At 47.2% G+C, this 70265-nt stretch overlaps 1 protein-coding gene across 5 annotated transcripts; it reads left to right on the forward strand.

Moving 5' to 3' along the window:
• Positions 1 to 47545: 47545 nt before the first annotated feature.
• LOC100433970 (ubiquitin carboxyl-terminal hydrolase 6-like) lies at positions 47546 to 59986 on the forward strand. Of its 5 annotated transcripts, none has more exons than XM_054535596.2 (9): positions 47546 to 47672; positions 49142 to 49214; positions 49370 to 49452; positions 49555 to 49660; positions 50467 to 50574; positions 50883 to 50992; positions 53786 to 53880; positions 58063 to 58186; positions 59161 to 59986. In XM_054535596.2, the coding sequence occupies exons 2-9, from the start codon at positions 49143 to 49145 to the stop codon at positions 59192 to 59194; spliced, it is 732 nt and encodes a 243-aa protein (XP_054391571.1). In that variant the 5' UTR covers positions 47546 to 47672; position 49142; the 3' UTR covers positions 59195 to 59986. The 5 variants fall into 5 exon arrangements, with proteins under 5 accessions (XP_054391571.1, XP_054391574.1, XP_054391573.1 ...); XM_054535599.2 differs by lacking the exon at positions 58063 to 58186 and adding an exon at positions 54270 to 54335 and having other exon boundaries at positions 59161 to 59384; XM_054535598.2 differs by lacking the exon at positions 59161 to 59986 and adding an exon at positions 54270 to 54335 and having other exon boundaries at positions 58063 to 58156.
• The last annotated feature ends 10279 nt before the right edge of the window (positions 59987 to 70265 follow it).

The raw sequence follows: 70265 nt of genomic DNA on the forward strand, positions 1-70265 counted from the left end.
GGAGAGTCACAGGAGCCTGAGGCAGGGAGGTTGCAGTGAGCCGAGATCACGGCAGTACAGTCCAGCTTCGGCAACAGAGGGAGACTGAAAAAAGAAGGAGAGGGAGACCGAAGAAAGGGGAGAGGGAGAGGGAGCATTTTCACATGGTATCATTTGCCTTCTGCCTGAAGAACTCCCTTTGGCATGTCTTATGATTCAGGACTGCAGATGATAAATTCTCTTCACTTTTTCCCCTCTAATGTCTTTATTTGATTTTCATTCCTGAAGGAATGATTATTTCACTGGATATAGAATTTTATATGGAAATACTGAATTTCATTCATCATTTTAAAATGTTGTTCCACTATCTTCTGACCCCATAGTTTTTGAATGAAAAGTCAGCAGTCAAGCAAATTACTAGTGCTACCTATGTAGTGTGTTGTTTTACACTGTCTTCCCTTTCTTTCTTTCTTTCTTTTCTTTCTTTCTTTCTTTCTTTCGAGACAGAGTTTTGCTCTGTCACCAAGACACCTCCAGGGTTCAAGCCATTGTCCTACCTCAGCCTCCTGAGTAGCTGAGATTACAGGCATGTGCCACCACGCCCGGCTAATTTTGTATTTTTAGTAGAGACAGGGTTTCACCATGTTGGTCAGGCTGTTCTCAAACTCCTGGCCTCAGATGATTCGCCCACTTCAGCCTCCCAAAGTGCTGGGATTACAGGCATGAGCCATCATGCCTGGCTACACTGCCTACTTTCAACATTTTCTCTTTTTATTTATTATTTTTTTTTTTGAGACAGAATCTTGCTCTGTTGCCCAGGCTGCAGTGCAGTGGCACGATCTCAGCTCACTGCAACCTCTGCCTCCCAGGTCCAAGCAATTCTCATGCCTCAGCCTCCCAAGTAGCTGGGATTACAGGCATGAGCCACTACGGCCAGCCTCAACATTTTATCTTTATCTTTGGTTTTCAGATATTGGTTTGACCTGCTATTTCTTGGCATAGTTTTCTTTTTCTTTCTTCCTTTTTTAAAATTTTTTTGTGCAGACAGAGGTCTTAGTATGTTTTTGGCCAGGCTTGTCTCAAACTCCTGGCCTCAAATGATCCTTCCGCCTCAGCCTCCCAAAGTGCTGGGTTTACACAGGTGTGAGCTACTGTGCCTGGTCATTTAAAAAAATGTTATTCTGGTTGGGGTTTGGTTATCTTCTTGAAATTTGAAATTTATATCTTTATCAAATTTAGGAAGTATTTGACCACTTTTTCCTTCAAATATTTTATTCTGCCTCATTCTCATTTCTCTCCTTCTAGGACTCCAATTACATGTCTGTCAGGCCATATAATAATATCCTTTTATTTTTTTGGTCTCAGGACCTACAGTTCCCTGAAACATTGTTTGATTTAATTGTTTTTAACATTTTTTCTCTGTATTCTTCAGATTGTGTAATTCTTATTCATCTATCTTCGAGTTCACCAACTAGTTTCTATTCCTCTCCATTCTGTTGTTCAACCCATCTAGTGAATTTTTTCCTCCTGAGCTGTGACACCAAGGATATTGTATATTTCTGTTCTCATATTTCTATTTGTTCCTCCCTATACCTCTCCATTACCACAATTTGGTTCTTTAAAAAAATAATTTCTCCAGCCTGGCCAACATGATGAAACCCCATCCCTACTAAAAATATAAAAATTAGCTGGGCATGGTGATGGGTGCCTGTAATCCCAGCTACTCAGGAGGCTGAGGCAGGAAAATTGCTTGAACCCAGGGGGCAGAGATTGCAGTGAGCCAAGATACTGCCACTGCACTCTAGCCTGGGCAACAGAAGGAGACTCCATCTCGAAAAAAAAATTCTATTTCTTTGCTGAGATTTTCTACCTTTTCATTTAGCCACAGATCAGAAGGCTATAATTTTAATAAAGTACAATTTGTGAATTTTTTTTCATAGATCACACTTTGTTTGTTTTTTTGTTGGAGATAGAGTTTCACTCTGTTGCCCAGGCTAGAGTGCAGTGGTGCGATCTTGGCTCACTAAAACCTCTGCTTCCCCATTTCAAGTGACTCTCATACCTGAGCCTCCTGAGTAGCTGGAATTACAGGCATGCACCACCAAGCCCAGCTAATTTTTTCTATTTTTAGTAGAGATGGGGTTTCACTGTGTTGCCAAGGCTAGTCTTGAACTCCTGGCCTCAAGTGATCCACCCACCAGAGCCTCCCAAAGTGTTGGGAGGCATGACCACCACACCTAGCCTCTATAGATCATACTTTTGATGTTATATTTAAAAACTCATTACTGAAACCAAGATTTATCAGATTTTCTCTTACGTTATTGATATGGTTTGGCTGTATTCCCACCCAAATCTCATCTTGAATTCCCACGTGTTGTAGGAGGGATCCAGTGTGAGGTAATTGAATCATGGGGCAAGTTTTTCCCATGCTATTCTCATGATAGTGAATAAGTCTCATGAGAGCTCATGGTTTTTAAAAGAGGAATTCTCCTGCACAAGCTCTCTCCTCTTTGCTTGCCAATATCCATGTAAGATGTGACTTGCTCCTCCTTGCCTTCCACTGTGATTGTGAGGCTTCCTCAGCCACGTGGAACTGTAAGTCCAATTAAAACTTTTTCTTTTGTAAATTGCTCAGTCTCAGGTATGTCCTTATCAGCAGCATGAAAACAGACTAATACAGTAAATTGGTACCAGTAGAGTGGGGTGCTGCTGAAAAGATACCTGAAAATGTGGAAGCTACTTTGGAACTTGGTAGCAGGCAGAGGTTGGAACAGTTTGGAGGGCTCAGAAGAAGACAGGAAAAGTTTGGAACTCCCTAGGGACTTGTAGAATGGCATCAACAAAATGCTGATAATGATATGCACAATGAAATCCAGGCTGAGGTGGTCTCAGATGGAGATGAGGAACTTGGTGAGAACTGGAGCAAAGGTGACTCTTGTTATGTTTTAGCAAAGAGACTGGTGGCATTTGCCCTTGCCCTAGAGATTTGTGGAACTTTGAACTTGAGGGAGATGATTGATGGTATCTAGCAGAAGAAATTTCTAAGTAGCAAAACATTCAAGAGGTGACTTGGGTGCTGTTAAAGGTGTTCAGTTTTAAAAGGGAAGCAGAGAATAAAAGTTCAGAAAATTTGCAGCCTGACAATGTGATAGGAAAGAAAATCCCACGTTCTAAGGAGAATTTCAAGCTGGCTGCAGAAATTTGCATAAGTAACAAGGAGCCAAATGTTAACCACCAAAACAATGGGGAAAATGTCTCCAGGGCATCAGAGACCTTCATGGCAGCTCCTCCCATCACAGGCCCAGAGGTTTAGGAGGAAAAAATGGTTTTGTGGGCTGGGCCCAGGGTCCCTCTGCTGAGTGCCATCTAGGGACTTGGTGCCCTGCATCCCAGCTGCTCCAGCTGTGACTACAAGGGGCCAAGGTACAGCTCAGTCTGTTGCTTCAGAGGGTGGAACCCAAGCCTTGGTAGCTTCCACATGGTGTAGAGCCTGTGGGTACACAGAAAGTCAAGAATTGAGGTTTGTAAACCTCCCCCTAGATTTCAGAGGATGCATGGAAACTCCTGGATTTCCATGCAAAAGTTTGTAAGGGCAGGGCCCTCATGGAGAACCTCTGCTAGGGCAGTGCAGAGTGAAATGTGGAGTCAGAACCCCCACACAGAGTCCCTACTGGGGCACTGCATAGTGGAGCTGTGAGAAAAGAGTCACCATCCTCCAGACCCCAGAATGATAGATCCACTGACAGCTTGCACTGTGCACCTGGAAAAGCCACAGACACTCAATGCCAGCCCGTGAAAGCAGACAGGAGGGGGGCTATACCCTGCAAAGCCACAGGAGCAGAACTCCCCAAGACCATAGGAACCCACCTCTTGCATCAGCGTGACCGGGATGTGAGACATGGAGTCAAAGGAGATCATTTTGGAGCTTTGAGATTTGACTGCCCTGCTGGATTTCAGACTTCTATGGGGGCCTGTAGCCCCTTTGTTTTGCCAATTTCTTTCATATGGAGTGGCTGTATTTACCCAATGCCTGTACCCCCATTGTATCTAGGAAGTAACTAACTTGCTTTTGATTTTACAGGCTTACAGGTGGAAGGGACTTGTCTCCAATGAACTTTGGACTGTGGGCTTCTGAGTTAATGCTGAAATGAGTTAAGACTTTGGGGGACTGTTGGGAAGGCATGATTGGTTTTGAAATGTGAGGATGCAAGATTTGGGAATGGCCCAGGGCAGAATGATATGGTTTGGCTCTGTCCCCACCCAAATCTCATATTGAATTCCCATGTGTTTTGGGAGGGACCCAGTCAGAGGTACTTGAATCATGGTGACAAGCCTTTCCCGTGCTGTTCTCATGATAGTGAATAAGTCTCATGAGATCTGATGGTTTTAAAAAGAGGAATTCCCCTGCACAAACTCTTTCTCTTTGCCTGCCACCATCCATGTAACATGTGACTTGCTCCTCCTCACCTTCTGCCATGATTCTGAGGCTTCCCCCGCCATGTGGAACTGTAAGTCCAATTAAACCTCTTTCTTTTGTAAACTGCCCAGTTTTTATCTTTATCAGCAGCATGAACACAGACTAATACAGTTAGCTTCTAGAAGTTTTATAATTTTTGCATTGTACATTTAGATGTATGATCCATTTTCAGTTAGTATTTGTAGAAGTAAGATTTATGTGTAGATTCTTTTTTTTTTTTTTTTGCATATGCACATCTAGTTGTTCCAGCATCATTTGTTGAACAGGCTATCCTTTCTCCATTGAATTGCTTTGTTCTTTTGGTGTGGGTCTATTTCTGGGCTCTTCATCCTGTTCCACTGATCCACATGTCTGTTGTTTTGTCAATTCCATGCTGTCTTGATTTCTATGGCTTTGTAGTAAGTCTTGGAGTCAGGGGGTGTCAGTCCTCCAGCTTTATAGTTGTTTAGTGCTTTCATTTTTGGAAGGTTATTAATTATTGACTCAATTTCTTTAATAGATATAGGCTTATCAAGATTATTGTTTCTTGTGTGAATTTTGGTAGTTTATATCTTTCAAGGAATTGGCCTATTTCATCTAGGTTATCAAATTTATGGAAACAGTTGTTCGTGATATTCCTTTATTATCCTTTTAATATCCATGGGATCAGTATTGATGACCCCTCTTTAACTTCTGATACAGTAGTCCCCCATTGTTAGTGCCTCAATTTCTGTGAACTTTAGTTATCTGTGGTCAACAAGAGTCTAAAAATATTAAATGGAAAATTCCAGAAATAAACAATTCATAAGTTTTAAATTATGAATTTATGCACCCTTTTTAGTATCATAATGAAATTTTGCGTTGTCCTGCTCCCTCCAACCCAGGATCTAAATCATCCCTTTTGTCCAACATATGCATGCTGTGTATGCCGCCTGCCAGTTAGTCATCGATGTCATCTGCTCCCGACATGCTGTCATCAACGTCAGCATGGTTTGATGATTCAGGATCACCTGAAGTAGATGATCTTCCTTCTGATGTATTGTGGCCTAACAATATACGCCAATGTTGAAATGGCCACTGCAAAATTATAACTGAGGCAGTGAAAAGAGATCTGACCTGGCTGGGTGCTGTGGCTCCTGCGTGTAATCCCAGAACTCTGGGAGGCTGAGGTGAGGGAATCACCTGAGGTCAGGGGTTCAAGACCAGCCTGGCCAACATAGTGAAACCCCGTCTCTAGTAAAAATACAAAAACTAGCCAGGCGTAGTGGTGCATGCCGGTAGTCCCAGCTACTCAGAAGGCTGAGGCAGGAGAATTGCTTGAACCAAGAAGGCTGAAGTTGCAGTGAGCTGAGATCCTGCCACTGCACTCCAGCCTGGATGACAAAGTAAAACTCCATCTCAAAAAAAAGAAAGAGATCTGACCTAACCAATTCGATCTTACTTTTAACCTCCAAGCTATCCTTGTTCATTCCTGACCATAGGACAAACTATTAATAACTTTATTAATAACTTTGGGAGGAACTTAGTTTACAGTTTAAAACAAAGACGATAACAGCCTTTTCCCAAAACAAAGCCTCTTCTTGGCTGGGGACTAGACTGCCTTTGTAGGACGAATAAATTAGCCAAAAGATTAGAAATTATGGTTTAGGAGTCATGCAGCTGGAGGCTACAAGATTCTGACCATCCCCAAAGAACTACTGGGGAAATTATCACCATTGTAAAACCTGAGATCAGTGCTTGAGATATTTTGCAGGTCAGCTGGCACCACCCAGATGCATAAACTGAGTCATCTGATCTTGTGGCCCCAACCCAGGAACTGACTCAGCGTAAGAGGACAGCTTTGGCCCTGTTTTGTTTGTTTGTTTGTTTGTTTGTTTTGTGTTTTTGAGACAGAGTCTCACTCTGTCACCCAGGCTGGAGTGCAGTGACACAATCTCGGCTCACTGCTACCTCTACCTCCCAGGCTAAAGGCATCCTCCTGCCTCAGCCTCTGGAGTAGCTGGGACTACAGGTGTGAGCCAACATGCCTGGCTAATTTTTGCATTTTTTGTAGAGATGGGGTTTTGCCTTGTTGCCTAAGCTGGTCTCAAACTTCTGAGCTCAATCAATCAGTCCGCCTTAGCCTTCCAAAGTGCTGGGATTATAGGCATGAACCACCACTGCCCGGCCCTATGATTTCATCTCTGACCCAATCAATCAGCACTCCCAACTCGCTGGTTCTCCACCCACCAAATTATCCTTAAAAACTCTGAACCCTGAATGTTCAGGAAGACTGATTAGAGTAATAATAAACTCCAGTTTCCAGCACAGCCGGCTCTGTGAATTACTCTTTCTCTATTGCAATTCCTCTGTCTTGATAAATTGTCTCTCTGTAGGCAGCAGGTAAGGTGAGCTCACTGGGCAGTTACAATGCCTACATCATTCGCCTACTTCATCTCATTGTATAGGTATTTTATCATGTCACATCATCACGAGAAGAAAAAGGATGGGCACAGTACAATAAGATATTTTGAGAGGAAAAGAGAGAGAAAGAGAGAACATATTCACATAATTTTTATTCCAATATATTGTTATAATTGTCCTATTTTATTATTAGTTCTATTTTATTATTATATTATTCTTACTGTGCCTAATTTATAAATGAAACTTTGTCATAAGTAGGTACATACAGGGAAAGACATAGTATATGTAGGGTTTGATACTACCGCCTATTTTAGGTACGCTTCAGGGGTCTTGGAACATATCCCTTGCCATTAAGAGAGGACTACTGTATTCGTAATTTGTGTCTTCTGTCTTTCTTAGTTAGCCTGGATGTTGGTTCATCATTTTTATTGATCTTTTAAAAGAACAAGATTTAGATTTTATTTATTTTCTCTATTTATTTCCTGTTTACAGTTTTGTTGGTTTCTGCTCTAAATTTTATTATTCCTTTTCCTCTGCTTTCTCTGAGATTAAATTGCCCCTTTTCTCTAGTTTTTTAAGGGGAAAACTTAGGTTATTAATTTTAGATCTTTCTTTTTTAAAATATGTGCATTTAATGATATAAATTTCCCTCTAAGCACTGCTTTCATGGCATTCAACACATTTTGAAGATTTGTATTTTCATTTTCATTTTCTTTTTTTTGTGAAACAGTGTCACGCTCTGTCACACAGGCTGGAGTACATCGGCACGATCATGGCTCACTGTAGTAACCTCAAACTCCTGGGCTCAAGTGATCCTCCCAGCTCAGCCTCCTGACTAGCTGGGACTATAGGCTTTCACCACCACACTTGGCTAATTTTTTCTATTTTTTTTGTAGAGATAGGTCTCACTTTGTTGCCTAGACTGGTCTCAAACTCCTGGGCTCAAGCACTTCACCTTCCTTAGCCTCCCAAATTGCTGGGATTATAGGCATGAGGCACCATGCCCAGCCTCATTTTCATGTATTAAAAATATTTAAAAATTTCTCCTGAGACTTCTTCTTTGACCTATGTGTTACTTAGAAGTGTGTTGCTTAATCTCCAAATATTTTGGGATTTTCCAGCTATCTTGGTGTTACTGATTTCTAGTTTAGTTCTGTTGTGTTTTGAGAACATATTTATACAGGAACAGGATTCTATCCTGGACATTGTGCATGTTACGCTGTAGAGGCTCTGGTTTCTGTTAGTCCTCTGAAACATGTTGATTTCTTTTTTTTTTTTTATTAGGCAATTAACTTCAACCTCTGCTCTTTGGTGGCAGCTCAAACCTCAGTTCAGTTATTTTCCTCTGCTGAAGTATTTTTCATGCATGTGTGGTTCAGGGAGCAGTGAGAGATTTGGGCAGAGTTTACAGATGGGATCTGGAGCCACCCCCTTTCCGAGCCTTTCCTTTATGGCACTCCCCACTTCACTTTCCAGTGGCTGTGGTTGTTCTAAACTTTGTACTCTGATTCTTTAGGCCAGAAAGACCGCAGGTTCCCTAAGTGTGCTCTGCTGACTGTAGCTCACCTTCAAGATAAAAGCCGGAAAAACAGATAACTCACCACATGTCATGCCCTTCTTCCAAGTGTTGACTCCCATCCAGGGTCTACTTGCTTTTATTCACTCTTCAGTGCCTCACGTTGGTTTTGGGTTTGTTTTGCTTTTTCATTTTGTTTTGTTTTTGTATTTTGTCAACACTTGCTGTCTGTGGGATGGTCAATTCAGTAGGATCTTATTTCTTCTGGAAGAGAAATCCCCCAACCCAAGTCATAGAAAGGTAACGTCACTAACCTGTGGCCACTCACCGGGCAAATTGCAGAACGGGTATTCAAACCCAGGACTAAGCAACACCAGTCTCCTCCACCCCCAACCCACATACTTTTTATTATGTGGATCTGTCTTCCATCTCTTATTTGTCAAAAGTCCCAGAACTACTTACTCTGACTTTTCCCTTTGCATAAAATCCATCCAGATTTAGGAAGAAGTTTTATTTATTGCCTTTTGTGCATTTTCTCTCCTGTGAAAGGATGATGATTAAAGTGCCTCGGCTTTGAAGGTAGAAATACCTGTGTTCAAATCCTGCCTCTGATATATATGTGATCTTGGACAGGTTGTTCCAGTTTCCTTATCTGTAAAATGGGGGAGACAATAGGATTGACCTCAAAAAATTGTGGTGAAGATTAAATGAGATATTTCACATGAAGCTCAAAGAACGGTGACTGACCTACAGTAAGCAGTCAATAAATGAGACCTCACGGGGTTTTTCCTACTCTGAGGTAGGGGGTGCTCACAGTGGGATGCTCCATCAGATATTTTTCCAAGAGGAGGGTACATCAGGGGCCTGAGCCCAGGACACTGTTTGAGAGGCTGGTCCTCTTGGAATGCCAGCCCTTTTAAGCTGGGGCTGCTATCATGTCAGCTGGAGTAGCACAGGAGCCTAGAGTGGTGCGTGTTTTTCGGGGAAAGAAACCCAAGCCCAGAGAGATTCAGCTCCCATCTGAGATCTGTGCAGAGCTGGGAGTGCAGCCCAGCTTCCCTGAGCTCTGCTTCCTCAATCAATGGTATTTTTCTTCTGTTGAATGCCCATGTTCCTCACCGGGGGAGCTTCGGGTGCAGGGCCTGGGCGCAGGGTGGGTGTGGGTGGCTCTCAGAGTCCAGGGGGCCCAAGAGGAGGAGCTGTGAATACTGCCATCACAGAAGGTGGATGAGGAGGAGATTTCTGTTTTATTTTTCTCCAGCAGGCTGGAACGATTTCTAGAAGGAACACAGAGGCGGAGAAGGCACTGAAGAAAGAAAGAAAGGAGTAGAGGCTGGGAGCAGGGGGCGGCGTGGGGAATGCAAAGGAGGAAGAGGGGAGCGGCTGCTGCTGGCCGGAGCGGGCGTCTCTGGTTTGGGTCTGGCCGTGGGCCAGCAGGCAGCGGCCAGCACAGCACGACGGGCTTGGAGAGCTGGCAGGGCGCTGCAACAGAAAGAGGACGCCGGTCAGGGTGCTGGGTGAGGGGACCCTCTGCCCGCCCAACCCCGCCTGGCCAAGGAAGTGTCCGTGTAGTGAGCACTGACCACGTGATGCCCTTTCACCCGCCTCAGGTGTTTAATTAAAAAACAGAAAAACAACCTCCTTCTAGACAGTCTTATGGTCTCTGTTTTTAGATGGTGTCACAAGGCTCAGAGAGGGTAAATGAAGAGCCCGAGGTCACCCAGCTTGTAGGTAGCAGAGCTGGGATGCTCCTCACCCTGCAGGAGCAGCGTGTAGCATCCTAAGCTGCTGCTTGCCCTGACGTGGGGAGCCAGGGGGATGCCTGACTTCTCAGGTTCGTTTCTCTGCCCACACCTGGCAGGCTGTCCCTGAAAGCTCTCCTCTTTCATCATTTATTCAGCCATTCATCCATTCATTCCTGAGCATTCGAGGCTGCATGCTGAACCCTGGGGGACCACAGTGAACAAGCTAGATACCACCCTTCCTGCGAAGAGCTCGAGGCTAGTGGGAGTCCCTAAGGAGAGCCGAGAACATCAAACCTGCGGATTGGGAGTAAATATTAAATCCAGTTCCTCTCCCCGATTCACACGCACACACACGAACCCGCACAAACAGTCCCTTCATCTTCTGAGTGTCATGGGAACGGGGACTTCTAGCCCTCGGCGGTGCCCAGCAGCACTGGCAGCCGCCCAGCCGCAAGGGGGCGCTGTGAGGGCAGCGAGCAGGATTCCCTAGGCCCTCGCCCCCTGGTGGCGGCAGCGGCTCCTGCTCTGCTCACCACGCCCCTCGGTGATTTCTGGCACACCCCCGCCCCGCCCCGTTTGAGCCTCCTGGGGGCCTCTTGGGTCACCACTTCTCTCACCTCCTGTTCCAGCCCTGTGGGGAGGGCCTGTTGGCCTTCAGCTAGGCCATGCCCTGGTGTTGCCACAAAGCGCCTTGGAGGCCGTATCTCACCAGCCGGCAGGAGGTCCCTGCATCAGGCCTGGGCCTCAGACACATTCTCTGCTGTGATCCTCTAGCCAGCCTCTCCCCCGTCCCCACTTCTGATGAGCCAAAGGTTCTGCGCCATGCATGCTCAAGCTGGGACTGCCGCTGCCCTGGACAGAGACCAGCTCTAAATCAGGCAATTTAGAGCCAGGCGTGGTGGCCTGCGCGTATAGTCCCAGCACCCTGGGAAGCCCAGGCAGGAGGATTGCTAGAGCCCAGTAGTTCAACCAGCCTGGGCAACATGGGGAGACCCTGTCCTACAAAAATGAAAATAAAAATATTAGCCAGGCGTGGTGGTCAGCACCTGTAGTTCCAGTTACTCGGGAAGCTGAGATGGGAGGATTGCTGGAGCCTGGGAGTTGGAGGCTGCAGTTAGCCGAGATTGCACCGCTGCACACCAGCTTGGGCAACAAAGCAAGATCCTATCTCAAAAAATATACAAATTTTAAAAATCAGGCAGTTTAGGTGAGAGTCAACTGCCAGTCAGCTGAACTTGAAGCCAAGGCTGTCTTCCTCAAGTTGATCTCTTTTCTGAATGGCAAACCCTGGGGAAAGCAAGGGAGCAATAAATTTGTATCTTTTAGCCTTCTGCAGTCCAGGGATCCGAGTTTAGGGGAGGTAAAAGGAAGACAGACGCAGCAATTGCGTGCCAGGCACTGTGCTGCTGGAGCTCCTCAAACGGTTTCTCAGTCCTGACAATGACTCTACAGTGGGACTTATTTTCTGTCTTTTACAGAGGAATAAATGGAAACTCAGAGAGGTTAAGTAACTTGCCCAAGGGCACACAGCTAGGAAGTGACAGATGTGGGACTCCAGCATCAACTCCTGCCCCTCACCACATTGCAGTGTCTTCTGGTTCTCCCATCCCACTCTCTGCACTCTACAGACAGCACAGTGCCCTCCTCCTCCCTGTCTCCGTGCCATTGGACATTCCTCCTCATCTTCTCCTCCACTTCCCTGCAGACAGTCAGGGCTGCCTTCCCCCTTAGTACTAGTGAGGGTTTGAAAGAGAAGCACAGCACACTGGGGCCACCAACAGGCTAGGACTCTATGGTCCAGGTGACTACAAAACAGAGCTATCTGGATGGATGAAATGACCTCTCCCTGAACCACATGGCCCGAGCTCGAGACCAGAGATGAGCTACAGATGCTCAAGAGAGAGCCAGGCACAGAGAAAAAGAGCTAGAGGGATGCTTTGGAAGATGAGATGCTCTGCTGGGTGCCAGGGGCTTCGCATGTGATTGGGAGGCCAGATTTCTCACCACCCATTTAGCCTCAGACACAGGCCGCTTTCAGCCAGTGTTATAAGTAGCTGGGAATATAAAAGTTGGGCAGGGACAGCAGAATCCAGCTTGGTCCTGGGCTGGGAAACATGGAGTGGGGGTGGGGGGATAGTGGCTGGTCTGGTACCAGGCTTATGGTTTGCTGGAAAGATCTGTCTCCTCCAGCAACAGCTGTGAGAGAGCTGGGTTGTGAACTACCCTGGAGAAGGGGAAGCCTCCGTGGGACCCTGGGATTCACACGCACCCTGCTGTGGGTAGCCAAGGGTACCTAACTCCATTCTAGATATCAACGGACCCTTTGCAAAGGTTAGGGTGCTCTGAGATCTCTGCTGAAGGGAAGGAAACTCATATGCATTGAACATCAACTCCGTGTTGGGCACTGGGCAGGTCATGATGCCATCACTGAAATAAAGGCATTAATAGCCACCATGTTTTGAGCATCTGCTACATCAGGAAGCATGTTAAGCACTTTGTTGTGTTATGATTGCTAACATCAACAGTAACACAGTAACCATAGCTACAACTTCTTTTTTTTCTTTCTTTTTCTCTCTCTTTTTTTTTTTTTTTAGATGGACTTTTGCTCTTGTTGCCCAGGCTGGAGTGCAATGGCGTGATCTCGGCTCACCGCAACCTCCGCCTCCCAGGTCTAAGCAATTCTCCTGCCTCAGCCTCCCGAGTAGCTGGGATTGCAGGCATGCACCACCATGCCCAGCTAATTTTGTATTTTTAGTAGAGGCGGGGTTTCTCCATGTTGGTCAGGCCGGTCTCAAACTCCCAACCTCAGGTGATCAGCCTGCCTTGGCCTCCCAAAGTGCTGGGATTACAGGTGTGAGCCACTGTGCCCGGCCTTTTTTTTTTTTTTTTTTTTTTTTTAATAAAGACAGGGTCTTACTTTGTCACCCAGACTGGAATGCAGTGCCACAATCTTGGCCCACTGCAACCTCCACCTTCTGGGTTCAAGCGATTCTCCTGCCTCAGACTCCGGAGCAGCTGAAATTACAGGTATGCACCACTGCGCCCAGCTAATTTCTTTTATTTTCAGTAGAGATGGGGTTTCTCCAGTTTGGCCAGGCCGGTCTCAAACTCCTGGCCTCAAGTGATTCACCTGCCTCGGCCTCCCAAAGTGCTGGGATTACAGGTGTGAGCCACCATGCCCAGTCAGTAGCTACAACTTCTTGAACATCTTTTATGCTTTAGGCACTGGCTTGGGCTTTACAGATCATTATTACCATCATCACCATCATCATCATCACCATCAGACTACTGACAACTGCTGTTTTTGGCACTTATTAGAGACCCTTATGTTGTCTAGTTTAACTTAATTCTTAAATCCACCATGTGAAGGAAGTATTCTTACCCCCATTTTGCAGATGAGGAAACTGAGGCACACAGAGGTTAAATGACTTGCCCAAAATCATTTAACTTTGAATTCAGGTCTCTGACTCCAAAGCCTTAACTCTTCCCACCATATGTCCCTTCCTAAGTAAGCAGATGCTAAGAAATGTTCATTGGCTGAATGAATGAACAAGCAAAGAAACGCAGCTGTCCGAGGCGATGCATGGAATTTCCAAGCCCCAGGAGGTTAAGCAGGTTGTTGAAGGTCGCAGAGCCAGACAGCAGTGAGGTAAGTAAGGAGTCCCGGCTCTGGTCTCAGTGCAGGCTTCCCTCACAAACCTCCTTGCTACTTTGAGCAGAAGCAACCTTGTTTTGGCAGCTGTTTTGCCCTTACTCTTGCCTGGGATAACAGTGGACTCCCAATTTGCATGCCGACTCATTTCCTACCCTTCAGGGAGCTGGGCAGGAGGCCCAGCACTGGGTCCTGCCAATCCCCAGGCAAGCTATCAATGGCAACTGCCAGCTAGTCACGGGAGAGTCATTTCATTCTCTCTCCCTTTTTCTCTAAGTCTTTCCAGCAGGAGGACTCTCAGAGTTCCTGCTGGGTGAGTAGGTATCCCCTGGGGCCTCGAGGCTGGCCAGGCACCTTGGACCTCCCTATCCAAGCCTCCTGGGGCTTCCACCGAGGGTCAATATGAGGGTGTGGAGACAGTTTTGCGGCCTTGGGCAAAGTCCCTTCTCCAGGTCTCAGTTTTTACGTATCTCCCAAATGGGGGATTGGGTGAGCTGGCCCTCCAGGTCTGCACTCTGTTTCCTGGGCTCTTCTCTAATGAGTCTGCCTGTGACATTGTGCAGTTCCCCCAGCCTCACTCTTGCTGGGAACAAGGCCCAGTCTGGACCTTCTACCAGGGTGGGAAATGAGTCGGCTGGGAAATTAGAGACTGCTGTGAATCCAATCATGAGTAAGGGTGAAACTGATGCCAAAAGTTTCTGCTTGAAGCAGCGAGGGGATTTGTGAGAGAAATCCTGAGCTGAAAGCAAGAGGAGGCAGGGGGGTCTCTGACATAGGTTATCTGCTGCTGATCAGGGGTTCCCTGGTGGCAGGTGACAGAAACCCAATTCAAGCCAGCTTGAAAAAAGACACATTTGTTGGCCCACAGAACTATGCAGAATAGGCAAGATTTAAACACCACCCAGCAACCACTCTCCCCTTCCTCCTTAACAACAGAACCCCTCTATTGTTAAGGGATGGTGAGGTGTGTTTCACAGATTTCCCTGCATATGGGAAATGTGGGGCTTCTAGGATGCTCTTTAAAGGGCTGACCCCTGCCTCTTCCCTCATCTTTCTGCCTGGAAGGTAGGCTTGAGGACTGGTGCTGGGGCAGCCATTTTGAGACTAAGATAATCATCTTGGGCTAAGAGAATCCCAAAGAACTTAGCCCTGACACTGAACCAACATGAGCAACTGCCTGTTTCTGAAATTCTCTTCATGTGAAAAGCCACTGTGGTCAGGCTTCTGTTACTGATGGCTCAATTCAATTTCCAGCTGAAGTAAGCTTCATTCCTTGGGACTGGCTTCTTCACTGGAAGAAAATATGTCTCCAGCAGCTCTGGGGTTACTTCCTCAGAGCTTTATAGCCAAAGAGGAAAAGAAGTGTCGCCCCCTGCTTTAATTTGAAAACTCATGGGGAAGAACTCTGATTGGCCCAGCTTGGGTCATGTGCCCCTCCCTTAGCGACACTGAAGCTAGAAAATGAGGCCCTTTGATTGACTCAGCTTGGGTCACATGACCTCCCTGTGGCTGAGAGGATGGGGTCTGTTGAAGGTGAAAGGGAAAAGGGATGCTGGATAGGTAAACAGAACAGTGCTTGGAGCTGCACCGGACTCTGACTCCGTCGGTTGCTGGGCCTCTCACCACCTGGCTTTCAGCCATGTTAGCACCACCCCGCCAGAGGATGTTGGGTCAATTTGCTCAGGACCCCAAGCAAAGTCTATATTCCTTCCAGCAGGGTTATTGCTACTATTGAATGATGGAGTTAGATATATTAAGTGCCTGCCATCTTGCCAGGCACAGAGACAGTGTCCTTCCCATTCCTGTGGGTGGGAAGAGCCCTGAGATTCTCTCCTGGGCTCTATCTCTCTTGATGTGCCCCCATCAGAGGGAAGAGCCCCTGCCATCCTTACCTAAGCCCATGGGGATTCAGGGCCAGGAAGCTCCCCTGAGAGGGAGTCCAGAGAACTGCCTAATAGTCAAGAGGTGGGCCTGCTCTTGCTCGGTGCTAACCAGGTGATCTTGGGTGACTCGCTCAGCGCATCAAGTTTTTTGTCTGCAAATGCGGACGTGTTGTGGTGAGCGCACTGTGGTAAGGGCTAACAGACGTGCTGTGTGGAGCCCACTGAGCACAATGCCTGCCACTCAGTGAAGTCCCACTAAATGTTTGCTATTAATGATTGGTCTCGGTAATAGTTAGACTCAGGCTTGGTCACCACAGAAAGCACAGCCCCAGAGTGGCCCTGAGTGGAAGGGAGGTTTTTGTTTGTACCCTCCGGCCTGGTGAGGATGGAGGAGGCCTTCTCTGGCTCTGGCAGCCTGGATACCAGACGGCATGTGATCTGGCCTGTCCCTGTCCACAGGAAGCAAGTGATGAAGAAGAGGTTGAAAGCTCTTAGTGCTGCCAAAGCAGAGGGGTTGTAGGGAGGAGACTCAGAAGAGATGCAGGGTGTGGGCCACTGTCACTCACCCACCGAGGGCATCCTCTGTCAGCCACATCACCCCTCCAGGTAGGCCATCCCTGCTCTTGCACAGGTTGACTGATTGGGAGCAGATTCTGACTACAACCAACTGGGGCAGTCAGCCTGGGCAACAGGGACAAGGAGACATGGCCACTGTACTGAGGGTTCCTTGTGCTCCAGCTCAGGGTTTAGAGCACGACTCTGCAGTCAGCCAGCCTGGGTTGAACCTGTTATTAGTTGTGTAACATGGACACTTTTATTTTATTTTATTTTTGAGATAGGGTTTCTCTCTGTTACCCAGGCTGGGGTGCAATAGTGCAATCAGGGCTCACTGCAGCCTCCAACTCTTGGGCTCAAGAGATCCTCCTGCCTCATCCTCTCAAATATCTGGGACTGCAAGCAAGCACCACCGTGCCTAGCTAATTTTCTTATTTTTTTTTAGAGATGAGGTCTCAATATGTTGCCTAGGCTGCTCTCAAACTCCTGGACTCAAGTGATCCTCTTGCCTCCGCCTCCCAAAGATTTGGGATTACAGGCATGAGCCACTGCACCTGGCCTAACCTGGACCCTTTATTTATTTATTTTTATTTTTTTTGTGACAGAGTCTTGCTTCTTTTTCTTTCTTTCTTTTTTTTTTTGGAGAGAGTCTCACTCTGTTGCCCAGGCTGGAGTGCAGAGGCCTGATCTCAGCTCACTGCAACCTCTGCCTCCCAGGTTCAAGCGATTCTCATGCCTCAGCCTCCTGAGTAGCTGGAATTACAGGCATATGCCACCACGCCAGGCTAACTTTTTTTTGTATGTGTATTTTTAGTAGAGACGGAGTTTCACCATGTTGACCAAGCTGGCCTCGAACTCCTGGCTTCAAATGATCTCCCTGCTTTGGCCTCCCAATGTCCTGAGATTACAGGCATGAGCCACTGTACTCAGCCCTGAAATAGTCTTTGTTTATAAAAAAGAACAAAGTACTGACACATGCTACAATATGAGTGAACCCTGCAAACGTTACCCTGAGGGGAAGAAGTCACACACAGAATATCACATAGGAGTCTATTGATATGAAATGCACAGCTGGGCATGGTGGTTCACGCCTGTAATCCCAGCACTTTGGGAGGCCAAGGCAGGCGGATCACGAGATCAGGAGATCGAGACCATCCTGGCTAACATGGTGAAACCCTGTCTCTACTAAAAATACAAAAAATTAGCTGGGCATGGTGGCAGACACCTGTAGTCCCAGCTACTTGGGAGGCTGAGGCAGGAGAATGGTGTGAACCCGTGAGGCAGAGCTTGCAGTGAACCAAGATTGCACCACTGCACTCCAGCCTGGGAGACAGTGCAAGACTCCGTCTCAAAAAAAAAAAAAAAAAAAAAAAAAAAAGAAATGCACGGAATACAAAAATCTGCAGAAACAGAAAGTAGAACTGTGGTTGCCTGGGGCTGGCTGAGAGGAAGGGATGAGAGGGTTTTGGAGGATGACAGCTGTAGGATATGGGCTCCTTTTGTGGGTAATGAAAATGTTCTAAAACTGATTGTGCTGATGGTTGCGTAACTCTGTAACTATATTAAAGACCATTGAATCGCACACTTTAAATGTGTAAATTGTATGGTATGTAAATTTATCTCAATAGAACTGTTACCAAAAAAAAAAAAAAAAAAAAGCCTTTCCTCAAGGAGTTTTTGGAAGGATTGGTGTTTTAAGAAACTTTGGAAAACAAAGATGTAAACCAGGCCAACTGGGTCCCCCTGGTGGCCTGGAGGACAAGGTTCTCCAGTGGACCCTGAAGAACTACCCCCCCAACAGTGAAGCCAAAGGGGTTTTTTTGTCAAGAGTGCCATAGTCAGGGTAAGTGTCCTGCACGATGACATTCCCTCCTGACAGGCACAGAGCCAGGGCTGGGTAAGTGTGCAGCAAATCTTCACCCCCATTTATCTGTGCATGTGGCTGACAACGACCTGATGGCCATGCTGAGCACCTGGGCAGCGAGGACAGGCCTTTCACGTACCAGCCTCACCTGGGAACCAGCAGGCGGTACTGTGCCTGTCCTGTAGTTACCCTCTGTCCTGGCCAAGGGAGCCAGTCAAAAATAGCGCAGGCTGGGAAGCCAGTTGGGAAACCAGATGGGAAACTCTGGAGCTTGGGGAAGAGCAGACATGGGTTTTATTCCCAATTCTGCTCCTTCTCTGCGTGACCTTGGATGCAGTGTTCAGTGTTCCTGGGCCTCAGCTTTCCCTCTGTGGAAAAGAAGTGAATCCTGCTCTTCTCCCTCAACAAGGCTGCTGGAGAAATCCAAACTGAAGACCGGCAAGGTTAGAAGGGACTCTGGTGGTTGAATCTGTTCTCACTCTCCTCAGGTGATCGGAGGGATGCTGTCCGGTGCCAGAGAGCGTACTACCTCCCATTTCTTTCTTTCTTTCTTTCTCTCTTTCTTTCTTTCTTTTTCTTTCTTTTTTGAAAGTCAACTTAGTATTTCTTTTCTTTTCCTTCCTTCCTTCCTTTCTTTCTTCTTTCTTTCTTTCTTTTTTGAAAGTCATCTTAGTATTTCTTTTCTTTTCCTCCCTTCCCTCCTTCCTTCCTTCCTTCCTTCCTTTCTTTCTTTCTTTCTTTTCTTTTTCTGTCTTTTCTTTCTTTCTTTTGAGATGGAGTCTCACTCTGCTGCCCAAGTGGGAGCGAAGTGGCACAATCTCAGCTCACTGTAAACTCTGCCTCCTGGGTTCAAGCGATTCTCCCTCCTCAGCCTCCCGAGTAGCTGGGACTACAGGCATGTGCTTTCACAACTGGCTAATTTTTGTATTTTTAGTAGGGACGGGGTTTCACCATGTTGGCCAGGTTGGTCTCAAACTCCTGACCTCAAGTGATCCGCTGGCCTTGGCCTCCCAAAGTGCTGGTATTACAGGTGCGAATCACCATGCCTGGCCACTACCTCTCATTTTATTGCTAGACAATGTGGCACTCAGGAAGCCCTTCCTTCTATTGTACTGATTTCTGATTTCTGTGAGCTCTTCCCATAGCCTTGATTCTCCCCTTTGGGCCTCATGAAATGGGACTACCCGCCCCTGCCATGATGCCTCACAGGGCCCACTTCACCGAGCCCTCTGACTCTCCTGGTGCCAGGAGGCCACACTGCACTCAGAGCAAGATTGCACATTCCTGCCTTGTTCACAGTCAATGTCCTGTGGCATTCCAGCCTCCAGCCTCCTGGCCTGTCCCTCACCTCCCTGACCTGGGACATCTGCCCGGCCTCCCATCACCTCTCAGGCCTGCTGCTCTATGATGCTCCAGGCTGCTCCACTTCCCTGTTGTGACTTCTACTTGCTGCTCAAATGAACACTTATCCTGACTTCTGTAAGAAACTCAGCCTCCATCAGGCCCCAGGAGGCCCCTTCCCACCCCACTGTGCTGACATTCCTTTGGGGTAGTCCTAGCCTCTGCAGAGGGAGTGGCACCCTGGACAGCCCACCATCTCCTTAGAGACACTGACTGCACCCATTCCTCTCTGTGTCCCCATCAATGGTGAACCCCAAGTCCATCCACATCCTCCATGAGTGCAGCACCTCAAGCTGCTTATAGGCCCCAGCACAGCCTGACCAGGGCAGCCTGACTATAGCAGGGCCAGGCAGGACAGAGGAGCATTGCCTCTCTCTCCTTCTAGGAGCCACCTTTTATTAACGCCCACCTGTCTAAGATCATGGAGAGAGAAATCACTTGTCATGTTGGACTGCCATTCTTCTTAGGTGGCCTGGTGTACCCATGTGGCACTATTGTCTCTCTTGTTCCATGCCCTGATGAGTATGAAGTCCTATCAGACAAAATCTCCAAGACTGATCTCTCCCTCGCTGTGTGGCCTCCTCTGGTCCCTTCTTGTGTTTCTCAGAAGTTGGGTTCTGCCACTATTGGGCCTCCTTAGATCTCCAGCCTGGCATCCAGGCCATCCTCACCCCCATCCTGACTTGGCCTTTCCTGATATGTCAAGGGTCTCAGCCCAGCATGGTCCCCATCTGACTAGAAGCACTCACATCCCGCACATGGCTGCTGTCTCTGTGAGTCATTGCACAATGGCATGTTCATTAGGACGGCGGGAGCTCATTTTGCCAACTCTGGAACCACGGGAGCCGGCTAAGTTTAGAACAAGCCTTGAGCGTGAGGACGCTGTGTTCCTTTTCCTTCTGGCAAGACACGAGACTCGAGCTATTCTTTTCATCTTCATTCTCCCAGACAAGCCCTAAGCTTCACTTACTGCTAGATCTGCCTACATCCAATACAAGCTCCTCTGTAATTAAGAGGAGAAACTCCCCCAAGGTTGAAAAGCTTTGGGTTATTGGAATGTTTTAAGGAATATAACGAAGAGTCTGAACATGGGATGCTTTAAAGACTTAATGCAGGTGTTCTTAACCCTGTTTCTGTGGATGGGTTTCATGGAGTGCAGAAACCCCCTTAGTTCTTGTGTGACTATGCATTTCCCTGGGGAAAAGGGACTTTTATATATATAAAGTCCATAGGGTGTGAAATTGTGGGAGGGGAGTCTACCTGTCTAGTGTCCAACAGTGGTCAGGAAATTAGTCCCTGTGCTAACACTTCTGCCTTCCATAGTCTGACCATCGATGTGATGGCTGCTCTGTCTTAAGGGCCATTTGGGATCAAAAAGCCCAGAACTCAAATTTGAGATTGACCATTTGTAGTGTGACGTTGAGAAGGTCATCAAACCATTCAGAACTTAATTTTCCCAATTAAATTTTTTTAAATTTCCAGATTAATAAATCTGTGCCTCTACACCCAAAGAAGAGTTTGGGAAAGAAAAGAACTAACACTTAATTGACTATCTAATGTATATCAAGCCTTCTGTTTGTAATCATTTTCCTTTTCAAACTTTACAAGCTCCAAGAGTCCCCAAGAGTCTCCAAGAGTCCCCAAGAGTCTCCAAGAGTTGCTATGAGAGCTCACTGAGAACAAATATTTAACAACTGTCTAGGTACTGAAGATACAGCAGTGAGCAAAACAGACGAAGTCCTTGTCTTTGTGGAGCTGACAATCTTAACAGGGCAGACAGACAATAAGCAAATAAATATGTACAATGTCAGGACAAAGGGTGGGATAAGGGGAATGAAGAAAAGTGGAGCAGAGTGAGAGGAGGCAGGATGTGTGTGCTATTCTGTGACAGAGTGACATTTGAGCAGCAAACTGAAGATGTTAAGGAGCAAGCCAGCCTCTGTGAAAAGATAATTCCAGGGAGAAAACTGCAAGCGCAAGTTTTGAGATGGAAATGTGTCTGGCTTATGATGAGTGGTCCGTGGGGCTGGGGCAGAGGAACCTAGGTGAGAGAATGGTAGGAATTCAGGACAAAATAAGACCCAGTTAAGGGCTTTGGATGCTAGGACCATGGATGTAAACATGTATTGCAAGTATTAAGCACTATGCATAATAGATGCATCTCTCCATTCACCTGTCTTTCAGGACTTGAGAGTCTTAATTTTTTTAAAGCATATACATTTTAATTTTTATTTTTTAAAAATAGAAACAGAGTCTTGCTTTGTTGCCCAGGCTGCTCTCAAACCCCTGGGCTCAATGGATCCTCTTGCCCTGGCCTCCGAAACGGCTGGGATTACGGGTATGAGCCACCACACCCAGCCTATTATACTTTATAAAGATATATATTATATACAGTAAAATGCTATGGATTTTTAACACATCCAATATAACCACCAGCTAAATTGAAGTATAGGACATTTCCATTGCCCCAGAAATTTCCCTGGTGCCCTTTTCCAGTGGCTATCCCAATCCCACTCCCCAGAGGCAACCATTGTTCTGATTTCTGTCACTGGAGTTAATTTATTTCCCTGTTCTTGAACTTTGTATAAATAGAATCATACAGTGTATATTCTTGTGTAAGGTTTTTTTCATTTGTTTACTATATGTTATTTCTCAGTTTTTTAAATTTTTAATTTTGTGGGTACATAGTAGGTATATATATTTATGGGGTACATGAGATATTTTGACACAGGTATACCATGCATAATAGTCACATCAGGGTAACTGTGGTATCCATCACCTCAAGCATTTATCCTTTATTTGTATTAGAAACAATCTAATTATTCTTTTTTATTTTAAAATGTGTAATAAATTATTGTTGATTGTAGTGAATTCTAGACCTTATTCATTCTATTAAACTATATTTTTGTACTCATTAACCATCCTCACTTCCCCACCACCCCACTACCGTTTCCAGCCTTTGGTAATCTTCATTCTACTGTCTAACTCCATGAGTTTAATTGTTTTAATTTTTAGCTCCCACAAATGAGTAAGAACAGACAAAGTTTGTCTTTCTGTGCCTGGCTTATTTAACTTAACATAATGACCTCCATTCATTAACATAGCATAACATAAGTTCCATTCATATGGTTGCAAATGATAGGATCTCATTCTTTTTTCTGACTGTATAATACTCCTTTGTGTATATGTACCACATTTTCTTTATCTGTTCATCTGTTGATGGACACTTAGGTTCCTTCCAAATCTTGGATATTGTGAATAGTGCTGCAATAAACATGGGAGTGCAGATATGTCTTCAATATACTGATTTCCCTTCTTTTGGATATATGCCTTGTGGTGAGATTGCTGGATCATATGGTAGTTCCATTTTTGGTTTTTGAGGGACCCTCAAACTATTCTCCATAGTGGTTGTACTAATTTACTGTCCCACCAACAGTGTAAGAGGGTTCCATTTTCTCCACAGCCTCACCAACATTTGTTATTGCCTGATTTTTGGATATAAGCCATTTTAGCTGGGGTGAGATAATATCTCATTGTGGTTTTGATTTGCATTTCACTGATTATTAATGATGTTTAGCACCTTTTCATGTATCTGTTTGCCATTTGTATGTCTTTTTTTTGAGAAATGTCTATTCAGACCTTTTGCCCATTTTTTAATCAGATTATTGGATTTTTTTTCCTGTAGAGATCCTGGTTATTAATCCTGTGATAAATGGATAATTTGCAGATATTTTCTCTGATTCTGTGGGTTGTCTCAACTTTGTTGATTCTACCCGTTGCTGCAAAACACTTTTTAACTTGACATGATCCCATTTTAGCTTTGGTTGCCTGTGTTTGTGGGCAAGAAATCTTTGCTGAGTTCAATGTCGTGGAGAGTTTCCCCAATGTTTTCTTTTAGTAGTTTCATAGTTTGAGGTCTTAGAGTTAAGTCTTTAATCCATTTTGATTTGATTTTTTTAATATGGCAAGAGATAGGGGTCTAGTTTCATTCTTCTGCCTATGGATATCCACTTTTCCCAGCATCTTTTATTGAAGAGACTGTCTTTTCCCCAGTGTATGTTTTTGGCAACTTTGTCAAAAATGGGTTCACTATAGGTGTATGGATTTGTTTTCAGGTTCTCTATTCTGTTCCACTGGTCTATGTATCTGTTTTTATGCCAGTACTATGCTATTTGGGTTACTATAGCTCTGTAATATAATTTGAGGCCAGGTAGCATGATTCATCCAGTTTTGTTCTTTTTGTTCAGGGTAGCTTTGGGCATTCAGGGTCTTTTATGGTTCCATATAAATTTTAGGATTGTTTTTTCTATTTCTGTGAAAAATATCATTGTTATTTTGGTAGGGACTGCATTCAATCTGTAGATTGCTTTGGGCAGCATAGACAGTATAAAGATATTGATTCTTCCAATCCATGAATATCTTTCCATTTTTTTGTGGCCTCTTCAATTTCTTGCATCAATGGTTTCAAGTTTTCATTGTAGAGATCTTTCACTTCTTTGGTTAAGTTTATTCCTAGGTATTTTACTTGTAGCTATTATAATTGGAATCACTTTCTTGATTTCTTTTTCAGATTGTTGTTGGCATCTAGAAATGCTACTGACTTTTGTATGTTGCATATGATACATGACTTTTATATCCTGCAACTTACTGAATTTGTATTTGTTTTTCAGTTCTAATCGTGTTTTTGTGGAGTCTTTTAGGTTTTTCCAAATAGATCATATCATCTGCAAACAAGGATATTGGCCAATCTTCCTTTCCAATTGGGATGCCCTTTATTTCTTTCTCTTGTCTGATTGCTGTAGCTAGGACTGGCTATATCGAATAACAGTGGTGAAATTGGGCATCTTTGTCGTGTTCCAGATCTTTCAGGAAAGGCTTTCAGTTTTTCCCCATTTAGTGTGATACCAGCGGTAGTTTAATCATATATGGCTTTTATTGTGTTGAGGTATGTTCCTTCTATACCAAGTTTTTTTGAGAGTTTTTTCCTGGTTCTCATGAAGGTGCTTTCTTGTGTGGATAGTTGTTCAAATTTGGTGTTCCTATGAGGAGGATGATTGGTGGAGCTATCTATTTGGTCATCTTGCTGTACCTCCTCTTGTGTAAGATTTCTTTCACTTAGAGTGCAATGCTTTGGAGAGTCATCCATGTCATCACATTTAGCTGTAATTCCTTTCTTTTTGTCATAGAGCAGTATTCCATCTACCCAATGCTCGAAATTATCAGTCTTTTACTTTTAGTCATGTGCAAGGATATGAAGTGCAACTCACTGTGGTTCTAATTTGCTTTTCCCCGATGACTAAAGATGTTAAGCACATTTTCATCTGTTTATTGGCCATTTATGTATCTTCTTTTGAGAAATGTCTGGTTAAGTCCTTTGCCCATTTTGAATGTGGATTGTCTGTCTTCTTGTTGTGGATTTGTAGGAGTTCTCTATATGTCCTGGATATGAGTCCTTTGTCAGATATACCCGTTGTGAATATTTTCTCTCAATCTCCCAGTAAAAAGTGATGGGTCTTTTTGCTCACTAATTGTGTCTTTTGAAGGTTTTATTTTCAATGATGACAAATTTATCCGTTCTTTTTAATGGGTAATGCTTTAGTGTCCTGTCTAAGAAAATTATTGATTACCCCAAAGTCAAGAAGTTATTCTCCTCTGTTTTCTTCTAGAAGCCGTACGGTTTTATCTTTTACATGTAGATCCATGATTCATCTTGAATTAATTTTTATATATGGGCCAGGTATGGTGGCTTATGTCTGTAATCCCAGCACTTTAGGAGGCTGAGGCAGGAGGATGGCTTGAAGCCAGAAGTTTGAGACCAGCCTGGGCAACATAGCAAGACCCTGTCTCTACAAAAGTTTTTAAAAAGACTAGCTGGGCATGGTGCACTCTTGTAGTCTCAGGTACTTGGGAGACTGAGGATTGCTTGAGCCCAGGAGTTCTAGGCTATAATTAGCTATGACTGTGCCACTGTACTATAGGCTGGGGGACAGAGTAAGACTCAGTCTCTTAAAAAAATGTGTATGATGTAAGGTGGAGTGAAAGTTCATTTTTTTCCCCATATCTGGATACGCTTAGAAGATGAAATAATAATGGTGAAAAAACAAACACCTAGACTGAATAAAGAAACAACAGCAGAAACGCCAATGGCCCATTTGTGATACTGTCTGGCCTTTAGCCTCCCTCATTGCCTAGGCTGCGTTTGGCTTCCCATGGCCAGAGCCAAGGAGGGCAGAGGGGAAGGGGAAGCAAAACATGTAGCAGGATGAGGCAAAAATAGGAGCAAGTGTTGAGAAAGTCCCTACAAGGCTGAGCCAAGCTGGCCTGGAAGCTGGCTGGTTCTTTGGGGCCATACTATAATTTGAATTCTTGTGTCCCCTCCAAAATTCATGTTAAAACTTAAATTCCCAATGCAACAGTAATAAGAGGTGAGGACTTTAGGAGGTGATTAGGCCATTGAGGGCTCCATCATCATGGATGGGATTAGTGTCCTTTAAAGGGGCTGGAGGGAACTAGTTGGGCTCCTTTTGCCCTTCCGCATCCATCATGTGTGGACACAACAAGAAGGCCCTCACCAGACACCAAATGTTGGTGCCTTGATCTTGGTATTTCCAGCCTCCAAAACGGTGAAAAAATAAATTTTGTTATTTATAACTTACCCAGTCTCAGGTATTTTGTTATAGCAGCACAGAGTAAGACAGGTCTTCAGCAGGAATCTAACTGTGCAGCTTCTCTGTGTCTCTCTCCTGGGATTTGTGGACACTGGGAATATTAAGTCTCAGAGGCGCAAGTCAGATAAGAGGGCTGTGGGCCAAACTCTCCTCTAACAAGGCCAGAATGCCCTCTGCAGTACACAACCAGTGATCCAGAAGCTTGCTCATGGTATCTTATTCATTCAATTTGCCCTGCCACCTTAGAAGAAAGATACTTATTACTTCAATTTTATAGATGAGGAAACTGAAGATCCAAGAGATTGAATATGCTTCCCAGCACCATAAGTTACATGTGGTGAGTTAGGATTCTCTTTTCCACTTTCCTCTCCACTGCCTCTCATTTCCTCTGTGATCTAGCCCTTCCAAACCATGTGGTGCTGAACCAGTCAGACCACTGTATAACCACAGGCTTTCCCTCTTGAGAAACTTGCAAGCAAGCAAAAAAGAGATGCATGTGGGCCACTTCCTATTCCACATTTTCCCAAAATAGCCTAAAATTCCTATGAAACAGAGAGCATTTCAGGCCCAAGGCAAGGGTTTGCTTATATTGCATGTAATCTAGTACAAAGAATTTCAACAAGGTGAAAATATCTGGACATTCCTTTGGACTTTATTGATTCAATCAACTCACAAAAGAATGGTGCAAAATGGTATAAAGAACAGCCAAGCTTTTTGCACAGTGCCATACATTTGTCTATGTGGAGCCTCCTCCTGCAAAGCTGGCTTTGTCAGGTGCACTCTCAAGTACTCTCAACTGCCTGGCAAAGTCAGCTTCTCTCTTTGATGCCTCTTTGGCTCCTGAGGTAGATTGAGCATCCCTGTATGGCCCTCCACAGCCTTTTGTCCAAACCTCAATTTCCAACATCTCCTGGACTGTATTGTTTGCCTTCATGTCCATATACCCTGTTAGACTGCGAGACCTCAAGGCCAGGACCTGTTATCTTTTACTTCAGTATCCCAAGTACCTGTCACAATATCTCTCTAACTTGCCTCAATAAATGTTAAGTATTGAAAAGATGGAGGCTGGGCGGGGTGGCTCATGCCTGTAATCCCAGCACTTTGGGAGGCCAAGGCGGAATACATGAGGTCAGGAGTTCGAGACCAGCCTGACCAACATGGAGAAACCCCATCTCTATTAAAAATACAAAATTAGCTTGGCGTGGTGGCACATGCCTGTAATCCCAGCTACCCAGAAGGCTGAGGCAGGAAAATTGCTTGAATCCGGGAAGCGGAGGTTGCGGTGAGCCGAGATTGAGATCGCACCATTGCACTTCAGCCTGAGCAATGAGAACAAAACTCCATCTCAAAAAAAAAAAAAAAAAAAAGAAAGGATGGGCCAAAGAAGGTGCCAGAAGATTGAAGAGAATTGCTGAGTCAGTTCAGGAGAACTTCTGAGGGCAGGAGCTCAGGTAACGGTCTAGATGCGTGCTCCTTTCTAGCTACGTGGTACTCAGTTTCCTCATCTGAAAAAAGGGGATGAAATTGGCAACTACTTTGTAGAGACGGTGTAAGGGTTGAATGAGTTAGCACAGAAAAAGCCTTTAGAGCTGTGCCTGGCATGTTTCACACTCAATGAATTTTAAAATCATCATAATCATTGTCATCAGCATGATTATAGTGGTAGTATCTTGCTTTCACGTCGGGACCACAGGTGCTAGGCTCCAGCCCAAGTGGCTGATCACGAAGAGTACACATCCAAGGCTCCTTGCCTTCTTTATAACCTAGAGAGACACCTGCCCTGGATGAGGGAAAGGTGACAGTGGCATGAGGACCAGGAACCTAATGCCAGGAGGTGGCTCAGACAAGTCGGGTGGACCAAGATGGTCTCACTTGAATGGGGGAAAATGGAGGCCTATGGTTAGGAAGCCCAGAAATCCACTGGCTGCGTGCAAATGTCCTCAGAGATGGTCAGCCCTCTAGCCACGTTCCTCAACCTTTCTTCCATATGGGGACTCATCAGTGCCTTTTAGTTTTTTAGTACCATAGATAACATTGGAATCAACATCTTTGAATATAGAGCTTCCCCTCCTCTGTATTGGGGTTATTTTCTTGAAATAGATTACCAGGAAGTGGAATTACTCAGTCAAAGGTTATGTGCTTTTAAATGACCATTTTCCCAAAGTTAATAATCATAGTCTAATCTAAGTGGAGTACACAGCTGTTCCTTTTTTGGCCTGTCCTGAATTCCCTCTGTCAGGAAATGGCTGTTTTTCAGTCCATCTGATCCTGGTAAGCTGTCACTCCCACTGCCCACCCCCAACCCGGGTTCCCTGTCTCAGGAGTGGGCACACATCTAAATGGCCATTCAGAAGACCTCAGACCCTTGGGCAAAGCAATTGGCCTAGGGTAAATATGTGACCCCAGCAGGGCCAATCAGAATTTTTGGAGGGCTATATTTAAAAATTTTTTAAAACACCTTTAGGTTTGTAGAAAATTGTAAGTACAGTACAAAAAAACCTTTTCGCTAAACCGTGTGAGAATACATTTGCTGATATGATGCCATCACCTCCAAATATACTTTAGTGTGTGTTTCCTAAAAACAGGGACTTTCTACTACATCGACTATTAAAATCAGGAAATTCATGCTGATACATTACTATAATTAAATCCTCAGATTTCATTCAGGTTTCACCAACTGTTCCAAAATATTCTTTTTTCTTTTTCTTTTTCTTTTTTTTTTTTTTTTTTCAGTGGCACCATCACAGCTTACTGAAACCTCAACCTCCTTGGCTCAAGTGATCCTCCTGCCTTGGCCTCACAAATTGCTGGGATTACAGGTGTGAGCCCACGCCCGGCCCAAGAACATTCTTTGTAGCAGAGGGATCCATTCAGAATCACACATTGCATTTACTTGGCAAGACTCTTAAGTCTCCTTCAGTCTGAAAAAGTTCCTTAATCTTTTCTTAACTATCATGACCTTGGTCCTATAAAGATGTCCAACCAGTTACTGTGTAGAATGAACCTCAGCCTGAGTTTGTCTGTTGTTTCCTTTTGATCAGATTTAGATGATGCATCTTTGGCATGAATATCACAGAAGTGCAGCTGTATTCTTTTCATTGCATCCTATCAGGTGGCGCCATTTTGGTTTGCCCCATTGCTGGTGATGCTCACTTTGTTACTGGATTAAGGCAATGTTGGCCAGCCTTCTCCACTGTGAAGTTATTAATAAAATCTGGGGGCAGTTACTTTGAGACAATGTAAATATTCCACTTTTCCTTTTTTTTTTTTGAGACAGGGTCTATCTCTGTCACTCAGGCTGGAGTGCAGTGGGACAATCACGGCCCATTTCAGCCTCTGCCTCCTGGGCTCAAACGATCCTCCCACCTTAGCCTCTTAAGTGTCTGGGACTACAGGCACTTGCCACTATGCACGGCTAATTTTTGTAATTTTTGTGGAGACGGGGTTCACCATGTTGCCCAGGCTGGTCTTGAATTCCTGGGCTCAAGTGATCCACTCACCTTGGCCTCCCAAGTGCTGGGATTACAGGCATGAGCCACTGTGCCTGGCCCCATTACTCCTTAATCATTCCATTTATTTGTTTGCTTATTTATTTATATTAGTATGAACTCATTGCTTCCTATTTTATCCAAAGGTTTATAATCCATTACTCTCATTATTTATCTTGGTGCTCAAATTGTCCCAGATTTGGCTCGTGGGAGCTTCTTCAAGCCAGCTTCTGTGTCCTTCTTTAAGTGCTTCCTTGCTTTCTGGTTTAATAAGATATTTTGGGTTCATATGGTACTTTCCCAGGCTCGGCCTTGGAATTAGACATTTCTCTAAGGCATTCTAATTCCTTTTAGCGTAGAGTTGTGTTTAGAAGTCAAGATCCATGCCCTATGCAAACTCACTGCCAGGTGGCAAAAAATAAAAAAAATAATAAAAAAAAAAAAGGATCTAGGCCCCCAGTGTGCTCATTGTGAATGGGGAACACATTCTATCTATGTTTCCATATTAAACACCACGAGTTTGCATCCTTTTGTAAGTTTTATCATGGACTCTGAAACAGAGAGTTTCTCTCTAGAATTATAACTTCTAAGATCATGTAGACCTGGAGCTACTGGGAGACATTTTAACACTGCTGAGTAAGATCCTGTTGGGGAATGAAGTCAAGCAGAGGCAAGTGGATCTGAGAGGTGGACAAACCTAGGGTCCCAGAATACTACTAGATCTAGTCATGCCTGAGTCCCTTGAATTTCTTGGCTACATGAGTCAATGCGTTTCTTTTTTGTTTAAAGCTAATATAAACTAGGTCTCTCACAATTGACGGAGTCCTGATCAATATACTAAATAGCTTACAAGTGACTAGTTTGCCTTTCTACTGTGGAATGCTGGCTCTAGCCTTCAGGTTTGTTCCCTTCCAGTACTGGAGGCAGAGGGAGTTTACCTCTGTCTGGTTCCCCGTCTGTCAATGCTTGAGGCTGTGACTATGCCGGTACTGGGCTCCCTAGAGTCACTTGGTTCCACAGGGACCTCGCCCACTTTGCTGCTAGTCTTTCATGAAATGGTGCTGCACCACCTTAGAGGCCTTGGAGAAGAAGGTGTGGGGGAAGACCATCAGCTCCTCCATGGGTCTGCCCCAGGTGTGGACGCTGGCTGCCTTTTAACACCCCAAAGCAAAGACAGGGCTGCAATGGTCAACCCAGCATTACTGAAGGCTCAACCATAGCAGAAGGGAACTGAGAGGCTGGAGAAACAGATTTAAAACTGGAAGCCGGATTGGGTGCAGTAACTCCTACCTATAATCCCAGCACTTTGAGAAGTCAAGGCTAGAGAATCACTTGAGGCCAGGGGTTGGAGACCAGCCTGGGCAGCATAGCAAGACCCTATCTCTACAAAAAATTTTTTTAAAAATTTGCTGGGTGTGGTGGCCTGAAGTTCTAGCTACTTGGGAGGCTGAGACAGGTGGATCACTTGAGCCCAGGAGTTCGAGGCTGCAGTGAACTATGATCATGCCACTGCACCCTCCAACCCTGTCTGAAAAAAGAAACAAAGAAACAAAGCTCTACCTCTCCCATGACAATCTAAGAGAATCCAGATGTCTACAACCACACAGGGACCAAAGCCTATGGGTTTCCTTCTGCAGTGACCCCAGGGGACTCGGCAGTCCCCAACCAGCCCTGAAGGCACCCATCAACAACCGAAAATGAAGACAAATCTCAGCAGCCTTCCTGCAACACCAGCCTGATCTCCTGGGGGGCCTCCTGGGCAGAAAACAGCCCCCTAACACACACACACACACACGCATGCACACGCGTACATGTCGCTAGTACCACCCCCATGCCACATCCACACACTCACACACGAGCACACACACAGACACTTTTCTCCCAAGGACAGACCATTTTCTTTTTCTTTTTTTCTTTTTAAAAAACTCCCACGACAGCTTAAAAAGTATTATTATTATTGTTATTATTATTATTATTATTATTTATTTATTTAATTTTTTTTTTTTTGAGGCAGGGCTTCCCTCTGTCCCCCAGGCTGGAGTGCAGTGGTATAATCTCGGCTCACTGCAGCCTTCACCTCCTGACCTCAATCAATTCTCCTGCCTCAGCCTCCCGAGTAGCTAGGACCACAGGTGAGTGCTATCACATCTGGCTAATTTTGTTCACTTTTGTAGAGAGCAAGTCTCACTATGTTGTCCAAGCTGGTCTCAAACTCCTGGGCTCCAGAGATTCTCCCAACTCAGCCTCCCAATGTGCTGGGATTACAGGCGTGAGCCACTGCGCCTGGCCCAGACAATTTTCAAAGCAGTGCAGTCCATATCTCTATACCAAGGGGAAGAAAAATGTTGGGCCTAGTGCGGTGGCTCATACTTGTAATCTCAGCACTTTGGGAGGCCAAGGTGGCCGGATTGCTTGAGCTCAGAAGTTTGAGACCAGCCTGGGCAACATGGCGAAACCCCATCTCTACAAAAAATTGCTGAAGTCCAGGAAGTTGAGGCTGCTGTGAGCTGATCATGCCACTACACTCTAGCCTAGGTGACAGAGGGACACCCTATTACAAAAAAAAAAATCAGAAAAAGAAAATAAAAATAAAAATAAAAATTGTTCCCAAAGATTTGGTAATACCGTGCATTCGAGGCCGCCTTTCCTGCTGGGCCTGGTCCACTCCGGAATAAGGTCTGGTCTAACCCGCAGTCAGCCAAAGCCCACAGAAGTGTTTCTCCCAAAACAAGAGGGGCCTGTGCCGCAGAGGTTTATTTAAGACTTTTCCTCTCCCTCACACAGAGAACAAGGAAACGATAAACTGAGTATATTTTTCCCCCAAGAAAAAAAGTTTCCAAAGTCTCAGATAAATGTTTTCTTTGTCTTTTTTTCTTTCTCTTTTTCCTTTTTTTTTGAGACAGGGTCTCACTGTGTCACTCAGGCTGCTGGAGTGCAGTGGCCCAATCACACCGCTCACTGCAGCTTTGACCTCCTGGGCTCAAGCAATCCTCCCACCTCGACCTCCGGAGTAGCTGAAACTACAGGCACATGCCATCACACCAGGCTAATTTTTGTACTTTTTGTAGAGACGTGATTTTACCATGTTGCCCAGGCTGGTCTCAAACTCCTGAGTCAACCAAACCGCCTGCCTTGGCTTCTCAAAGTGTTGGGATTATAGGCGTGAGACACAGCGCCTGGCTAATAAATGTTTTCCACAAGACTCAGGCTCAGGGCCCCCCATCCCCTTCCCCCACTTTCCACTCTAGGGACCTCTGCAAGTAGAAAGTTGTCCCCACCCTGCCTTGCTTGAGGGGAAGGTGAGGAAGTGGAAGAAGCCTCCCACCTCCTCAGAGCATAAGGTTGGAGCATCTCTATTGTTGTCCCTGCTCCACCTGCTGAAGACTGTGCTGGGCGCTGATGAAAGACTATGCTGATTTCCCAATGTCAATGGAGGCTCTGAACAAAGAAACCCAGGGTCACACAGTCAGTGACAGGCTGAGCTGGGATTCCAACCCAGGCCTGGCTGACCCCAGAGCGATAGCTCTTAGCAGTCCCCATGAATTGGTCTCCACAGATCCTGCAAAGTCATCTAGTCCACCAGCCCACAGCTTCCTTACTGGTGCCTCCAAGGAAGTTTCCCTTATCTACCCTAAGTCTCTCTTGCTATCCCTCTTGCCTTGTTTCCTTTGCCTTGTGCAGAAACACTCCCTCTTCTGACAGTGTCAGGCCCTCCTGACCACAGCCATGGCCATCTCTCAGCTTCCCTGTCTTCACACAAGCAAGATCTCCCACCCTCAAGGCCAAGGGTTTAGATAAGACCTTCATTCCAAGCCATTCCTGATATCACTGGTGTTGCATCAGTTACACATCCCTCAATCATCAAATGCTTTCGGTCTTATTTTCCTAAGTGATATAATTCAACCTGTTTTTTCCATCTCCTCTGCCCCAGGTGCCCAGAGGAGGCTCCCACCGTGGGTATTTCTTGCTAAGGTGTTGGCTTCAGTCAGTCCAGGCCAAGCACAAAATGTGTAAGTTCTCGGGCCTGAAAGATGTGCATTGACACATGGACACAGGGTGGGGAACATCACATACCGGGGCCTGTCAGGGGATGGGGGGCAACGGAAGGGATAGCATTAGGACAAATACCTAATGCATGCGGGGCTTAAAACCTAGATGACGGGTTGATGAGTGCAGCAAACCACCATGGCACACGTCTACCTATGTAATAAACCTGCATGTTGTGCACATGTATCCCTGGGGTCCTAGCTACTCAGGAGGCTGAAGCAAGAGGATTGCTTGAGCCCAGGAGTTTGTGTTGTGCACATAAATTTTAAAAAAAAAAGATGTGTATTGAATTCTGCCTTAGCCACTTACCAACTCTGTGGCTTTGTGGGGGGTCTCTGGTCCTCTCTGAACATCAGTTTCCTTGTCTCTGGCTCTCTTCTCATCGGACTCTTGTGAGGATTATTTGGGATGTTTTTTTCAGCCCCCAAATATTTCCTTTTGGAGAGAGCGATTCATTGGGTGTCAAGCATTGTACCCTGTTTTCAGTTTAGTGGCTTATAATGAAGCAGCAAGGCACCTAGTGTGTGTTCCCAACACACATTAGGTGCTCAGTAAATGTGTGGCCCCTCCTCCCTCTCCAGACCAGGAAAGGTCTCTTTATATTTATTTCACTGGAAATTTTCCCATTTTGCTGTGGTTTCCCAGGAACAAGCAGTCCCTGGTGTATTTTGCAAATTAGTACATCCCTCTGCAGATGGCAGGCCTGAGATCAGAGAAGTACACCATGGGTACGAAGTCACATGGCAGGCTGGTGGGTGGTTGACAAGATGGCCCTTGTAAAGTCAATAGACTCTGCTTCCCCTCCTGTATTAATCCATTCTTATGCTGCTAAGAAAGAAATACCCAAGACTGTGTAACTTATAAAGGAAAGAGGTTTAATTGACTCACAGTTCAGGATGGCTGGGGGAAGCCTCAGGAAACTTAAAATCATGGCAGAAGGGGAAGCAAACACATCCTTCTTCACATGATGGCAGCGAGAAATGCCAAGCAAAAGGGGGAAAAGCCCCTTATAAAACCATCAGATCTCGTGAGAGCTCACTCACTATCACGAGAACTCATTATCACGAGCACCCCCATGATTCAATTACCTCCCACCGGGTCCCTTCCATGACATATGGAGATTATGGGGACTACAATTCAAGCTGAGATTTGGGTCGGGGCACAGACATACCGACCTCCAAATCCTCCAAAGGGGATCACCTCCCCTTCCTTTCCCCTTCGGTGTCACTTGAGCAGTTCTAGGTCTTGCTGAGCTCCAAGTCTACCCTCTCATCTCCTCCATCCAGGTGAACTTACTTTTCTCCAGCTTATATCTGCTCAAGGCAAAAAGATAACTTATTGGCCAGACGCAGTGGCTCATGCCTGTAATCCCAGCACTTTCGGAGACCAAGACAGGCAGATCATGTGAGGCCAGGAGTCTGAGACAAGCTTGGCCAACATTGTGAGACCCTGTCTCTACTAAAAATACAAAAATTATCTGGGCATGGTGGTGGGCACCTGTAATGCCAGTTATTTGGGAGGCTGAGGCAAGAGAATCACTTGAATCCAGGAGGTGGAGGTTCCAGTGAGCTGAGATCACACCACTGCACTCCAGCCTGGGCAACAGAATGAGACCGTCTCAAAAAAAAAAAAAAAAGAAGAACTTATTAACTCGTGGACCTGGGAAGTCCAAGCAAGGGCAGTTCAGACATGATTGGATCCAGAGCTCAAACAAGGTCTTCAGAGTAGTATCCATCTTACGTCTCCCTTTCTCCTTCCCTCTGTCTGATGGTTTGAGTCCATAACTGGCCTTCTGCACACGGCAAGAAGGATGTCCCATGGCAGCCCCAATTCTGTTTCCAAATTACTTGGCACCTCAGAGAAAAAGACCAATAGATTCAGCACAAAATCCAGAGAAGGCCTCTGATTGGCCCTGTCTGGTTTTTTGTTTTTTTTTGGACACAGAGTCTCTCTCTGTCACCCATGCTGGAATGCAATGGTGCAACCTTGGCTCACTGCAACCTCGGCTCACTGCAACCTCCACCTCCCAGGGTCAAACGATTCTCTTACCTCAGCCTCCTGAGCTGCTGGGATTACAGGCGTGTGTCACCATGCCTAGCTAATTTTGTATTTTTAGTAGAGACAGGGTTTCACCATATTGGCCAGGCTGGTCTCAAACTCCTGACCTCAGGTGATCTGCTCACCTTGGCCTCCCAAAGTGCTGGGATTACAGGCGTGAGCCACCACATCTAGCTGGGGATAGGTGTTCTAACAGGTGGATTAGGCCAGTTGCCATGGCTCACACCTGTAATCTCAGTATTTTGGGAGGCCAAGCTGGGAGGATCACTTGAGGCCTTGGGGTTCAAGACCAGCCTGGGCAACATAGTAAGACCCCCATCTCTACAAAGAAATTTTTAAAATTAGCCAGGCCTGGTGGCACGTGCCTGGGGTCCTAGCTACTCAGGAGGCTGAAGCAAGAGGATTGCTTGAGCCCAGGAGTTTGAGGCTGTAGTGAGCCAAGATCACACCACTGTCCTTCAGCCTGGGTGACAGAGGAAGACTCTGTGTCTAAAAAGAAATTTTTTTAATTAAAAAAATTAAGAACGGGGCATCTATCTACCTTTGGAATCTGAGGAGAAAAAAGGACAGGGTCAGCTCACCAGAACCACATAGAATGAGTTGCCCCTCAGAAAGAGGGATGTGCTGCCAGAAATGGGGATGGCTGTGGCACAGATAAAAACAGCAGGTGTTCCCCAGCACTGCCCTGACTTCCACAGCCTCAATACTACACCCATAGCTGTTAGCAAGACCTCTGTCTCTTGTTCAAAGAAGCTACAGAAAGAAAAGAACATGATTGTTGAGGTCAAGTGGAGCTACGACAAGCTGTAGTTCTGCCACTTGTTAAGCTGTATGACACTAAGCAAATTCTTTATCCTGTTGAAGCCCAATTTCCTCACCTGTGGAATAAGGATAATGATTCCTACTTCACAGACTTACTGTGAAGATGAAACAAGCCAACCACCAAGCCCGGGACTCAGTGTGGAGGAGAGAATTCATCTACCTCTGATCTCTTTGCCTTTGGTCCCTGACCTCCAGCTTGGCTTCCGGGTCCCAGCTCTGAAACTGGGACCAGGTCTATCTGTACTTGGAGGCCCACCTGCTCCTCTTTATGGAGCAGAATGCAGTGGAACTCACTCTGATGCAGTGGCAGGAGGTCTTACCAGGAGATGGAGCACATGGTGTTTTGTTTATTTGTTTTTCCATCTTGATAAAAAATGTGCAGTTTTTACACTGTCACAGAACAAATAGAACCTTGACATATGGGCCTCTATTTATGTGCATGATTTAATTAATCATGTTTCATGTTCCATCATCTTTCTATTATGAAGAATGATATTTTTCTCTGGGACTTCCTTCCTTCCTTCCTTCTTTCCTTCCTTCCTTCCTTCCTCCCTCCCTCCCTCCCTGCCTTCTTCCTTCCTTTCCTCTCTCCCTCCTTCTTCCTTTCTCTCTCTCTCTGTCTCTTTCTACAAATATTCCCTAGTACTCACTCTGTGTCAAGCTCTGGGCTGGTCTGGTGGTGAACAAGATGGACACAGCTCTGCCCCCACAGAGGTTACAGTCTAGCAGGGGATTCGGATGTTAACTGACAGTCATTTAACTACAATTGTAGTGAATGGTCTAAAAGAGAAACACATAGGGCTAGGAGAAAGAAATTTGGCCTGATCTGGGGTATCCAGAAGAGCTTCCTGGAGGAAGTGGCTTTTGAGCTAAACTTGGGAATAGGTGGTGGTCTCCACTGGTTGTGGAGTTCAATGAGGTGGGTGTTCCTGCAGCAAAAACAGTGTAATGGAGAGGCAAGAGGGAAGGGACATCATGCCTTCTAGAACAAGACAGAGGGCCAGCATGTGTGGAGGACACAAGGACTTGGGAGAGCTGCTCAAGGCCAGGCTTGGGGGCAGGCAGGGGCCAGATCATGTAGGGCCTAAAGGCCACACTAAGGCTATTGGTCTTAATTCCAGAGCAACGGAACTTACACAGTTTGAGGGCTGCACTCCGATTGGAAGTGGTGGAAGTGGGAGCTTTCACCAGGAGGTGGCACTTAGAGGTTTTGCTTATAATTTCCAACTGGATAAAGCACTGTCTATTTCTTGCAGTCACAGAGCAGAGAGTGCGGCAAGCTCATGAACTGGGTGCTGGGTGCACTGTGCTTTTGTCTGCTTTTCCCTGGACTCCACCTCTGGCTAGCTGATCTATAGCCCCTGCTGGTCCCTCATCCTACTCAGCTGAATTCCCTGACGTGCCCCACCTGCCTAGCTCCAGCCTGCTGTTGTCTGTCTCCCCTACCTCCACCCCAGATCCTTGGACCTCACTAAGAGGTTTGGAGATGGGACTCCTCTCCCCGAAGCTCTGCACTGCTTTGTTGGGGCAGGAGTCAAGTTCCTCTTACATGCCCTCTGTGTCCCCTCCCTTCACCCCCTAGAACCTTGAGGAACTGATGTTCTTAAGCCTCCTTTTGTTCCAGAAAACTCCTCCTGCAAGAATCATCAATCTGTGAGTCAGAGGACTCTCAAAGTCTATCTGGTCCAGCTGTTTCTGGAAATCCTCCAAAGGCATTCCTGCCAAGGGGCCACCCAGCCTCTGAATGCCTCCACTCCAGGGAGCTTGCTGCCTGCTCTACTTGTAGCTTGGGCTTGGATCCAAAGCTTTTGAACAGGAGAGGGGACAGTGCCCCTCCATGTGTCTGTCTAGAAGTTATTTTGGGTAGCTCACCTAAATATTGTCTTTGCCATCTAAGCTCATTTTTTTGATGTCCTTCCAAGATACAACAGGGCCAGAGTCAGCTGCTTAGCTTCCCAAAGTCAAAGCCACCTCCTTCACCCTCTGCAAGAGGCCTTGCCTTTCACTGCACAAATGGGCAGTTCCTCCTCCCAGAGAAGCCTGGTCCCTTCTCTGCCTCCATGGACTCCTGTACCCAGGAAACAGGAAACACAGGCAGATGATGTGGGAGAAGGAGTGACTCAGAAGTTGCTAGGACCATCAGGAGCTCTCTAAGGACAGCAGGGAGTCTACTCCTGGGACCCGCAGTAGGGCATTCGGGGGTCTGGGGACTGGGCTTGAGGCTGGCCTGCTTGCCTGGAGTGACAGAAGTGCCAGCCTCTCGGCTCCACATCATTTTTGCCTCTGGGGTCCCCCGCACCTTCCGTGGAGGCGCTCTGCCAACGACGAATAATTTGGGAAACTCTCAGAGAACTCTTGCTGTCTCTGAGGCTCAGTGAATTGTTTTCTTTGGAGGCAGCAGCTCCTGGAGAAAACAGCTCTCATGGAAGCTTCCATCCATTTCATTGCATGTTCACCGAGAGAGAGCTCATTACACGCCAGGCCTGTTCCAGGCACTTGGCATACAAGATGAGCACCTGCCCTCAAGGTGCTCACAGTTTAGGGGGGAATCCAGGTGAGAGATGATCAAACAGATGTCCATGGTGTCCTGTGATAAGTGCTGCAACGGTGAAAGGTTTCTGAGAGGCCAGAGGAGGCTACCTCAGCCTAGGGAAGCAGGGAAGGCTCCCTGGAAGATGTGTCCCTTAAGCTGAGTTCTAGAAGATCAGTAGGAATTAACCAAACTGGTTCAGTAGGAAGGAAGAGATGGTAGAAAATTGGCTTGGGCCAGAGAGAACCTGGTGCATTTGGGGAATTGCAAGGAGTTGTGGAAGACTCCAGGTAACAAAAGCAGCTCAGGCCGGGGAAAGAAAAGCCTTCCTTATGGAGGCACCAGACCTCATTTCTGGGCCTTCCCTTTCCCCCATGATGTTTCTCTGCAGCCCTAGGCTGGCTGGCTGCCCATGCTTGCTGATGTTACTATGTCCAGGCTGGAGGATTCAGCCATTACCCACAATTCAGCACTCAGGCTGGAGAGGAGAGAAGAGTCATTAGGTGCCACCTCACACTGGAGTCCAGGACCACTGACTCCCAGCCCATGGATCTCTAAGGAAACTTATAAGTGATGTTTAAAGTCCTGTTCTTTGAAAAGCAAAATACAGACAGATATGCATTATGAAGAATCTGAGTGATGTTGCCTCAAGATATCAACAACGGTCTTAGCCATGGAAGTACTGCTTTTTTTTGAGACAAAATCTCACTGTGTTCCCCAGGCTGGAGTGCAGTGGTGCAATCTTGGCTCACTGCAACCTCCGTCTCCAGGGCTCAAGCAATTCTCCTGCCTCAGCCTCCCAAGTAGCTGGGATTACATGCATGCACCACCAATCCTGGCTAACTTGTTTTTGTTTTTGGAAGCGTAATCTCAGCTCACTGCACCTCCACCTCCTGGGTTCAAACAATTCTCGTGCTTCAGCCTCCAGAGTACAGGTGCGTGACACCACACCTGGCTTTTTTTTTTTTTTTTTTTGTATTTTTAGTAGTGTCAGGGTTTCACCATTTTGGCCAGGCTGGTTTCGAACTCCTGGCCTCAAGTGATCTGCCTGCCTAAGCCTCCCAAAGTGCTGGGATTACAAGCATGAGCCACTGTGTCCGGCCTGTGTTTTTTGTTTGTTTTTTTGGTAGACACAGGATTTCACTATGTTAGCCAGGCTGGTCTTGAACTCCTGACCTCAAGCAATCTGCCCTCCTCAGCCTCCCAAAGTGCTGGGATTACAGACGTGAGCCACTGAGCCTGGCCTTGAGTCCTTGTTTTCAACTCCACCTAGGAGTGGAACTGGGACAGGTAATTCTGTGTGTAACTTTTTTTTTTCTGTTTCAGACAGGATCTTGTTCTGTCTCTGCAGTGGTGCAATCATAGCTCACTGCAGCCTCAACTTCCTGGGCTCAGGCGATCCGCCTGCCTGAGCCTCCCAAGTTTCTAGCACTAGAGCTGCATGCCACCATGCCAGCTACTCAGGAGACTGAGGCAGGAGAATTGCTCGAACCTGGGAGGCAGAGATTGCAGTAAGCGGAGACTGCACCACTGCACTCCAGTCTGGGCAAATACTTAGCGCACCAATGTTCACAGCAGCATTACTCACCATAAGAAAAAGGGAGAAGGAAACCCACTCTCCATCAAAAGTTCAATGGCTAAACAATGTGTGCAAAACACATAAAACAAATTATTATTCAGTCATAGAAAGGACTGAAGTGCTGATACATGCTTCAACGTGGATGAAACCTTGAAAACATCATGCTACGTGAAATACAGGTAGCCACAAAGGACAAAAATCATATGATCCCACTTACATGAGGTATCTAGAATGGGCAAATTCATAGGGACAAAATAAAATAGAGGTTACTAGCAGCTGGGGAGAGGGGAAATGAAGAGTTTTTGTTTAATGGCTATAGTTTGTTTCATGTGAGGTGAAGAAGAAGTTTTCAAATAAATAGTGGTGGTGGCAAATTCTGCCAGATACCTGTGGCAATCCCCTTTCCTAAAACAAAACCAAATTTAAAAAAAATTTTTAACTAGGAACAATGATTTTTAAAGGAAAATAAGCTAAAATAGTTCTATATTTTCTAAAATATGTGACAAAATGTATGTAACAATTAGCAGGTATACTTCAATAATTTTAAACACTCTCAGGAATGTTTGACTTTCTTTCGTTTTTTTCCTTAGACATTTCATATTCAAAATATAAGTAAAAATCCCACAGAGATTAAATGGGGAGCTTCTGAAAATCAACAAAATGATCACAGACTAAAATTAAACAAGCAAGTGGTTCCAAGGAATGGCACAAGAGTTTATTAAATATGAAACAAAATTTCTATGTAAAACATTGAGACAGCACTGTGAAATGTATGGCCATTATGGGGATGGAAAGGGGATAGGTCCCACAAAAGCAAAATAATATAAATAAGTAAAGCAAAAGCTAATGCATTTTTATAATAGCCTGACCATCTTTTTATTCCAACATTAACTATGCTTCTAACATTAAACAATTATTCTTAAATAAAAGTTGAAAACCTACATAGAAAAAAGTCATGATTCTAAAAAGGTCAACATTTAATCTTACATTTTCCCTTCTAGTATAAAACCTACATTTTATAATAGAAAACTTTGGACTCTGGCAGGGCACGGTGGCTCACGCCTGTAATCCAGCTCTGGGAGGCCGAAACGGGTGGATTATCTGAGGTCAGGAGTTCAAGACCAGCCCAGCCAACATGGTGAAATCCCATCTCTACTAAAAATACAAAAATTAGCCTGATGTGGTGGCACACAACTGTAATCCCAGCTACTTGGGAGGCTGAGGCATGAGAATTGGTGAACCTGGGAGACGGAGGTCGCAGTAAGCTGACATTGCAAAACTGCACTCCTGCCTGGGCAATAGAGTAAGACTCTGCCAAAAAAAAAAAAAACCCAAAAAACAAAAAAATCAGGCCGAGCGTGGTGGCTCATGCCTGTAATCCAGCACTTTGGGAGGCTGAGGAGGGCAGATCATGAGGTCAGGAGTTTGAGACCAGCCTGACCAATATGGTGAAACTCCGTCTTTACTAAAAATACAAAAATTAGCCGGGCGTGCAGACCCAGCTACTCGGGAGGTTGAGGAAGAAGAATCGCTTAAACCTGGGAGGCGGAGGTTGCAGTGAGCCAAGATTGTGCCACCACACTCCAGCCTGGATGACAGAGCAAGACTCCATCTTAAACAAACAAACAAACAAATAAAAAACATTGGACTCACCAGTGTTTACTGCTGGAATGAGGTGTTTGTCCAGTACATCCAGAATATTACAACAGATTAACTTTAGCTCAGCCTCAACCTAAGAAATGAAAATAAATTTTAAAAAATCAGATTAAGTCTAGAAATTCTGTAAATTATTACACATTCTATCTACCTCTGGTTTTGAATAAGAGAGCTTAGTATTAAACAGAATTCCTATCCTCCAAACTTCCTTCTTCCCTCTTGACATGAAAGCAGAGAAAAGCTGCCTGTAGGTTATAAAAAGTATCTTTTCCTTTCTTCGTTCTATTACATGCTACACACGCGCGCGCGCGCACACACACACACACACACACACACAGCCTCACAGTCCAGCTAGTCAATTACCACTGACTAAAATTGTACACTGATGCTTCTTAGTTAATGCTGGTCAATTACATAAATTAACTTCTTTCACAAGGTAACAACTATTGTGTCCATTTACATGGGCAAACAGAAGCTAAGACATTTGCTCAAAGATCATCAACTTAAAAGAACTTAATATGCAGAGCTAGAATTTGAACCCAGACAGGTCGCAAGGAACAGAATAAAATTCAAACCAGGCAGTTGCCTTCAGTACTCTTATTCCTAACAACGTTCAACAGGCAATTCCTTTAGTGGTAGAGATCCATAACTAGTTAAGACACCAAAAACCTATGGACCAAAGTAACTATTGCCACTCATCTCTATCCATTTATAATGCTGAAAATGTACACCACCTCTAAACGCACATACCCAGCTTGCTTCCTGTTTTCTATTAACTCATGACACTACTGTTGAAACTTTCTAGGTTCCTCTCATTCCCCTAGAACCTCCTTTCTACTATAAAACATTCTCTCACATTTCTTTCATAATCACATTCTTATCTTAGCTAAGCAAAACTATTTTCTGAATAAACCACCTCCCTGATGGCTTTTCAAATAGAGCCTGCTCTAGGAGAATGAAGATTCCCATGTTCTCCCAGCTCCTCACATACTAAATGACTGCTCTCCTGTTACTCCAAACCCTTCCTCCTCACAAGCTGTTATTCTACATTCTGTTTCTCAGTTTCTATCATCGATAGATCTCTAGGCCCTTCTTCCACATTCACTGAGTATCTACAGCCAACCTATCCAATACCTGAGATCACACCAAGATATGGTGTGGCCATGTTGCATGCAAAAATGTCCTTTGCCCTCTACTCCAAGACATTCACTTGTCCACACCCGTACCTGTGCTGCTCCATACTAGAAGTCTGAAATTGTAATACTCCACTCTTGGCCCATGACTTCCTTTTTCGGTTCCTCTTCTCTGTCATTTCTACTTAGGAACTCATCAAGACATCCAGACTCTTTTTTGTTGTTGTTGTTTTCTCTTTTTTTCTTTTAATGCATGTATCTCATCTAAGATGTCCAGTATCTTGAACTTCTCACATCTCCTCCCAATTTATCAGCTGCTCTCTTGCTTCCTGCTTCCCTTTCCTAGCTAGCCCAAATCTCACGATGGAGCACATGGGCTTTTTTCTTCAGCACTTTCAACTTTCTCATTTCCTTATTCCTCTGGGACACAAAACTTGTCTATTGATCATCCAAATTCTTTGACCAAACAAACATATTTCAGGGTAATGGTAGCATCAGTCCTAGCTTATAACTTTATTTTTAGATACAGAGTCTCACTTTTTTGCCCACTACTGGGCTCAAGTGATCCTTGTCTCTATCTCCCCAAGTGCTGGGATTGCAAGCCGTGAGTCACCATGCCAGGCTCCAGCTCACAACTTTCTATGTGACCTCATCTATGTTACTTAAACACTCAAAGCCCCGACTTGTGCATTTATAGGTTGGGATAATACCTACACCTTCCAGTGCCATTTTAAAGATTTCATACAATACCTTGCACAAATACCTATGATAAAACTATTTCCCCACTCAGAACAGTGCCCAGTAGAGCTGGCAAGTCAGTAACTGTGGTTCCCCCACGTTGCCCTCTCCCTAGCAAGCTCACTTTCCACCTGCCCTGTAATTCCCTTCCCTGTTCTCTTTCATGTGTTTACGTGCCTGTCTTTTCCACTGGAATCAGTTTCTCAGCAGCAGCACTATTGACAGTTTGGGCAGAATCATTCTTTGCTGTGGGAACTGTCCTGTGCATAGTAGAAAGGTTAGCAGCATCTCAGTCTCCACCCACTAGATGCCAGTAGCACCTTCCAAGCTGTGACAATCAAAAATATCTCCCGAGATTGCCAAATGTCCTCTGAAGGACAAAATCATCTCAATTGAAAACCGCTGCACTAGAGTAATGGCTATCAAACTTTTTGGAACGAGACCTGCAATAAGAAACATTTTGTATATGTATAAACACACACAGTATGTGAAATAACTTAATTAAATCATTCTTACCCTTACAATGTCCCACTCTGATATGTTCTATTTAAAAAAACACTGACTAGACTGAGCATCCATAAGAATAGTAATCATATCTGTTTCATCTTTGCACTCACAGTACCTAGGCAAATTGTGTGGCACAAAAGAGGAACACAAATACTTGTTAAATCACAATGAATCACTCTATTGCCTGCTTGCCCAGATGTCTTAACCTGGCTTTAGGAAGATAGAACAGATAACAGGAATGAGGCCCTGGCTTTTCCCAGGAAGATTTAGTAAAACACTCTTTATTTAGAAGCAGGGGCAGTGATGGGACCTAGGGATGACTGGGGGCTTGTCACCTAAACAGCAAGAAGAGCAAGGAGCCTGGTTTTATGCCTTCAAGCCTGGGAGGATGTGGCCAGGGCTCCACAAGGCCCTGGAGTTGGTGGGGGGTTGTGTGTGCTGGCAGGAGAGCAGATCCACCCTCCTCTTGAGGAAGCAGCCACCACCCCCAGGAAGCAGCAATTCGGGGCACACAGGCAGAGTCCCCGCGTGCTGTAGAGCAGGGCCAGCAGATCTGCACTCAACCTCAGCCCCGAGGGAGCTGCAAGACAGGTGGAGACCCTGATAGGTTTGGCTCTGTGTCCCCACTCAAATCTCATCTGGAATTGTAATCCTTCTGTGTCAAGAGAGGAACCTGGTGGGAGGGGATTGGATCTGGAGACAGTTTCCCCTGTGCTGTTCCCCGATAGTGAGTGAATTCTCAAGAGAGCTGATGGTTTTAAAGCGTGGCACTTCCTTGTTCTCCACTCACTCCCTCCTGTCACCTTGTGAAGAAGGCTCCTGCTTCCCTTTCACCTTCTGCCATGATTGTAAGTTTCCTGAACTGCGAGTCAATTAAGCCTCTTTTCTTTATAAATTACCCAGTCTCAGGTATTTCTTTATAGCAGTGTGAAAACAAATTAATACAGATCCCTTCCCTGAAATACCTTCTCCTTAGGCCACCAGCTCCCCTGATGCTCCTCCTCTGCCCCCCAGTCTTTCTTTCCCCCTAATTAGGCCCAAGTGATCCACATGGCCAGGCCCAGCCCCATCCAACTGCAGGCCTTTGTGGCTGCTGGAGAGGCCGGGCTCCTTTCCTCACCCCGAGGCTGCCTGATATGCTTTCTGGATCCTGGAGGAAATTTACCCCCTATCCTCATACTGGTGCAACTTCTTCCAAGACCTCAAAACTGGACAACGTGAGCCAGTCTTTTTTCTTTTCTTCACTTGCTAGGGCTGTCACTGGGACAGTCCTGGGGCGGGGTGGGGTGATGGGGCAATGGATGAATGGATGGATGAATGGACAGTAGTCCGGAGGGGATGTCCCTGTCTGTCCTGAACTGGGCCCTTCCTCCAATGAGAAGCCTTCCTAAGTGAGTTTACACAGTCATCCCTTGGTATCCATGGAGGATTAGTTCTAGGGTCCCCGGGGATGCCAAAATCCATGGATGCTCAAGTCTCTGATATAACATGGCCAAGTATTTTTTATTTTTTATTTTTTGAGATGGAGTTTCACTCTTGTTGCCAAGGCTGGAGTGCGATGGCACAATCTTGGCTCACTGCAACCTCCACCTCCTGGGTTCAAGCAATTCTCCTGCCTCGGCCTCCTGAGTAGCTGGGATTACAGGTATGTGCCACCACATCTGGCTAATTTTGTATTTTTAGTAGAGATGGGGTTTCTCCATGTTGGTCAGGCTGGTCTCTAACTCCTGACATCAGGCGATCTGCCCGCCTCGGCCTCCCAAATTGCTGGGATTACAGGTGTGAGCCACCGCACCTGGCCTAACACAGCCTAGTATTTATATATAACCTGTGCACGTCCTCCCATATACATTAGACCTTCTCTAGATTACTTATGATACACAATACAATGCAGATGCTATGTAAATTGTTGTGATACTGTATTATTTAGGGAATGATGACAAGAACAAAGTCTGCACATGTTCAGTAGAATCATCTGATTTCTTTTCTGAATATTTTCCATCTGCTGTTGGCTGAATCCACAGATGCAGAGCTCCCAGATATGAGGGCCAAGTGTGCTTTGAGAGTAGGATGATGAGGTTGCTAATGAGTACAAGGGAGTAACTGTCAATCAGGAGGGCCCTGCATTGGGGCATCTGGATGCCCTATCTCAGGACTTGAGGCTCCAGGTTTGGATGGCAGAGGCAGGCTCAGCCCAAGTCAAAGCCCTCCCCTTGAATGTTCTTTTTATCCCAAGCTCTTTCTGGCCCCTGGAATTTGGCATCCCCTAGGATGCCTTGGATGGAAGGATGGATAAGCCAGATTTTAGATAACATGTCTAGAAGAGTGAGCCTCTACTGTGTGCCGGGCACTTCCCCCACAGGATCCTCTAGCTGGAATAACCAAGGGTCATAGAGAGAAATATCCAGTTAAAATATCAGAAATAAAAAAAGAGATACCATTAGAGATACTAAAAAGATCATTAGGTAATAGTATTAGCATTTTTATTCTGAGATTCAACAGCAGCAATCACTTCCCTCCACCCCTATGTATATCCCAGGACCACCCTGGGCTGGGAGGGCTGAGGTTAGGGAGCCCCCATGGATGCCGTGATGCTGGCTCTGAGCCCCGGGGGTGACAGTGACAAGGAACAGGGTGCACACATGGGTGAGGCAGCCAGGCCTGGCCAGAGAAGCAACAGACACGTGCACAGATGTGTTTACCTACATACATGTGTGCACACACATGCACAAACACATGGCACGCAAGCATGATGATGCCTCAGGCAGTGGAGGATGCTGACTTTGGGCCCTGCTGACCCGGGCAAGGCCCCATTGTGATGCGTGCCTTTATCTCAGAATGTCACTGGTGCTTAGCACCTGTCCACTCTCCGGCCTGCCTCTGTGTTCTACAGCAGCTACACACACACAGTGGTATCTGTGAGCAGCTCTGTGGACTCAAAGGTTTTCTCCCTGAGAGGCATAACCCAGGCCAGCTGATTCTTCAGAATCAGGTGAGTGTGACCTGCTCTCTTCCCTCCATGCTGTCTTGGGGACAGTGGCTAACCGTGTGGGTGGTGCTGGCCTCTGGGCGCCTGCTGAGGAAGGTCATCCCTGAGCACTCACCGGGTGCCTGTTCTACACTGCCCGTGTAGACAATTGTAGACAATTGTCTCTTTCATCCTTATGGTGGCTCCTGCATGTGCCCATTTGACAGGTGAGACGTCTGGGCTCAGAGAGGCGATAACCGGCCCAGGAATCCTGACAGGACCCTGGGTTTTGCTCTTGGCCCTGCTCTGTGCCCTATTGGACTTCAGGCCTGAACCCTGTGGCCTCCTTGCCCTCCTTGATCAGATTTGGGACAGATCCCAAATCTGTGCGGGGTTTCTGATCCCAATGGGGCAGAGCCTCACCATGGCAGAGCCACTGAGATGGATCCACTGTGGGTGAGGTGGAGGGGAAGGTCCTCAAAACACATCTGTGCCCTAAGCTGGGTCTTGATGGTCCCTGTGGAACCCACTGAACACACACGGTCCTTTGTCCAGGAGTGGGATGGGGAGCCTTCTGCCTTTGGGCAGTTGTGGAAAATGAAGGATCCCTGGAGAGCTGGCTGGAGGGAGACTATCTTCCATCCTGTTCAAAGGGGTCCAGGTACTGGGGTTCTCCCCAAGTATTTCTTTCTCTGTCTGATCCTCTCGAGGCCTCACCCTCCTTTTGCCCCTAGTGTTCCCAGGAGGGACGGTCCATCTAGGTGTTCTCCAGAACCAAGGACCCACTGTTCTTCCTCAGTGACCCAGGAAAATGAAGCCCCCTCCTATATGGATAGCTCAGAATGGTGGAGTCCACCGTCCCTCCCCGAGAGATGTGGTTTCCACGAGCACAGGGGCTGCTTTGGAGACAGTAGATCATTTTCATCCCCCAAACCAAACACCCTCCTGCTTAACTGGCGTTGTTCCTAAAGTGGCTTCACTGGTGAGACTGAAGGGCCACAGTAGCCCAAGTGATGAGTGGAGTAGAACCGAGCAGTCAGGAGAGGTCTTGTTCCCCGTAGGAAACTGGGCATCTCTGTGGTCCCTGAGCATCCCAGGAGGCCGATTGTACAGAGACCTCTGGTCCCTGACCCCAGTCTGCCTCCACATCCCTGGAATAGCCCATCATGGGCCCTTCAACCTTGGCAGGTGGACACCATTCAACCTGCTGGGGCAGGTGTGTACCCATTTCATGGCATTTGGGGACAACAGGATTCTCTGTCCAGGTCCCACTGTCCTCAAGTCCTTGGGAAGATGCCCACCCTTGCTTGGGGCTTGAGACTCCAGAGACCCATGCAGGTGTGGGCCACTGGGTCTGGCCCCTTTTCACCTGAGGGCAGTGGTGGAATGGGGGTTACGCAGCCAGGCAGCATCTGGGAGCCACGTGGGAGCGGTTCAGGCGTTCTCCGAAGGTCTCAGGTACAGTGTAACATTTAGATGATTTTGTCTCACAGGATGGACATGGTAGAGGATGCGGATACTTTGCAGAAGCGAGAGGACATCATTATGAAGTATGAGAATGTACAGGTCTGTCTGCTCCCTGGAGGGAGGCCTCTTCCAGTGGCCCTGGTCAAAGGACCCTGGGCTCCCTAGGAGCACAGGGCAGGGACGGGTGGCCAATATCCCCAGACCCTTGCACCCTTTACCTTGGACCCCTCATCAAGGCTGCCTCTGGATTACAGGGACACCGAGCTGGGCTTCCAGCAGACACCGGGCCTAAGCCTGTTGGAATCTACAGCAGCACTTATCACTTTGGGATTCTGCAGTGAGTCCTCTGTGCTCCCCTCAGCCCCTAAAGCACTTATTTCAGCTTAGGGATGGGTTTGCTTTTAGAAAGGACTTTCTGAGGCAGAACATGTCTCCCCAGGTCGGGCCAACCTCCTTTCCAGGATCAGAACTCCTCCCTGGCTCCCCTGCAGGTCCAGCCTGAGGTCGTTGTTAGGCCAGAGGTGTGGGGCCCATCTATGCAGCGGGTAAGAATAGACAGGGGTCTAGGTCAGGCCCCTGGGCTCTCAGCAATTCTGTCTCCAAGTTAGCACAAGAGGAGGGGGGCAGCCTGAGGGTCTGGCCCTGTTCACTTGGAGACAACCCCAGTGAGATCCAACGGTTGTGGCCACAGGGTGAGGAGATGCCTGGTCCAGCCTCACAGCTGTTGTCCAGCAGGTCTTTGGTCTCTGAGGGCCCACCTGCCCCTGTTCTCCCCCATTTCCCTAGAGCTACAGCCCTCACTGTCCCCATAGGGAAGGGGGAAAGGCATGGGGACAGTAGGGGCTATGGCCCTAAGAGAATGGGGGAGAAGACTGGCAGGGCCCGGTTCTGGGCATCTCATGGAGAGCCAGGGAGGCCCCCAGAACCACTCTCTGCAGAGACAGGCGACAGGCACCCATGGCTGTGGCCTGGCACCATCAGCCTCTCAGAGGGTGGGTGGCACACTGACCTCACCCAGAGGACCGCAGGCCTGGTTGCCAGCTTTACTGTCCATTCATGCAAGCATCACCTTGCTGAGAGAGAATCTGAATCTAGGGCTGGGGCCACCCCTAGCTCAGGGCTGGGGATGCCTCCTGGTGACCTGAAGGAAGGAAAAGGTCCAGATCAGAGTTCAGGACTCTGAGTGCCCACACATTCTTTCAATCCTGGGAAGGGAGACCCTGTCCCAGCTTGACCTCACCTTTACCAAGGAATCATGGGGCTGAAACCAAAGATTTCCAGGATCCTCAGGCTCTGGTCCTGGCTGAGGTCGCCCCGTGGCCTGTGATACCAGATCATTTTCTGCCCACAGCTAATTGATCGAGTGTATAAGGGCATTCCCATGAACATCCAGGGCCAGGTGTGGTCAGTCCTCCTGAACATTCAGGAAATCAAGACGAAAAACCCCAGAAAATACCAGGTATGCTAAGCCAGAGCACAACAAACAGGCCAGGCTGGGTCAGGGCCCAGTTCTCCAGCTGGAGGGAATGTCTTGCCCAGCCTGGGGGAGTGGGTGCTGTGGTCAGATGCACATCCTAAGCACAGAAGGTGACACAGGAACCACAGACCCTCCCCAGCTTCAGAAACAAGCCAAAAAGCAGCTTTCTGCAGAAGGAAGCCTTTCTTTCCTTCCTTCCAGAAGTGCTGACTGTGGGCTGATTGCCATTTGGGGCAGGGAGTCTTCCATCTGTTCTGAGGCTGTTTCCTCCTCTTGGCCCTGCCCTACAGGTCATGAAGGAGAAGAGCAAGAGATCCTCTGAACACATCCACCAGGTCTACCTGAACATGAGCTGGACACTAGGGAACCACATCTTCTTCAGGGATCGACATGGAGTCAAGTAAGCCAATGGGAGCCACAGGGTACCAGCAGAGATGGGGTGAACCAGAGGGATGGGGACTTCCCCTGAGCAGAATCCAGGGTCACCCAGGGGGACGACACAGCTGCCAAGGGCTCTCCTGGCCCAGGGAGCAGCCGGCCCCATGGACGGAGCACCTCCCAGGTTCCAAGCCCTGTGCCAGGCTGGAACATGTGGGGCCAGAACCCAGGAGGATCCTGCGGAGACAGAAGGCAGCAAAGAAAATCGTGCACAATGGTGAAAGGTGCTCTCCCTGACCCACAGGGACCCATGGTAGGACCCACAGGAGGGTGGCAGGAAGGAGGGCCCATGAGCCTCCCCAGGCGATACTGACAGCACCAAATGCTGGGGGGATTCAGTTTCCTGGAAACTATCATCCAGGTCTGCTGGGAACGTGACATGGCACAGCCACTTTGGCAGCTGGTTGGGCAGTGGCTCACAAAGCTCAATGGACTTGAACTCCACATCCCCAAAGTGTCACAGTTATTGAACCCACTGATTTGAAAACTGACATCCACATGAAACCTGCATGCCATGTTCACTGCTTGATTCATCATCACTCATACATGGAGCCTTCGGGAATGACCTTCAACACGGGAATGTGGAGAGGAAGGCTGGTCCTCCCTAAAATGGTAGAAGACTCAGTGAGAAAAGGGAATGAGCCAGTGATGCCCGCACAAACTTGGGTGGATCCTAGATGCCTTTTGCTAAGGGAAAGAAGCCAGAGTCAACAAGATACTGCTGTAGGATTCCAAACATAGGCCATTCTGGACAAGGCCAAACCATAGGACTGAGAACCAGTCTGAGTGGCCAGGGACTGACGGATCAGGGAGAAGCTGGCTGCATAGAGGCCACCCTGGAGACTTGGAGGATGAAGGAGTCACTCCAGGAGGGGCTGGAGCAGTGGCCAGAAGATTCTGCACATTGGTATAGAACCATGGAAGAACTGTACACCCAAAGACTGAACTGGCATGCGTGCACACCAAAAAAAAAAAAACAAAAAAAACACACAAAAATCAGAGCAAAAATGATCAGTCAACTCACTGTACAACTGGGCTATTAGCATTTCACAGATGTGGATTTTACTGAAACATTTCTTAAATAGTCAAAGGCCCTGAAGAGTTCACTGCTTGTCTAGTGAATCATCTGAACCTGAAATTGGATTTGTTATTAGGGTTTGTAGACAAAGTGAAACTAACATCTGCACAAAAGAAACAAAAGCCCACTTTATCTGTTTTTTAGGCAGCGGGAACTATTCTACATCCTCCTGGCATATTCAGAGTATTTCTAGGCAGTGACCATATTCCCATGTTCACGGCTATATTCCCGGTCCATATTTCCATATTTCCAGGCATGGGTGTCTGGTGGGGGTGTCATTGCTTCTTTTAAAGTTAGTATTTGTGACCCACTGGGATATAGGAGGTAGGACTCCAGCCCACTGCTGGCATAAACCTCCAAGCAAGGGGGGTGGTCTCAACGGGTCTCACTGAGACACAAAGGAGTTGGGCCTGGACTCCTGGTGTCACCTGGGCCTGACCACCCCTTCTTGGAACAAGAAATGATGCCCTCCTCCTGGGGCTGCCCCAAAGCTCAGGAGCTTGGCGGTGTCACAAGCAGGACGGTGCTATCAGGAGACATTTTGGACAAGGTGCTAAAAGGCCCAATGGACATAGCTGTTGTTATAAAATGAATTTGCATCTTGAGGAAGCCTCTTCTTCAGAGGAAGCCTCCCCAGTCACCTCTGCCCTCTCTGATGACGTGAGTCCTCCCAGGTGACCTCAGCCCTCCCAGGTGATGTCCTTCCATGGTGACTCTGGCTCTTGCAGGAGGTGGGCTACTGCAGGGACCTGAGCCATGTCACTGCCTTGTTCCTCCTTTATCTGCCTGAGGAGGATGCATTCTAGGCACTGGCGCAGCTGCTGGCCAGTGAGAGGCTCTCCCTGCAGGGTAGGTGGACAGCTGCCCCCAGGGCCTCACGCAATCAGACCCGGAGAGAGCCACCCTGGCCAGGTGATCTCGGCTTTCAGTGAAGACATCTTCCTTGTGTCACCAGCTAACTGTTGGGAGCCTTTAGGATGTCTCTGCCTCACGCAGTCAGACCCAGAGAGAGTTACCCTGGCCAGGTGATCTCGGCTTTTATTGAAGACACCTTCCTTGTGTTGCCAGCTTGTTGGGAGCCTTTAGGATGTCTCTGCTGAGGTTCCCACAAGAGCCCGGGGCTGACCCCCAGAGTCCAAGTCAGACACCTTTCATCTTCATCAGCAGAAGGCATCTCATCCTCCCCGTGGCCGCCGTCTGTATCATGGAGCCACGCCCTCTGGCTCTGATTCTGTGCAGTTGACTCTCCCCTCCCTGAGAGTCCTCCTGCCCTTCAGCTGCTCAGGCTCCAGTTGCCCTTGGTACCCACAAATGGGCCAACCAAGCCCAGATGGCAGCATCTCCCCATCCTGTGTCCCCTGGCCTGACGCCACTTCCAGGAGACGACCACGAAGCCCAGCACCCACCCTGTTCTGGCCACCCCCTGTCGTGGCCTCAAAGTCAGGCTTGCCCTCCCGGCACCCTGGCCCAGGAGGCCTCCAGGGGAACCTCCAGCCAGGCTCCAGGGAATGTTCCCACCCCTCCTCCCCAGGGCCAAGGCCACATGGTGGGGTTACCAGATGGGAGGGTGGGAGGCCTCGGGGTTTGGGGGGCTCTGCAGCTGCCTAGCTCTTCCAGCTGATGGCTCCACAACTTGGGAGAGGGCTCTGATTTCATGATGGGCTGGGGGCTTCTCAGGATTCCACAGCCCAAATGGCAGGACAGTTCAGGGGCTCCAAGACCATCAGGAGCATGTGGTGCCCACGTCACAACCCAAGACCATGTGTCATCTGGTGAGTTTATAGTCCCCTCGGCCCTTCCCCAGAGGCCCTGCATCGTAGGGGGCTGGAGGAGCAGCAGGGGCTGAAGCCCCTCGTGGGGCTGGGGACAGGCTGAGTTCCAGCCAGGGCCTGACCTGGGATGTCGGGTTCCCCATGGGCTGGGAGTTGGGTTTCCTTTCCAGCCCTGGAGGAGACACAGGCATAGGGATGGGGTCCCAGCTCCCACAGAGCAGGGCTAAGGGCAGTGTGTCCACCAGGAGTGCCGGAAGGGGAAGATGTTGGGGGAGCCCGGTACACTGCCCAGTGTTCTGCACTTGGGGAAGGATCTTCAGAGGACCCTGGAAGAGGGAGGTTTTTAGGGCAGCCCAGGGGGTCCTGAGCACCTCTGTTCCTCCCATCAGGACAAGGAAGGTCTATGCGCAGAGGATTCCTCATTCAGCTGGCTTCTCTGGGTGCTGAATGATGGGGTAAGGAGTCACAGGGAGACCCTGGCTCAGGGACCCTCCTTGCCCTGCAGTGCCCTGCTTCCCCAGCCCGGGGGTCCAGCTCACCCCCAGCCCACAGGAGGCTCAGGCAGATCCCTACAGGACACACAAGCAAGACCTCTGCCAAAGAGGGGTCATCCCAGGGCAGAGGGTGGGGCTCAGGCCCAGCCTTAAGGGCAGACTGGGCCAGGACCCGACTTGGGAGGGCTCAGGGGAGCCTCAAGCCCTGGGGAAGCCCCTCCCTCCACTGAAATGAGTGCCTCCCATAAGGAGCTGCAAGACCTTGTCTGACCCAGCCTCCTGGAGGGGTCCGGTGACCCTCATGGGGAAGGTCACTGAAGCCCCAGTGGGCTAGCTCGAGCCACCTGCCCCAGCCTGGAAGGCCAGGTCCTCCCATGCCTAGTTTCCCCACAGATCTCTCTCGGGCTCTCCCTGTGCCTGTGGGACATGTATTTGCTGGAAGGGGAACAGATGTTGATGCTGATAACAAGCACTACCTTTAAGGTTCAGAGGAGTAAGTCCACATGTGCCCAGTGGGGCCTGGGGAGCACTGGGGTCAGACCCCGACTACCCCAAGGGCAGCTTCCTCACACTGTTCTCATGATTCTCTGTTCTGGCCCAGAGGGAGGTCTGGCCAGGTGGGCTGGGCAGGGCACAGTGACACCAAGCCCATCCCTCACATGACCCAGATGAAAGTCAGGAGTGTGGTGAACACTTCTCTGCCCAGGCCGCCCCCCTCCCCCAGCCACAGCCTTCTGTGCACATCTGGACCCCTGGGGTGGCCACAAAAGGATCCGGCACTGCCCAGTGGGAGACTGAAGTGGTCATGGGGTGTGGGCTCTGACCCTTCCCAGGGAACTCTCCTGGCCTGATACCCACCTTGTCCCTAGAGCGCCACATGAAGACATCCAGGTCTGGCCTGTGGGCACATTTTCAAGACCAGCTCTTCTATACCTGGGCCCTGGATGATGACGCTGTTCTTTTTTTTTTTTTTTTAATACCTTAAGTTCTAGGGTACATATGCACAACGTGCAGGTTTGTTACATATGTATACATGTGCCATGTTGGTGTGCTGCACCCATTAACTCATCATTTACATTAGGTATATCTCCTGATGCTATCCCTCACCCTTCCCCCCACCCCATGACAGGCCCCAGTGTGTGATGTTCCTTTTCCTGTGTCCAAGTGTTCTCATTGTTCAATCCCAACCTATGAGTGAGAACATGAGGTGTCTGGTTTTTTGTCCTTGTGATAGTTTGCTGAGAATGATGGTTTCCAGCTTCATCCATGTCCCTACAAAGGACATGAACTCATCCTTTTTATGGCTGAATAGTATTCCATGGTGTATATGTGCCACATTTTCTTAATCCAGTCTATCATTGATGGACATTTGGGTTGGTTCCAAGTCTTTGCTATTGTGAATAGTGCTGCAATTAACATATGTGTGCATGTGTCTTGATAGCAGCATGATTTATAATCCTTTGGGTATATACCCAGTAATGGGATGGCTAGATCAAATGGTATTTCTAGTTCTAGATCCTTGAAGAATCACCACACTGTCTTCCACAATGGTTGAACTAGTTTACAGTCCCACCAACAGTGTAAAAGTGTTCCTATTTCTCCACCTCCTCTCCAGCATCTGTTGTTTCCTGACTTTTTAATGATCGCCTTTCTAACTGGTGTGAGATGGTATCTCATTATGGTTTTGATTTGCATTTCTCTGATAGCCAGTGATGATGAGCATTTTTTCATGTGTCTGTTGGCTGCATAAATGTCTTCTTTTGAGAAGTGTCTGTTCATATCCTTCGCCAACTTTTTGATGGGTTTGTTTGTTTGTTTCTTGTAAATTTGTTTGAGTTCTTTGTAGATTCTGGATATTAGCCCTTTGTCAGATGAGTAGATTGCAAAATTTTTCTCCCATTCTGTAGGTTGCCTGTTCACTCTGATGGTAGTTTCTTTTGCTGTGCAGAAGATCTTTAGTTTAATTAGATCCTATTTGTCAATTTTGGCTTTTGTTGCCATTGCTTTTGGTGTTTTAGACATGAAGTCCTTGCCCATGCCTATATCCTGAATGGTATTGCCTAGGTTTTCTTCTAGGGTTTTTATGGTTTTAGGTCTAATGTTTAAGTCTTTAATCCATCTTGAATTAATTTTTGTATAAGGTGTAAGGAAGGGATCCAGTTTCAGCTTTCTACATATGGCTGGCCAGTTTTTCCAGCACCATTTATTAAATAGGGAATCCTTTCCCCATTTCTTGTTTTTGTCAGCTTTGTCAAAGATCAGATGGTTGTAGATGTGTGGTATTATTTCTGACGGCTCTGTTCTGTTCCATTGGTCTATATCTCTGTTTTGGTACCAGTACCATGCTGTTTTGGTTACTATAGCCTTGTAGTATAGTTTGAAGTCAGGTAGTGTGATGCCTCCAGCTTTGTTGTCTTGGCTCAGGATTGTCTTGGCAATGTGGGCCCTTTTTTGGTTCCATATGAACTTTAAAGTAGTTTTTTCCAATTCTGTGAAGAAAGTCATTGGTAGATTGATGGGGATGGCATTGAATCTGTAAATTACCTTGGGCAGTATGGCCATTTTCACGATATTGATTCTTCCTATCCATGAGCATGGAATGTTCTTCCATTTGTTTGTGGATGACATTATTCTTAATCATTTTTGGGCCTCTATGAAGAAACTAACAAGGAAGGATGGGGACCTGCCACCCCCAGGTGGGCTCCAGTACCAAGTCCCCTCCTGAGTCACCCTCTGGGGCAGTCAATACTGGGGGAATGCCCAGGACCCCTAACCCTACTACCTGGGTCTTCCTCTTCACCTTTTCTTCCTCCTCTTCCTCCTGGATTCTAAGAAAGTACAAGAGGCCCACTATTCCTCGGGGCAGGCGCTCAGTGCGTATGTACTGGATGTGCTGTGCACGCAGGAGGGGGATGTGGGCAAGACCCTCCAACAAGCTCCTTCCCACTTTCCATGGTGGCCTGCTCTCCCCCTCACAGGGCCCTCAAGGGCACTGGAGGAGCCAGACCCATTTGTGAGAGCCTCTGCCCCTCCCTGCAAGCGCTGACAGCCTCAGAGAGCAGCAGAGGCCCCTCACTCCTGCAGACTCCTCCAGAGGTGCCAGGACAACAAGCCTTGAGCCAGGGAGACAAGGGAATCAGTGTCTCTGACCTCTAGAGCATTCAGAGACAGGGCACAGGTGGGACCCCGGGCCAAGAGCCAGAGCCAGAGCCAGAGCCAAGTGTTTAGCCAGGTGTGGGAACGGTCAGTCCTGGTATGGATGGGGCAGCCCAGGAGGGCAGAGGATGACCCACGTCCAGGCCCAGTCACCCACTGTGGAGACGGGTCCCCATGTGAGGTGGCAAGGGGCTGGTTGACATCCAAGGCCCCTCCCACCTGAGTTCTGACTGGAGGCCATATCCCAGGCCCAATAGCCCTGGGACGAGGGTGTGTGGCAGGAAGCCCCCAGCGAGGCTGAACCCTGGGGGCAGTCCCAGGAGCCACCTGCCATGCCCAGACAGCTTCCCCACGCCAGGCAGCACACACCCCTTCCTCTGGGATCAGCAGACTACAGGCATGTCATCAGTGTCAGACCACGGGGGCCACACAGAGACCCTGAGGACTCCAGAGACCCAGGCAGGTGGGGCCCAGCCAGGAAAGGCCTGCATGGGCTCACTGGAGATGCTGACCACGTCTGTTTTCCTTTTAGCCAAACCCGAGAAAGGGTCCTCGGGACCCAGGTCTGTGCTGGCATCACGTGGCAGGAAGACCCTCTGCAAGGGGGACAGGCAGGCCCTTCCCGGCCCACCAGCCTGGTTCCAGCGGCCCATTTGGTCAGCTTCCCCACCTCGTCTCACACCCTGTCCTGGTGGGGCTGTCCATGAGACCAAGGCCCAGGAACATGTGGGGGCTTCTGGGGAGCCCAGGGCAGCAGACCACTCTCTGGGGGCACCTGGGACTCAGGGCATGCCCAGGCTGGCCCCCGCTCAGGGAGGACCTCGGTGTTCTTGGTGATTCCTGCAGTGGAACTCTATGCCCCGGCTCCTGACGGACCTGGATGTGGAGGCCCTTGGTTCCCCCATGACGATTTCAAACAGAGCTGCTGGGTCCATGTCCCTTCTAAATGTGTCCGGGACAGCCCCGGAACCATGGGACGGGCCTAGCCCAGGAAGCCCAAGGGGACCCTGACACCCGGCCCAGCCCAGGCCCATCAGGAATAAGAGGGAGGTCGGGAGATAACCCCACTGCAACATGGGCACCTGCATCTGGCCCCCTCAGTGACCAGTGACTGGCATGTCTGGAAGAAGCCAGGGTGGCACCCCGCCAGCTGCCCCACAGCCCCAGACACCTTGGAAAATCCCATTCAATGGGGAGGCCGGTCCCACCAAGGCCACGAGAGACAGAGACGTGAGCATGGCAGCCCCGGCCAGCCAGCAGCATGCCCTGGGGCCTCTGTCCCAACCTGTGGGCCTGTGTCCCCCTCCCAGCGCATAATTCCCAGGCAAGAGGGGTCTGGCCTAGACCCCAGCCCTGGGAAGAGAGGGGCACCAGGGGTGTGGTGGGCTCCCAGCTGCAGTCAGTATGACCATGCAGGGGACCCTGGAGCTGCAGAGCTCTGCCACTGTCACAATTCACCTCACAGAAGCCGGGTGAGTCCCGAAGCCTTGCAGCCACTGCTGCAGCCCCTGCAGGCACCACCACCAGGTGCCTTCCAGCTGCCAGTGCAGGCTTTCCTGACAGGAGAGCACCCTGCAGCCCTGGCCTCAGCAGCTCAGACTCTGAAGGTATCTGTTATTCATGTTTCCAGTACTCCCACCAAAGAGAATTACTATGGAGGGTGATGTTGGTCCTGAGTTGAGCAAAACAGCACGCCCTGTGGATGGAGCCAGCTTCTTTCCAAGCCACCACACTTGCTGGATGGGCCCACGGAGCAAGTGGCCTTGAGACCGGCATGAGGATGGAAGAGGCTCAGCATCCTGCACATGCCCTTACCAAGGCTCACCAGGCTGACACCACATTTGTGGATAAGAGACTCACACCCAGACCCTGGGATGGCACAATTTCCCAGGAGGATCAGCTGGCCACCTGCTGGCAGGCTGACCACACTGCGGAGGGGCTGAGATTGGCTTTCACTGCACTGAGCAACAATATGGACATGGACTTGTGGGCCCTGCAGTGCACACAGCATTGCCTCCGAGCAGGACACCCCATTCACAGCTAGGGACAAGCAGCAGTGTGCTTCCACCTTGGGGCCTTGGCTCTGCCACCTCTATTTTGAATGTTCTCAGTTCCCTCCAGGCTTCTAGAAGCATCTGGGCCAGGGCTCATGACTAGATAAGCACCCAAGATCCCAAACAAGCTTCCCATCCTCGTTTTATTTTTTGTTAAACTTATGAAAAATTTTTAAGATATGACTTACATCCCTGGTAAGTGCACAGCGCAAAAGACATTCAGAGATGGAGCACACCAGCCCCCAGATCACAAAGCCAACCATGCCCAGCCCCTCCCAGCACCCCCAGCCCCGAAACCAGTGTACTGACTTCTGACGACACCATGAGCCTGCCTGTGTACTTTACACTCATGGAAGGATAACCACCTTCATGTTGTAAAATAAATGTTTACTGTTGAAATGATTTTACATGTACACCTTCCATCCAGCTGCCCTTAATAAGGACGTTTTGCCTTATCATGGCACATAAGAAATTTAGGCCAGGTGTGGTGGCTCATGCCTGTAATCCCGGCAATTTGAGAGGTCGAGGCAGGAGGTTCAGGTTCACTTGAGCTCAGGAGTTTGAGACCAGCCTGGGAAACATAGGTAGACTCTTTCTCTAGAGAAAAGTAAAAGAAATAGCCAGGCGTGGTGGCATGTGCCTGTAGTCCCACCTAGTCAGGAGGCTGAGGTGGGAAGATTGCTTGAGCAACTGAGTTCTAGGAAGCAGTGAGCTATGATCACAGCACTGTACTCCAGCCTAGGTGACAGAGTGAGACTTTGTCTCTTAAAAAAACAAAATAAGAAATTTAACATGGGTGCAATCCTATTAACTAAATGATAATGTGAACTATCATCTAAGGTTATTAATGCAGTAATTATCTGAATAGGGTGAAATTTATTCAGACTTCACCCGTTTTTGCCTAGCTTCTCATACCTGTCCAGGGATCCCACCTCTGACTCACCCTCTGCCTTTAGGTCATGTCTCCTTAGCTTCCTCCAGGTGGTCCACCCAAACATACACCTGGGCTGAGTGGTAGAGCTGATTGCTCCTGGGCTCCAAACCTCTACAGCATGTTACCATATTGAGTGCTGTAGGCAATGGTAACATAATGGTGGCTATCTGTGTATCTAAACACAGAAAAGGATCATAAAAATACAGTATAAACAATACAAAATGGTACACCTGGCCAGGTGTGGTGGTTCATGCCTATAATTCCAGCACTCTGGGAAGCCATAATGGGAGGATCACTTGGGCCCAGGAGTTCAAGACTAGTCTGGGCAACATAACAAGGCCCCATCTCTTCTTAAATATCAATTTTTAGAGATGGTACACCTATATAGGGTGGATCCATTATAACCTTATGGGAACCACCATCCTATATGCATTCTGGCATGAACTGAAATGTCGTTATCTGACACATGATTGCATAAGTAATCTAGAGATAATTTTAAGTATACAAGAAGATGTACTTAGGTTATATACAAATACTGCACCATTTTATATCAGGACTTTGGTATCTGTGGGAGATGGGGAAACTGATTCCCCACATACATTGAGGGGCAACTGTAAACATTTCAGGCACCACAGAAGGCTCAATTCCCTGCACCCCCACCCCGAGGTAAATTCTTTTACTGGAGATTAGTTTGCCTGATGATAACTTCATATAAATGGAATCACACATTATCTATTCTTATAGATATTATTCTTATCTATTCTTATAGACCTATTCTTATAGGTCTAACTTCTGTCGCCCACACACAAGCTGTGTGAGATTCATTCGTGTTGTAGCCACAATTTATTCATTTTCTTTGTTGTATAGTATTCTAGTCTTGAATGTCCCATGGTTTTTTATTCATTCTTCTGTGATGCGTATTTGGGAAGTTTCTAGTATGAGGCTATTACAAATTGTGCTGCTATGAGGGTTGTTTTACTTGTATTTTAGTGAAGATATAGACACATCTGTGTAAGGTACACACGAAGGGAGGAAATTGCTAGCTCATGGGAGGCAAATGTTTAGCTTTGGTGAATATTGCCAAATCATTCTAAAGTGTCTGTTCCACTTCACCTGTTCATCTGTGAGCTGGAGTTTTCCATCCACAGCATGGGCTGTCTCAGAAAGACCTGGGTTCAATCCCATTCAGCCACTTAGTAGCTGTGTCCCTTTGGGCAAACCATGTAACTTCTCTGAGCCTCAGGGTCCTCATCTGTAAATTGGGCTGCTGGCGGTCCTTAACTCACAGGGCCACTGTGAGGACTAAGTGAGATGAAAGCTGACTCCCTGAGTGACACCACTTCTCTCTCCCTCAGACTCAACAGGAAGACACCTTCACTGCCCAATGCGAAGGCCATGGGGAGGATGCGAGGCCCCAGCGCTCCCCTGTCCCAGGAGCATAAGCCCTGGATTTTCATTTCCAGAAACAACCATCCCTGGGGTCAGGATGACTCTCAAGTCCCCACAGCCTGTTCTCCCACCCCATGAAGGCGCCTCTTCAGCAGTGGGGAAAGGGCTGCACTGTGCCAGCCTCACCCTGGCCACTGTCTGTCCTCATGACTCAGAGCACAGTGAGGTCACCAAGCAGAGCAGTGCAGGGTCCGGCCCCAGCCCTGGGCTCTAGACATCCCAGTCAGCCCCACCTGCCCCAACCCTGCCCCCTCCATCCCTCAGCCCCCGCTTGCCACCTTCACCGCTCAGGACATTTTAGCTCCTTACATGACACCATCATCTGTCTCCTCAACGGAGTGCAGCACAAGGGCAGTGAACTCAGTCAGTCTATGGATGTGTCTCTGGTGTCTGGGAGATGAGAAGCTCAATACATACTTGCTCAGTGTCTGCGTGCATTTCATTAAGCAGAAGACAGCTTTGGAAATAAGAAGAGACCCTCCCGAGGTGACAGTGCGTAGCTGGCATTTTCCAGGTATTCTCGGCATGCAAGGCGCTGGGCTGGACCATGGACACGGGAGCTCTGGAGCCCGTGGGGTGCCAGGTTACAGGCCACGCCTGGATAGAAGTATTGTTTATTTCTTTATTAAAATTTGTACTTTCTGAGTTTATGTAATTGGCAGGTGTTGCCTTGTGATTAGAAACAGTAAAGGTATAGAAAAAATGTGTAGAAAAAAGCAGAAAAACAAATCACATCTATAATAAAATCCTCGCTTTTAAATAAAATGTGCAGAGAAGAAAGATGGAAAAGAAATGCAGTGGTCCGGGCATGGTGGCTCACGCCTGTGATCCCAGCACTTTGGGAGGCCACGGCGGGAGGATCGCTTGAGGTCAGGAGTTTGAGACCAACATGGCCAACGTGGTGAAACCCTGTCTCTAATGAAAAAAAAAAATTAGCAGGGCATGTTGATGGGCACCTGTAATCCCAGCTACTCGGGAGGCTAAGGCAGGAGAATTGCTTGAACCTGGGAGGTGGAGGTTGCAGTGAGCCAAGATTGCACCACTGCACTCTAGCCTGGGCAACAGAGCGAGACTCCGTCTCAAAAGACAAAAGCAAAGAAACCTTAATAATTGTCATCTCTGAGGGCTGGGGATATCAGGAAACTTTGCTTTTCTGTCTAATTTTGTATATGCTCATCTCCAGATTTGAATGTATTCTATTAAATTCCCTTAGCAGCCTCCTCATTAGTCTCTCTGCCCCCATTCCTGCCTGTGCCTGCCGTGCAAAGGCTTCCCTGGCATTGTGCTAGAGAAAGCAGGTTGCTCCTAGAAAAAGTCTCCGTTCTCTATGCCTAGTTAACTTCCACTTACCCATCAGTACTGTACTCAAGGTCTCCCCAACTACTTTATGGAAGACTTCTGTAGTGGATGCTGTGACCTGCCACCCGGACGTCCACTTCAGGATCAGGGCCCTCATTCCCTGGCTGCTAGGAGACTTGGAGGTGGATGCTGGCAGATGAGTCTTACTCTGGGAAATGCCCTGGCTGAACGGAGCTGCCTGGGGACAGTCTACATCCATTGCCTAGTTCATTGGATCAGGGAGATGGGGTGGGCAATAAAAGCCCAGGCTCCTCGCCTCCATTCACTGCAACTTTGAAGGGTCATCTACCCTCTAGAGCTCCCTGTGGGAGTGGCTGAGACCTCTGTTGCAACTGGAGTGCAGTCACTCTGTCTGGCCAGGCCTGCCAGCTTTACCCTCTCACAGGTGCTGGTCCTGAGGGCACTTCCCAAGGAACTTCCTTAACCAGTGACAACTTCTTGACCTCCCAGGCTAGGGTAGATTCCTTAACTATATGCTTTTTCAGGGCATATATCGCCTTTGTAAGTTTTACATCCATTTGTGGTATCTGGCTAATGTCTGCCTGTCCCATCAACTGTAATAGCCACAGAGTGGGAGCTCTATCTGATTTTATTCACCATTGCATTCTGCCATGCTGGCATGCAGTTTAAAAATATTTGTAGAGTGAACAAACAATTTTATTAACCATCTAATCTAATCCCTTAGGAGGCCATCAGCTTTACTTAGGGCTGCAGAATGTCTCATTCATTAATTCAATAAATATTTACAAGGAGAAGCTGGATTCCTACCTCTCAACACCAAAACAATTCCAGATGGTTCAAAGATGGTTATATGTAAGAAAATGAAACCAATAACTTTCTAGAATAAAGATGAGTAAGTTTTAGAAAAAAAATTGGTGGGCCGGGCGTGGTGGCTCACGCCTGTAGTCCCAGCACTTTGGGAGGCCGAGACGGGCAGATCATGAGGTCAAGAGTCCAAGACCAGCCTGGCCAACATGGTGAAACCCCATCTCTACTAAGAATACAAAAATTAGCCAGGTATGGTGGTGTGTGCCTATAATTCCAGCTACTCAGGAGGCTGAGGCAGGAGAATCTCTTGGACCTGGGAGGCGGAGGTTGCAGTGAGCTGAGATTCTGCCACTGCACTCCAGCCTGGGCAACACAGCAAGACTTAATCTTGAAAAAGAAAAAAAAAAAAGAAAAAAATTGGAATATTAAGGGCCTTCATAAGCATGACCACATAAAATTCTAAACCTTTATAAAGCAAAAATAAAGATTAATAATCTGGGCCAGGCCCAGTGGCTCACGCTTATAATCCCAGCACTTTGGGAGGCTGAGGCAGGTGGATCACCTGAGGTTGGGAGTTCAAGACCACACTGACCAACATGGAAAAACCTTGTCTTTACTAAAAATACAAAATTAGCTGGGCGTGATGGCACATGCCTGTAATTCCAGCTACTCAGGATGCTGAGGCAGGAGAATCGCTTGAACCACGGAGGCAGAGGTTGCAGTGAGCCAAGATCACGCCATTGTACTCCAGCCTGAGCAACAAGAGCGAACTCCATCTCAAAACAAACAAAAAAAAGATTAATAAACTGGTCAGGCATGGTGGCTCATGCCTGTAATGCTAGAACTTTGGGAGACTGAGGCAGAAGGATTGCTTGAGGGACCAGACGGGGCAACAAAGTGAGACCCTGTCTCTACAAAACACACACAAACAAAAATCAGCAGGTCATAGTGGTGCATACCTGTAGTCCTAGCTACTCGGGAGGCTAAGGCAGGGGGATAACTTGAAGCCAGGAGTTCAAGGCTGCAGTGAATCATGGTTACACTTGTAAATAGCCACTGCACTTCAGCCTGGGCAACATAAAGCCCATTTATATTTATATTTGAAAAAATAAGACAAGTAAAGAAAAAGCAGCCAATAAGGAATATTTCCAGCTAGGCACAGTAGCTTATGCCTGTAATCTCAGCACGTTAGGAGGCCAAGGTAAGAGGATAGCTTGAGCCTAGGAGTTTGAGAACAGCTTAGGCAACATAGTGAGACCCCAGCTCTACAAAAAATGCAAAAATTAGCCAGATGTGGCAGTGTGTGTTTGTAGTCCCAGCTACTCAGGAGGCAGAGGAGGGAGAATCGCTTCAGCCTGGAGGTCCAGGCTGCAGTGAGCTGTGGTCATGCCACTGAACTCCAGCCTAGGTAACAGAGAAAGACCCTGTCTCTAGAAAAAGAAAGTAAAATAAAAAATTTAAATGAAGAGTGTTTGCAATACCTATATATGACATCTAATATACCAAGAATCTTTGCAAATCAAAAGGTTAAAAAGCCTACAGAAAAATGGGCAAAGAATGTGAAAAACTATTGGAAACCTTATTTCTATTCTATGAAATGCAAATTAAAACAATAATACAACATCACTTTTTCTATAAAATTGACTGAGTTGAATGATTAACAATACCCAGTCTTGGCACGAGTGTAGACAAACAAGAAATTTAATTCACACTTGTTGGCAAAAGTTGTCCTGAACTCTTTGGAGAGCAGTTTGGCAATGTCTATTAAAGCATTCACTGTTTTTGACCTCACAACCCTACTTCTAGGAATTTATTTGTCTAAGGTCATGTTTTTGTACAGTCTGTACAACATAGAGCATTGCCACTTTTATAATTGCAAAAAAGATGCCTGGGCAACCTAGTGAGACTCTGTCTCTACAAAAAAAAAAAAAAAAAAAGCCAGGCATGGTGGTGCTCACCTGTGATCCCAGCTATTCAGGAGACAGGAAGAAGGATCACTTGGGCCCAGGAGGTTGAGGCGGCAATGAACTGTCTTCATACCACTGCACTCTAGCCTGGGCAACAGAGTGAGATTCTGTCTCAAAAAAAAAAAAAAAGAAAGAAAGAAGAAGAAAAAAGAAAGGGTGGCCAGGTGCAATGGCTCACGCCTATAATCCCAGCACTTGGGGAGGCCAAGGCAGCCAAGGTGGATCAGATGAGGTTAAGAGTTTGAGACCAGCCTGACCAACATGGTGCAACCCCGTCTCTATTTAAAAAAAAAATACACACACACAAAAATAGCTAGGCATGGTGGAGGGCACCTGTAATCCCAGCTACTCGGGAAGCTTAGGTGAGAGGGTCACTTGAACTTGGGAGATGGAGGTTACAGTGAGCTGAGACTGTGCCATGGCACTCCAGCCTGGGCAACACAGCAAGACTCCCATCTCAAAAGAAAAGAAAAGAAAAGAAAAGAAAAGAGAAGAGAAGAGAAGAAAGAAATAAAAAAGGGATGGAAGGTTTATTAATGCAGATTGTTTAAATACATTGTGATTAATCCATACACTCAAACTCTAAAGATCTGTCTTAAAGAACAAGGCACCTCTCTGTGTACCGAAATGCACTGCATGTACATTTGTATTGAAATATAAGTATAAGCAAGTATGTACTCTCTATGTATGTGGAAAGGGTCCGTAATGCATTAAGAGGAAAAATCATGCGGTAAAGGAGGTATTTCCCATTTTGGAGGCAGGGAGGAAAATCTGGTGTGCATGTGTGTGAGAGCGAGTGCATTAGAATATGCGCAGAAAACACATCTGTGAACACATAGTGCAAATGCTTACTAATGGAGAGCAGGGGTGCTGGCCAGCTTCTACTCTGTCATGCGTTTCCATTGTGTTCGACTTACTGATAATGAGCTCACGTGACTTTTGTAATCCTAGAGAGGGGACAGCACGTGTGAAAGTCTGAAGCAATAGGATGCATTTGGGGAAATACTAAAATTGGCCCAAAAAGGATGGCAGGAAGAGATGAGTCTGGAGAGGAAGGCGGCAGGCAGTTGGCCCAGGTTAGCCCACGCTCTACCGAGGAGCGTGGGGTTCATCCCGGTGCAGCAGGTTTTCTTTGTCCTCGCTGGCAGCTCCTCTCAGTCTCTGAGGCTGCCTCCTCATCTTCTGTCCACATCTGACTGTGGGAGTTTCTAATCTAATCCCTCAGGAGGCCATCAACTTTACTTAGTGCTGAAGAATGTCTCATTCACTCAGTAAGTATTTACAAGCCCAGTGAGGTGGCTCATGCCTGTAATCCTAACACTATGGGAGGCCGAGGCAGGCAGATCACTTGCATCTAGGAGTTGGAGAGTAGCCTGGGCAACATAGCAAGACCCCATCTCTGCAAAAAATAAAAAATTAGTCAGGCGTGGTGGCATGCACCTGTGGTCCCAGCTACTTAGGAGGCTGAGGTGGGAGGATCACTTGAGCCTGCGAGGTCAAGGCTGCAGTGAGCTGAGATCTTGCCACTGCACTCCAGCCTGGGCAACACAACAAGACCTTGTCTCAAATAAATAAATAAATAAATAAATAAATAAATAAATATTTACAGGGAGAAACTGGATTCCCATAGGCTCAGTCCTGATGAGGGTCAGTCCTGCTTCCTCATCCTTTCTCTGTCTACACTGTCTCCTGTGACATCATTTGTGTTCCTGGCTGTATGAAGCATCTTTGTGTGCCCCTCCTATGTCCTGTCTCCTGCTTGGTCTCCCTCTGAGCACAGACTTGGGGATGTAACTGCCTCCTTGGCACCTTCATCTGATAGACATCTCACGTCAAAAACTCAACTGTGGCTTTTAGCCACCCTGACAACCTGTTTTTGTTCTAATCTTCTTCTCAGTAAACAGTGCCACCGTCCACCCAGTTGCCAAGGCCAGACACCTACGAGTCTTCTTTTTTTAATTTGATTTTAATTTTTGTTTTTTTTGGGACAAAGTCTCACTCTGTTACCCAGGCTGGAGTGTCATGGCGTGATCTTGGCTCACTGCAACCTCCACTTCCTGGGTTCAAGCAATTCTCGTGCCTCAGCCTCCTGAGTGGCTGGGATTACAGGAGTGTGCTGCCACGCCTGACTAATTTTTGAATTTTTAGTAGAGACAAGGTTTGCCATGTCGGCCGTGACTGGTCTCAAATTCCTGGCCTCAAGAGATCCACCCATCTCAGCCTCCCAACGTGTTGGGATTACAGGCGTGATCCACTATGCCCAGCCTCTAGGAGTCCTCTTGATGTCCCTCTTTTCTTCCCTGCCTCCTGCTCCTCCTTACAATCCATTATCGAGTTTTGCCTGTTTTATCTCCAAAATAGACCTCAACTTGTCCCCTTGTTCCCGTGACTCTTGTTACTCCTAGTCCAAAGTGCAGGAACAAACAAAGAGCACTCAAATGAGAACAAGCAAAGTTACTTACTCAGAGTTTGCCATAGAAGGGGGTCAGCAACCATCACCTGCATTTGGCAGAGCCTCAAGGGTAGGGCAAAGTGAGGGAAAGCTTTTTTTCTTTCTTTCTTTCTTTCTTTCTTTCCCTCTCCCTCTCTCTCTCTCTCCTTCCTCCTTCTTTCTTTTCTTTTCTTTTTTTTTTTGACAAGGCCTGGCTTTGTTGCTCAGGATGGAATGCAGTGGCACAAACACAGCTCACTGCAACCTCTGCCTGCCTCCCAGGCTCAAGCCATTCTCCCACCTTAGCCTCCTGAGTAGCTGGGACTACAGGCATACACCACCATGCTCAGCTAATTTTGTTTATTTTTTGTAGAGATGAGGTTTCACCATGTTGCTCAGGCTGGTCTTGAACTCCTGGGTTCAAGCAATCCACCCTCTTTGGCCTCCCATAGTGTTGAGATTACAGGTGTGAGCCACCACGCCTAGCCTATTTTTTTTTTCTTTCCTTCCTTCCTTCCTTCCTTCCTTCCTTCTTCCTTCCTTCCTTCCTTCCTTCCCTCCCTCCTCTCTTTCTTTCTTTCTTTTCTTTCTTTCCTTCCTTCTTTCTTTCTTTACGGAGTTTCACTCTTGTCACCCAGGCTGGAGTGCAATGGCACGATCTCGGCTCAATGCAACCTCTGCCTCCCGGGTTCATGAGATTCTCCAGCCTCAGCCTCCTGAGTAGCTGGGATTATGGGCATGCACCACCACTCCTGGCTAATTTTGTATTTTTAGTAGAGATTGGGTTTCTCCATGTTGGTCAGGCTGGTCTCGAACTCCCAGCCTCAGGTGATCTGCCCACCTTGGCCTCCCAAAGTGCTGGGATTACAGGCTTGAGCTACCACGCCCGGCCCTATTTTCACTTTCACTTTCTTTCTTTCTTTTCTTTCTTTTTTTTTTTTTTTTTTTTTTAGACAGTGTCTCACTCTGTTGCCCAGGGTGGGGTGCAGTGGCATGATCTCAGCTCACTGCAACCTCTGCCTCCTGGGTTCAAGCAATTCTCCTGCCTCAGCCTCCCAAGTAGCTGGGATCACAGGTGCCTGCCACCACGCCTGACTAATTTTTGTATTTTTAGTAGAGACTGGGTTTCACCATGTTGGCCATGTCGGTTCTGAACTCCTGACCTCAGGTGATCCACCTGCCTCAGCCTCCCAGAGTGTTGGGATTACAGGCGTGAGCCACCACCCCCGGCCTATTTTCACTTTCTTAATAGTGTCTTTGGAAGTGCAAACATTTTGAACTTTGAAGATGTCTAATTTATCAATTTTATTGTGTTCTATCTATCTATAGATCGATACATACAGACACTTCCTGATTTGCAATGGTTCAACCTAACCATTTTTTGATTTTACCATGGTATGAAAGACATATACATGCAGTAGAAATCATACCAAGTAACCATAAAACCATTCTGTTGCCCGGGTGAGGTGGCTCGAACCTGTAATCCCAGCACTTTGGGAGGCCGGAAGCAGGCAGATCACCAGAGGTCAGGAGTTCAAGACCAGCCTGACCAACATGGAGGAACCCCATCTCTACTAAAAATACAAAATAAGCTGGGCATGGTAGTGCATGCCTCTAATCCTAGCTACTCAGGAGGCTGAGGCGGGATAATCACTTGAACCTGGGAGACGGAGGTTGTGGTGAGCCGAGATCATGCCATTGCACTCCATCCTGGGTAACAAGAGCGAAACTCTGTCTTAAAAAAAAAAACACCACACACACAACAACAACAAA

This window comes from Pongo abelii, chromosome 19 (genome assembly GCF_028885655.2).
Source record: "Pongo abelii isolate AG06213 chromosome 19, NHGRI_mPonAbe1-v2.0_pri, whole genome shotgun sequence".
Taxonomy (NCBI): Eukaryota; Metazoa; Chordata; class Mammalia; order Primates; family Hominidae; genus Pongo; species Pongo abelii.

Excerpts from the sequence above, each read along its gene's own strand:
- LOC100433970 (XM_054535596.2), top strand. The coding sequence starts at position 49,143 with ATGGACATGGTAGAGGATGCGGATACTTTGCAGAAGCGAGAGGACATC. Across the intron at positions 49,215-49,369 it reads TGAAGTATGAGAATGTACAG|GGACACCGAGCTGGGCTTCC; the intron begins GTCTGTCTGCTC and ends TCTGGATTACAG. Across the intron at positions 50,993-53,785 it reads AGGGATCGACATGGAGTCAA|GATTCCACAGCCCAAATGGC; the intron begins GTAAGCCAATGG and ends GGGGCTTCTCAG.